Raw genomic sequence first — 72089 nt, 5'->3', positions numbered from 1 at the left:
GAAGGTATACTGATGCCCATTCCAAGAAAATGAAAACTGCTCCTGACACTCATCAGCAATCGGCACAGAGAAAAATGAATTGGCTAAATATACAACTGCATACCAGGTTCCCTCAAACGCTTGTACATTCTCAATTAAAGTGATAGCGTCTGAAACTGCAGGGACCAAAGGGGAGTGTGTTTGTTCAATGCTCTGTAACCCACCGTCATTCTCCAGCTCCCATCCCCTTTTTTCATAGGCCAGATTGGATTATTCCAAGCAGTAGTAACATGATGTAACACTCCTGCTTCTACATGTTCCTTAATGCTGTCTGAATTGTCATTATGTCCTGCAGGAATGCAGTATTGCTTCATAGACACATGCTTTGTGACCAAAGCCACGTGCACCAGAGGGAGTTTCAATTTGCCTACAATAATTGGTGTACAAGGTAATGCATTTACTCCAAACTGATAAGTTTTACCTCCCAGTCCTAAAGTCAACCCTTCTAAAATGTCGATACCAATTATATATTCAGGTTTTGGGACAGTCAACACTTGATATATGTGCTTTGACAAATTGCCTATCTTCATTTCCACTCCTGTCTGTACTGCAGGTGTTTCCTTCCCCCAGCCCAGTAATGGTAAAGTTTTCACCTTTAAATCTTGAAGGAGTTTCATAAATTAATAAGACCTCTTCCCTGATGTCTATCAAAACTCAGACCTCTCGTGTGTTTCCAGGTTTCCAAAATATCTTAACATTAACATGAGGTAATGTGTCAACATTTATACAAGCTGAAATTGCCAGGACTTGGCCATAATCCTAGTCAAATTTGGAATGAGTGTATCCATACTCAGACTCTAACATTGCACTTATCACTTTTCTCATATCAGCAAATGTTGGCTGGTACTGGGAAGGGATCCCTGTAGACCCTTCACCCGCTCCTCCTCAGGAGGCACTAAAGGTGGAGTGTCCCTTTTTTACTTGGTCATCACCAAGTAAAAAAAGTCTTTTAACTTGTTTATAGCGCTCTTTCCCAGCAAGCCCTCTCTTTTTGTATAACTCATACATTTCCCTGGTTTCAATTCCATCAATCTAATCCCGTGGCACACCATCTTTCAACAATGCCAAAAACATGTAATTGCTTGACACTCGGGAGTCTCTACTATCTTGTCTCCTGCATTTTGTTCTTCTCTCACTGTGCCTGTCTCTCTTGCGGTCTGTCCTCACCTTTGTCCCATTCACCCAAATCTGCCAATGGCCGAATAGCATCAACTACTTCATCAGTTGGCTTCCCAGTCATGCCCACTAACAAAGTCATAATGACACCCTTATATGTGGGTAGAGCAGTTCTTATGACCATATTTCTGGTTAACTGAAAGTGACACCACCCCCATATGTACTGGTTCATCTCCATGAACTGCATCCTTCATAGCATGTTCTCTGATTTCTTTTTAACTGTCTCCTTCAATGTCGACCACTTCTTTTCTTCAGTGGGCCAATCCGTGGTCGTAGGATATTAGCAGTTACACCCTTGGGCCGCTAGGTGCAACAAAGAAACCTACAAAGCTTGGTCACTCATCTGCAGGAGGCCCAGCCCACAATGCTTCTTGCATATTAGTGTCACTGGACAGAGGCAGGAAGTGTGAGGAATATGTGGAATCAAATAACAGGCCTCCAGCTCCCCTGCCATACATACATTCGCAGCACTTAGGTGAGTAAAGGCTCCCTTGACTTCTGCCTCAGATGATTAATAATCTCACCAACCTCCTGTTGTTTGTAATCTTCCAGTGCGGTCAAATATACAGCACCTCCGCCCCCAGATTATGGAGATGGGGGCCAGATCTGCACCTAGTTACAGGATTAGCAGTAACAGACTTTCCATCCTGTTTGAATTCAGATTCTGCTCTCAACTCTGGGCTACCGTCAGTAGAATTCCAAATATCACCATCCCATTTATCAGGATCCCAATCTGCCCCAGCAGTAGCAATCACAGCAGCTACCTTCCTCTTGTTGACACTGCCTTGTCTTTTTCTGTATTTATATCGAGCAACTCTGACAGCCTCCCTTTCAGCAACTTCCTGATATGTCTATGTTTTATCATGCCAAATGTTCAATTGTAATTGTTACATCAGGGAGGATAGCTCAGGGACAACGTGCTCACCTTGAAAGCAAGATGACACAGCGCAACACAGGTTTGAGTCCCGGGTCCGTGCTTAGAAACCTCTGGGTATTAAGCGCGTTATAAATAACCTATCATATAATCAGGAAAATTTGCATTTTTCTGTAAGCATACAACAGAATCTACCCTCGCCTCCCCAGAGCCGCAAATTCCTGTCCCTTCTCATGACACTACCTCTGCGTGCCCTGCAATGCCCAAACTTTCACCCTACGGCTCGCTATGCCCAGTGCTCCATGCCTATTATTTCGCTAATTCATCATATTGGCTCTTCGCCCAGCTGGGAATCATAACAACACTAAGCCGATCGCTGCCTGCAGACAACACCTTATCTCTCTTCTTAAACAGGGTATTCATATTTACAATAATTTACAATGGTCTATGCACAGTAACTTGTTCACTGCAGCCTAAATGCAGTTACACAAAGCGCAACGCAAAGCACTAATTAACACAGCCTAGCTCCCACTACAAAAAAAACCCACTTTCACTATAATAATTGCCTACCAGCGTTCAAGCACAGATCTTTTGAAGCCTGGAATTAATCATCATAAGACACCCCCAAAATGCTTTGCTTCTCAAAAATTGCACTGACATATTGCTCATTTTTCTCTCCCTTACACTAACTGAAAAACAAGCCTGGATGCTAGGAGACCATTATTTACACAAACACACTCAGTTAGGTTATAAAATGGCTCTTATATGGCTATTTATTCACCAAAAGCATAAATAAATTCAGAAAAAACAATGTGAATAAGAAGTAATGCAAGTAGTTCAGAAAAAATACATCAATATTGAAGCAGCATTAAAGAATGGCTTCATTTTTCCAGCAAAACTGCACTGGAAAGCTCCCCCACAGGTAGGGAGACAGATCTTGATATCAACGGGCCTGGCATGATGAGTCCATCTACCAGCAGAGCTTTCTCTCTGTCTGACAGCCCGGGCACCCCCCTTTGTAAGCCATTGCAAATGCATGATGGCATTTTCCAAAATGTTCTGGCTTTTTCCAAATCTCTGCACATTCAAAAATTCCCATGGGCCCCAGGCAGGAGTGGCCCGTAGCATCCCAAAAGGCAAAGCTTTTCCCTTTCTCATGAAAGCAGCAAAAATAACTACATTCCACAACAATATCAATTACCAGATGGCAACTTGCGCAGTCTTAGCCGTCTATGCATGTAGCGTCTCTCCAATGTGTCATTGAAGCATTGCAAACTGACATAAGCCCTAGACAGCACTGAAAACATGTTTACCAATGGAATAAAATGAAAAGAGTTTGCATCAATTGCAGCTTCTACTGAGGCCTGAAGCAAATGCCCAATATAGCTCTGGTGCACTGCACACACGTGCTATATTTTAGTAAAAAGCGGCCATAGGTGCTATGTTTTAGTCAAAGTCATTACACACAGTCAACCATTTTATCCTCATGAAACGACTTCATGATACTGACCTCTTTCCTCACGAACCACCCTTTTCAGCCATCAGCAACTAGGCCCTTTCTCCTCCACCACCACCCTCTCTACCCATGGAGTCCCTCGGGGGCTCTATCCTATCACCATGGCTCTTCAATATCTATGTCGCACCTCTTGCTCACCTGATCTCCTCCTTCTCTCCTCCTTTCCAGTGTTATGCTGATGACACAGTGCTTTCCTTCAAACATTCCTCTACTTCGTCCTCTTCCTCCTCTCTCATCCCTGACTGTCTGTCTGCCATTCAGGCATGGGGTGCAGAGAATGATCTCTGATTCAGTGCCAGTAAAACGGAGAGCCTCCTCTTTGTGACACCGGTGCCCCCTTTTACTCCTACCCACTGGCCACCGTCTTTGGGCCCGCTACCCACGCCATCTTGTGAGGCCAAAACATAGGGGTCATCTTTGGCTCTGCTCTCTCCTTCACCCCTCACATCACAGACCTTAACAAGAAGTCCCACTCCCAGCACCACCTCCTCAGGGGCTTTCTTCCTTTTCTCACCTTCCCCCAGAAGCTCAATGTCTCCGGAGCTCTGGTCCTCTCCAGGTTGGACTAATGCAACAGCCACTTTCTCAATCTCTTTCTTAATTCTCTTTACCACCTCCAGTTAATCCAGAATAGGGCTGCAAGAGGTATCTTTAGCCTCAAGCCCAGGGACTGTATCTCTCCAGCCCTAAAATCTCTCCACTGGCTCCCGGTGGCTGAAAGGATCAAACTGAAGACCCTCTGCATCATACACAAGGCCTTCTGGGGCCTGTGACCATGCCATCTGTAACTTTCCCTCCCTAAATACTCCCCTGCTAGAGTCCTACGCTCCTCTAACTCCAACTCTCTGACTGTAAAACACTTTTCCAAGCAGTGAGTGAGGGGAATGTCTCTCTCATCCGCTGACAATGGGATATCGGGCACCAGTAATGCTAAGGCGAGTCTGCCAGTAACCCGCTGCTACCGGCAGACTCATAAGACTTTGAAGAACATTTCAATATTTACTTTTGATAACATAGACGACAGATCAATGTCCTGACTAGTCCTTAATTAGTAGGGGTGGAATGAAAGTGATGATAACCATCCACATGTTCTGAGTGCATTCATTATTTGGTTATAATGCTTCATCACAATAAGGTTTCTTTTGTTCACCCATCCCCAGTATTAAAAATGCTAACTATAGAGCAGTTCTTTGATATGCGGTTCTATGACTTGATCTACTCACTTAATTATGCAACCCTTCGGTGACCATGACCCTTTGGAAAAATATATGAAAACCAAAAGTGGTGCCATACACGGCCACCAACTCGTCCACATGAGCATTCACATTGTACCACCAAATACCTATTTCTATTTACTACATCTAAAGAGTAATTTATAAAAATGGGTACTCCCTGTTTTTTGATGACGGGGGGTTGACACTATCAGAAGGGAGACTAGGATATCGAAACAAAAACAATGATAGGTCAACTACCCCTTCCTTTGGTCCCTGAGGCTCACAATGTATCATCCACGCCAATCTGGTTCACTCTCAGGTAGGTACAGGCCACAACTTATTGGGGTTAAAATAACATATTCTTTAATTTCAGTGTATGTTCTGCAACATTTTAAAAAAGGACACAAATGGGTCCTCTAAACCAAAACTCAAACGACTGATAAAAAAACTGATAAAAAAACTGTATAAACCACTTACAATCTTATTGGTGTGTTTACACCAAACTTTCAAACTAAACATAAGAAAAAATAGAAAAACTCAAGAATCAAATCAAAGAAATATAATTGTCTAAAGGATAAAGTCAGGGGAAAAAACAGTTTACAATCCTGTTTTAAAATACAAGTGGGTCTGGGGTTAAGAACCTTAATTGCACTTAGATTTGTTAGTGTGACGTTAATCTAAACATGGGCTACTGTTTGATTAGTTTATTTGATGTTCATCTGCAGCCTCTTGCTTTTACTTGATGGCAAAAGTACAAGGTATATTTAGTGTTGAATATTCAACAACAAAACCTTTCCACTTGTTAGTATATGAAGAGATATAGGAAAAGCAGATGGTAACAGTTTCCTATTAATCAGTGGACATATGTTTCAGCCATAAGAACTCATACAGGGCACCCTCACAGTGCCGTTGGTTTTGTTGGTACTGGCCATCTTCATGACTGAACAGCAGGTTGTTTAATAACAGGTAGTTAATACTTGGTTGTTGGGTTTAATAAACCTTTTGATAAAACCAATTGATTAAATCATCACTAACCTATTAGATAAAATGGACAATGCCAATCTGGTTTCATTCACAGATGAGGTTTACCTCAAGTTAATGAGTTTACCATCACTTTTAAGTGAAAATATTAATGCATCAATAGCAAAGACACAATCTAATGACACAGAGTTACTGCTTCAAAAAAAGAAGACATTAGTAAGGACAGAAAGTCACGGTCAGCTTATGCTAGCCTATTTAAAGGCCAGAGTGATACCGGAAGGCCTACAAATTAGAAACATCCCAAGGGTTTTTACCCATAATACCAAATTTAAAGGCAAATTTAGTGGGGTTAGCAACAAATGCTCCCGTGATCTCCTGATCCTTATAATAGAAACCTCAGCAGCGGAGACAAAACTTCAACACGATGAGATCGAACAGTTGGAGGCTAAGATAAAACAGGAAAATATCATCAAAGATATCAAAGAGGGGCTAGCCAAAATGGAGGTGGAAATAGTACTATTCAACAAAACCATCATTGAGAAAAAAATTGGAAATTAAAAAAGATGTAAAACATTACATGGAAACTAAAACCTATCCTTACCTAGTTGAAACCTTCTATGAAGACTTGAACAAACAAGCCCAGGCACGGAGTGCCAACTCCAACTATAGAGAAAGACCTTTTGTCAACTTTTCCAACTCATCGAATAGCTCCACCAGCAGTGGCTCGAATGCTGGCTCCTCGACAGGGGCAAGTGCCCCCACCGGCCCCCAGCAACAACCCCAGGTTTTTCAAGGACAGGGCAGGAGAGGCCACAACAAAATCTAAGGGCCACCATGAATGCAAACACGAAATTGGCAGTGCCCTCCACTAAACTGGTAGTACCTGTTTACAATCTCACAAAATACGTCTTGTTAAAAGCAGAAGAATAGGTTTTGATGAAAGGCCTTTCATTTGTCCCCACCACTTGGACAGGTTATCTTTACTATTGTTTTTGTTGCGCAAGAGCATTTGTGTTTCTGTGATTATCCGGTTTTCAAATGCTATTATGGATGGGGAGACCATAGAATTCAATGGTGTGAATCTAGAAGGTGTCTTCAGACCAGTAATACTAGATTCTTTATCTATACGAGGAGGGTTTCTAAAGAAGTATTTGAGTCTAATCAGCCGAAATAACTTGTGTAACTCAACCTCTGTTTCGGTTCTTTCAAAACAGAGGTTGAGTTACACAAGTTTTTTTGGCTGATTAGACTCAAATACTTCTTTAGAAACCCTCCTCGTATAGATAAAGAATCTAGTATTACTGGACTGAAGATCCCTTCTAGATTCACACCATTGAATTCTATGGTCTCCCAATCCATAATAGCATTTGAAAACCAGATAATCACGGAAACACAAATGCTTTTGCACAACAGAAACAATAGCAAAGATAACCTGTCCAAGAAGGAGAGAGAGGCTGTAGCACAATTACAATCTAATGACACCTTTGTAATCAAGCCAGACGATAAGGGGGGAGGCATAGTCTTATGGGACAAAATCGATTACGAGAAAGAAGTTTTGAAACATTTGAATGATCCTCTGGCCTATCACAAGCTCCCTCATGATCCAACCAATAGGCTTAAGGAAGAAATTATTAGCCTGATGAAACATGGGCTAGAACAAGGATGGATAGATGATGATGAATATTCATTTTTGGTCAATAATAACCCTACTACCCTTGCTTTCTATGTCTTACCGAAGGTGCATAAGAACTTGTCCACTCCTCCAGGACGTCCAATTGTAGCAGCCATTAATTCAATTCTGGAACCTTTGTCTATGTATGCTGACTGGTTCCTGAGGCCATTTGTGGGAAAAATGCAGTCGTACATCAAAGATACGACAAGTATGATCAATACCATCACCAGTATTCACACTACTTCAGAAGACATACTTGTTACGCTTGATGTAGTAGCACTATACACAAGCATACCCCAACAAGATTGCCTCACAGTAATGGCAAAATATTTGGACTCATGCACCACCACTTTAACACAAGTGCCTACATCGTTTATCTTAGAATGTATACATCTAGCACTAAGGGAAACATTTTTTCTGTATGTAAAAACTTTTGTCAACCAACTACTGGTTGGGGCCACATTTGCCCCCGATCTTGCTAACCTGTGTATGGATAATTTTGAGATTAACTCCATCTACCATCTCAACAATCCTTATAGTGCGAATATTCGAGCATGGTACAGATACATCGGTGCATGATCTGGAGAAGTTCCATTATCCAACTTATGGACTTCCACAAGTGGCTTAATAACCAAAATCGCTGTATCCAATTCACTATCGAATATAATACCACTAAGGTGTCTTTTCTAGATTTGGAAATTATTAAGACAGATCAAGGTAGACTAGAAACAGTGCTGTCTAAAAAAACTACAGATAAGAATCCACTGTTGAACTACTCCAGTTTCCACCCGAAAAGTCAAAAAGAGGGGCTTCCTTTGGCCAGTTTTTACATATCCGCAGAAACTGTTCACAGCTAGCCGATTACAAATCCCATGGATTATCCCTGAAAACAAGATTGAAAGACAAGGGGTATCTGAAGCCTACTATACAGAGAGCATTCAAGCGAGCGCAACATATGAATAGAGACACATGTTTACATACGACGCAGAAAACATCTTTGGACAAAATTACATGTGTCAGCACGTTTAGTCCTATCAGCGCACCTCTTCGCGAAACAATTCTCAGGCATTGGGATATGTTAAAAACTGAAGATTTGAACCCTGCAAAACTCTACTTCGCCTTTAAAAGGCAAAAAAATCTGAAAGACAAACTGGTTCATACTTATCCACTGAAACTCAAACCCAAAAACACACAGAACACAATATGGGGTTAACCCCCGTGTCAGGTCACCATAAATGTGGAAACTGCTCAGTTTGCCCTCAAACGAAGGAGCTGAAAAGTAGCACCTTAGGTACACAAAATGTCCAATTTCTGGATTTTACCAACTGTCTAACCACTTGGGCTGTTTATGCAATCATTTGTTCTTGTAATTTAGTTTATATAGGGAAAACAAAGCGGCAGGTAAGACAAAGGATTTGTGAGCATAAATCATGCATAAAAAACCATACAGAGAACAAAGCATTGGTAGCTCACATTATTAGTAAACAGCATAAATCAACTGATCTGCTCTGGTGTATTGTACAAGTGGTGAAACAAGCCCCGAGGGGGGGAAATCAAGACCTTGCTCTAACACGGTGTCAACAATGATGGATCTACAATATTGATTCAGTCAAGCGAGGTCTTAACATAGCAGTAGAATGGAACATCTTCCTGTAACCTCCCTTTTGGGAGACCTAATGCACTCCGAGCACTGCAGCTGAACACCCTAGTGGCAAGTATGGCATAATGTCATCCACTGCTCATGGTGCACACATTATCTTTCACCCTTTTGCTCCCTTAATGTAGGTCTAAGACCCCCACACTCATACTCTGTCACCAGGGACCCCGCTAGACCAGTTCCAGCGCAATGACCACTTTACATATACTACAAGGGTCGTCAAGTGACTTGCTGGGCTAATCAACACAATGTTATAACAACTAGCGCAACATGGATTAACATCTGCCTAGGTTTTCCAGTACATTAACAGTGTTGTAGCCCATGTAATATGAGCTTCATAGTCACCTCCTCTTGTACTCTAGGAATTGAGCAGTGTCTTTTTTAAGTGTGGCACACTTTTTCAAAACTTTTTGGGGAAATATGCCCCAACAGTGAACACAAAACACACTTTGGTAGGACACAAGCCTTTAGCCTGAATACAATCCTTACATCTGTGCCGTTGCCTAGTATAGTTTGGCATCACAACACCTAGTATTTGATTCTGATAGTAAGGCACTACATATCCCAGCAGCCCTGTAGTTCCTCAGCATTTTTTGCACATGGACACGTGACGATGGGTCACGTGATCGCTAATTCTGTAAATTGGAAATAGTAATAGTGAACACAAAACATGTTCAGGTATGGCTCAAATCTTTAACTTCAATATAATCGTCCCTGTGGTCTACGTGCATAACATTGCATGGCATTAAAACAACCAGCATTCGATCCTGACACTAAGGAACTACATATCCCAGCATCTTTGTAGTTCCTTATCAGTTACTACACGGACACGTGACGAAGGGTCACATTGTGTATTCCGATGTTGGACAAGAAGGCGGAAGTTTAAATACAAGGAATGGTCGGTGCTGTTCAGCAGACATCCATCGACCTACTAGAAACACACAGACTTATCAATTGAGGTAAGCGGGGGCCAAAACTGCATAACGCTTGCAGACATCGATGTGGAAATGCCACGCGAGTAGCTGTGCATTTCCGAAATCTTTCGCGCGCTGCTCCGTTAAACAGTGGGGGGAGTACTGGATGACGCTGCTTGACATCAATGGGGAAAGACCACCCCAGCAGTTGTATATGCCTGGAATTTTTCCGTGCTCTGCCCTGTACACTAGAGGACACCAGTAGTATATGTACTGCGCTGCTCCGTTCACCAAAGGGGGTAGAATTAGACGACGCTTGTAGACAACAATGGGGAAAGACCTCCCAGCAGTTGTACATGCCTGGAATCTTCCCGCGCTCTGCTCTGTACACTAGAAGACACCAGTAATAATTGTACTGGGAGCCAACTTTCAAGTCCTTTTTCCTCCCTATAATGTGAGAGGCCTTTCGCTATTCGTATTTACCAACAGGAATATAAATCAATAAGCGCTGATAAGGCTGATGCCGCTATTTGGCAAGATCCGCCAAGAGTAAGATTTTTTTTGCGCTGGCACATATCACCTAGCAATTAAAACACATACGGGTGTTGTCTCTTTGTTCTCTCACTAGAGACGGCTGATACGTGCACCCAATAGAGGGTAGGTCCTCTGTGCACCGACAAGACCAAGATTGTCTTGAGAAAATACATCATGGGAGCTACGAAGTAACATTAGTATCCCGCAGACGCAGAAGGTACGGTCCGAACATCCATTGAATTTAACACAAGTCAAATGTACTACACTTTCAATGACTCGATCACAATATTGATTAAGACATATATGTCCACAGGTATTGAATAACCACACCTTCTGAATCAAGCATCCGCTAAGGAGCCTGACTTTGTCCATCATTGTTGTATTAAGATTCCTTTTTCCTAAAGATGTCCTGAAGAAATTTGAGTTACACACAGGTTAGTCCACATATGGGCATTAACAAGTATATGCCTAGGCCACTATGTAAATATTAAAACTGACATTTCTTTTCTTAAATTTCCTTTACATGTTTTTAGATCAAAATATAAGACACATCGAACCGGGGAAAGTATTAACTACCTGTTATTAAACAACCTACTGTTCTGTCCTGAAGACGGCCTGTACCAACAAAACCAACGGCACTGTGAGGGTGCCCTGTATGAGTTCTTATGGCCGAAACATATGTCGACTGATTAATAGGGAACTGTTACCATCTGTTTTTCCTATATCTCTTCATATACTAACAAGTGGAACGGTTTTGTTGTTGAATGTTCAACACTAAATATACCTTGTTCTTTTGCCATCAAGTAAAAGCAAGAGGCTGCAGATGAACATCAAATAAACTAATCAAACAGTAGCCCATGTTTAGATTAACGTCACACTAACAAATCTAAGTGCAATTAAGGTTCTTAACCCCAGACCCACTAGTATTTTAAAACAGGATTGTAAACTGTTTTTTCCCCTGTCTTTATCTTTTAGACAATTATATTTCTTTGATTTGATTCTTGATTTTTTCTATTTTTAATTATACTTACTTTGAAAGTTTGGTGCAAACACACCAATAAGATTGTAAGTGGTTTACACAGTTTTTTATCTGTCGTTTGAGTTTTGGTTTAGAGGACCCATTTTTGTCCTTTTTTTAAAATTTTTGCAGAACATACACTGAAATTAAAGAATATGTTATGTTAACCCCAATAAGTTGTGGCCTGCACCTTCCTGAAAGTGAACCAGATTGGCGTGCATGATACTTTGTGGGCCTCAGGGACCAAAGGAAGGGGTAGTTGACTTATCATTGTTTTTGTTTTGCTTTACCTAAAGAGTCATAAAGTTTCCAGTTCCACCATATTCCCACGACCTTGCCCTTCTATGGAACCATACAACTGGATCCATTGCCTGTAGCATTTCCCTCTAGCTAACAGGATAATGCTCATGCCCAGTTGGCTCGGCAATAATTTAAACTGCGTAGTGTCTGTTTTCAGTCATTTAGCAAATACCTGTTTCAAATGGGCTCTCATTGCCACCATGTTCCTTTCTATTGCTGATCCATATCAAAGATTTGTAAGCTGTTTTATGCCAGATCGCTTGGTAGTCGCAAGCTCAGTTTCCTTTACTTTGTAGCACACTAATTGCCATTACAGGCCCCAAAATGCATGATCCCCCTGGTGACAAGCCGTATTGGCACCCCACATATCTTGGATTGGCCTGCGTTTTAGGATTTAAGCCCACTTCGACGTGGCTTGCTCACAATGTAGCACATTTTAAAAACCTGATTGAACGAATAGGAAGCCGATTAGGATTGATTTATTGTGGCACCCAGCCTGAACATGGCTCAAATGATTAAAGCTATCGCTGTTGTGTTTTCAGCTATGATTAGAGAGTCAGAAGAATCAATTGCATTAGTCAACAATTTCTGATAACAAAATGCGCCGTGCCTCACAAACCAGTTAGACTTTCTGTGACTAGGAAACTGCTTAACTGGTAGAGTTAAGTCTGGCATTTCAGCTTTTACTTTGGGAGGAATGGCATGTCATTTCACATTCAGACAGCATGTTTGCATTTAGTCAGTCCTGTTCTTTTGATGCAACAATAGACCGCAATGTCTTTGCATCACCAATACTATTTGTAAGAGCACGCTGTGACAGTGAACCCATTCTCCAGTATTATCTTGTTGTACCAGGTTTCTCTTTTCTCTGTGGCACACATTGGCAAGAAGATCCTCATACTTTGTGGTCAAAGATTTTAGATCTCAAAGAGTTGCGCTAGTTCACATCAGAGATGCCCTTGAGCTTTTCTGAATTGCACTTGGTACCTTGCACCGGATTCACAAAGAATACAACTGGAGCAAATCTGAAGATGCCTGGAGCATCTCTGAGATGCTCACATGCAAATGCAATTCACAAAGATCTGCTGATGTGAATCTCAGTGATTCTCCAGGCATCTCCAGATTTGCTCCTGTTTTAGTCTTTATGAATCAGGTATACGGTTCGAGGTGCAAATCAGAAATGCTCACAGGCATCTCCGATTTGCTCCAGCGCATATCTTTGAGAACCAGGCCCAAAGAGTCCATGGATCAGCCTTGATCCTGCACATATGCTGTCCAGCCACATTGTGTTTCCTGCCCCCACATTCTTTCTTGGATGATTCTGAGAAGGAGGCAAGAAGCACAGGGTGAAGTGTGACACTGACTCTAACACCAATCCAATGCGTAAACGCGTTCTGGTTTTGTTAAACACCTTGTTGAATATTTAATCTTCTAGGTCTGAGTTCCTTTCTGTCTCAGCTTTCTGAATGTTTGACCGGATGGAATAGCAGGCTTCAGCATTTATTTTAGGTGACTTAAGCAACACAATGCTTATGATATCACTGGCCTATTCTGTTCCTGATTTATTTTGTTGCGAATGAGAAGCAGTCAGGCTGCCCTACGGATGCAATAAAGCACTGGTCTCATAAAATTAGAAAAATGTTCCAGATGGGACATGCAGATAGTGTATCTCCTAGCTATATTCAGACGGCAACAAATGGTCTCTTAACCCTTTGTGAAACACCAAGATGTTCATTTTGTGATTATGATGCTGTGGGGCGCAAGTCCAAAAAATGATATGATAAGAATACAATAGCCTGGAAACCCAAGGGTATATGATGTACTTATGGAAAGAGCTGTGAATGCTCAGAAAGATTCTTCTATGAGAATCCTTAGGGGTGATTCCTGTTCTTGGATTTAGAGGACAGGTAGTTTAAAATGAAACATCTGTTTCTTTCTTGTGCTTTTGTAGATTTGGCTTCTAAGATAATGTTTTCAGAAATGGCCCCTTGGCAGAGAGACAATGTCATCCATTATTGGAAAGGATGTGAGGACTGTAACACCTATTCAACTACATTAACCTCATCAAAGCAACTACAAATTAGAGTCTAAGCCATGGGTCTGCAAACTGCAGGTAACTAGATGTTCTCGACTATGGATCCCATGATTCCTCACCATTGACTATGCTGGTTAGGGAGTTGTAGTCCAAAACCTCAGGAGTGCAAAAGGTTGCAGACCCCTATTCTGAGCCACATTGTCCAGTTGCCACTGCAGCAAATGTACATTTCCACATTGGAGCACCTTTCATATGCTAGTACAATTCCCCATTATTCCATATATTGCCTTCAATAAGCTCCATGAGAACCTACAAGACAATTTTTAATTGCTTCTGGACAACCCTCCACTGCGGCGAGTCAGAATTTCAGAAGGTAACTTCCCAAATGGCTACTGTCCACTGTTTTCACCTCCTTTAAGTAGCACACTACTGCCAATGGAGGGAGGTAGTGTCTCTAGCCTTTTCCATTTCTGGTCCCTGATCTCCCAGGACGGGGTGCATCTTTCTCTCATTTGTCTGCCAGAGGCCACTGTGCTTGATGATAAGCGCCTTGGACGCAGGGGGGAACTATTATCTTCTGCATCTCCATGCCATCAGGAGGTCACAAAGTGTGGCTAGACCAACGGAAATGTAGTAAGAGGTAAGGAGGGTTAGAACTGTGCCTTAACCTATTTTCAACTCAAATGTCTTTTCAATTGTAGACATTCAAGCAGTGTCTTGAACACACAACATTCCAAAACATTCCATAATATAAAAAGGGGAATCGGCTTTACTCATGCAGTCCATAGGACGCCTGCTTTCATTAACTCATTTGAATGCACCATTAGAAGTACCTGTGGTGGTAGAACATGGCAGTGTTTGTGAATAAGCCGGGCACATTTTTTCATTCAAACTTTGTATCACACATATTTCAGGTGGTTCGAAAAGGTCAAGCCAAGGATCACATTTATGAAAAGTTAAAAATCAAAAGTTTGAAACCACGGGCTATATCATGTGGTTGAACTTCCTGTACCTTTGGACAGCTTCCAGAGAGATGGCAACTTTTTGTATGGACAGGCTTTGGAAATTTGGGAAATTGAGAAATAAAGTAGTTGAGTGGGAGGAAAGGTTGGGAGATGTGGCGATGGTCTGAGGGTTTGAAAGAGGCTACTTTTAAAAAAAGAAGGTTCAGTAGTAAAACATATTTGGATTGTCTGGTGTGACGGTTTTTCACTATTTAAATAAACAAAATAGCATTATTATATGGGAAGGGAACCTCTCAGAGTACGATCAACACGGGGGTCCGGTCTTTAGGGTGCAAGCACACAACTTTTGATATTTTGTGAGACTTAGTGGGTTCTGGAGAATATATCAGTGACACTTCTTAGGATAAAGTGAAAGACCTCAGGAAGGTATGAGATGCGTAGCCTAGCAGTGTGTAAAAGCATGGAACACTTGCCCTATAGAGACATTTGGGTGCAGGGAGGAGCACTGAATCACTTAGCACAGCTTGTGCTATTGTGTTGACACTCTAATGGGACAGTTGTTATGGTAGAAAGCTACAGACACTCAGGGAGGCAGCAGATAACTACTAGTGTCCATCTCTTAAATTGCGAAAACTGTGCAGGTGCCCCTGGGTGACAGTCGGGTGCCCACATTTAGGGTGTCATGACACATAATAACATTTCTTGAATTGAGGGACCTGCATCTTGTACTGTTGTTCACATGCTCACATGACACGCATGATGTGAGGAAGTTACAGGCATCAAAGGGAGGCAAGAGATAGCAGGCTGTTAATGTCCATCTTGAACTGAATGAACAGTGCAAGTGCCCTCGGGTGACAATTTGGTGCAGTGAGGAGCAGAGAACCTCTGAGTGCTGCTTGTGCTATTGTGCTGACAGTGATGTGACACGTGGTGGTAGAAAGTTACAGATATTCAGGGAGGCAGGAGATAACCATCAGCGACTGTCCAGCTCTTGATTTGAGTGAACTGCTCAGATGCAATTGGGTGGCACTCGTGTGCACATTCAGGGCGTCACGACATGAGATAACATGTCTTGAACTGAAGGCACTGTGCAGGTTTCCTTTGTCTGCCTGTGTCAGTCTTGTCCCTTGTGTAGCGGTAGGCTCATGGTTGATGCTCCACCACCTGCTCATCCTCCTCCTCTTCTACTTCAGGTAGTTCCAAAGCCTCCTGTTGCACTACTACAGGTCCTCCTGAAACTTCTCCCCAAACCCACACTCCTCCTGTACCTTCTCATCATGTGGATCTTCAGCCTATAGGTTGAGACCACTTCCTTCTGATGCTGATGTTGATGATGATGTATATAGGATTGTGGGATTTACTGTATTTCATTTTGTGGAAGCACAACATACAGCTTGAAGAACTAAGACATGTCTGATATGACATCTCTGCAATAGATGATAGTACAATGTACCAACAATCCACTATTTATGTGCTCTGACAAAGGAAGTTGTGGATGTTCCATGCGGGTTAAGATGGGTTGGACATATGTGTATAGCACCATTTTTCATGTGAATCGTACATGGTAATGCAGTCCATCAGAATCTTTTCCCTGCCTTGCCTACTTTCATACATTAATTAAAACTTCAAAGTGTTAGTGTGTCTCTCCCACATCCATACACTAATCAGAACAATGAAGTGTAGCAGTCTATATATTTTACGACACGGCACACTACAAGGAACGCCATAGTACACCATCACACTGTGCGCATGACCGGCAGGACATGTTGATAGCGACAAGCCAAAGTAGGATTTATGCCATTGCAAAAATGCAACAGGATGCGTTGTCTGCAAGTGTACCATTAAGGCAGTCCATAATTGAAGAGAAGATATCAATTAGTGTGAGTTATGGTTTGTTAGCATTTTACATATCATCATATATAATGCTGATGTTGTGACTGTCATTAACGCAAAGTCTGTTATATTATAGATATTGGACCAATGAATGTTCAAAATTCATGATGAACTAAAGGGAAGGGTTGCTCCCACTTAGAAATAACTAAGAGGAAACTTCAGGTAAATATATCTTTAACATATCTTTGATCCATATGCAGTCCTGGCACTGAAGGAAAGCAGCATAGATATATATCTATTGCACTTGTTTGATATTACAGTGCGGGAGCCAACTTGTGCAAGGATAGGTGTTTTTGGGCAGTCCCTCATAAGTGATGCCCTCACACCATTAAAGTAAACTTCTGAATACATTATTTTATTCTCATCCACATGAATTTGGGTACGCATCTTGTGGAAATAATATTCCAGCATGGTGTTTTTGTCATACATTCCTTGCAGAAACTTCTGATACATTGGCTCAGCCCTCAGGCAGACGAGGCTGATGGCTAATCATTGAAACTAGCGGATACCCATGCCATATGAAATAAAGGTATGGGTGGACTACAACAATTCCACTCTGAATGGGCAGATTTCTCCTCCTCTTTCCTGACATCTATCGCCAAACTCCTCCTCTTGGGTGATGTCAACATCCATTTTGACTCCTCAATCACGGCTTCCAATCTCTTCCTTGACCTCTGCACCTCTCTCGCCCTCTCTACTCTCCCCTCTGGTCCTACCCACTTGACTGGAACCACTCGATGCCTTCATCCATACTGATCTTTTGCTCTCTGCTTCATTCTCCACCCTGCTCTCCTGGTCAGACCCCTCCCTCCTCTCCCCCAGCTCTGTCAGCCTCATTCACAGACATCCGTATCATGAAATGAGTGTCAGCTTCTGCCTTGTCCTCCACCTTCATCCCCCCACCTCCCTCTTCTGACACTACCCGTCACTCTGCTCTCAACAACCTCTATCTTGCCATCACTAACACTTTTGACATTCTTGCCCCTGTCATGAGAATCTGCCTGAAACCTGCCACCAAGCGTAACACTTGGTGCAACTTTGATCTAACAGTCCTGAAACGCAAGTGCAGAGCTGCTGAACAGAAGTGGCATACCTCAAGCTCATCCTCTGACAAACTGGTCTGTCGTCTTCTCCAAAGGCATTATCGTTTCCCCAATCGCTCCAAAAAGAGGGACCACATCCAGGCTCACATCTCTGGAGCATCCAACAATGCGGCTGAAATCTTTAAAATGTGCAAGGAACTAGCCAATCCTTCAGCAGTCTTCACCTTGCCTCTTCCCTCCCAGGCCCTCTGCACTACACTGACCACCCACTTCACTGCAAAAACTCTGGACATCATGAGTACTCTTTCTTCCTCCTTCTGACCTCCCCTCTTCTCATCTCCAGGCCACCCCTGGCCCTTCATCTTCCCCCATTCTCTCTCTCTCCTCCTTCTGTCCTTTCACATCGGAAGAGGTCACTAGAGTTGTCCGCTCGATGAAGGTGTCATCCAAACAGGTCTCCCCCTGTTCTTCCAGAACTATTAAGGACAACATCGGCTCCCTTGCCCCTGCACTTGCTGATTTCTGTAATCATTCTCTTGCCGCAAGATAGGTAATTCCACCAACAGCTAATACCCATAAAACCACAGTCTTTAACAAAACATGTACATTTTATTCAATATACATAAAAACACTGTAAAAAATGTATAATTTGTGAAAAAATCAACAGTAGACAAAGTGTTCATGACAATAACAAACCTAGGTCTATAAATCGCAACAATTCATACCCGATGTCAATCTGACTTCGGTTTCCTACAACCCTCGAGTTCAAATTGCATGTAGAGATGGAATATGATCCATACTTGGATCTCGATTGACAAACTAGCCTACTTAATCACTGGTGTAATGCCTTTGTCTACTGTTGATTTTTTTTTACAAATGATTAACTTTTTTACAGTGTTTTATGTATATTGAATACAATTTATATGTTTTGTTAGACTGTGGTTTTATGGGTAGTAGCTGTTGGAAGAATTACCTACCTTGCTGCTCTTTATATGTTCTCTTTAAGTATCCCTCGAATGGGAAGGTAGAAATACCACTAGTTGGACTAGTGGTTGATGGGGGATTCCCCCTTTCTATATTGGTATAATTCTCTTGTCAATAGGTCTTTCCCCTCTTCCCCCAAGCACTCCCTTGTGCACCCCTTCCTGAAAAAGCAGTCTGCCGACCCATTGTGTCTGGCTAACTACCACCTTATCTCTATCACTTCCTTCCTTGGGAAACATTTGGAGAAGTTGGTCTTCACCCAACTAACCCAGCATACTGTGCTTGTTGGTTGCCTACACAACCATCAATCTGGAATTCGAGCATCCAGATGCACGTAAACTGCTCTCCTGAACACCTGCGAAGAACTGCTTGCATCTATTGACTCTTAACTCAACCGCTGTTCTCATTTTACTTGATCTCTCCTCTGCTTTCGATATGGTCAACCACTCTATCCTCATAAAGCAACTCCATGATACTCTGTGTATTTCGGGTCAGGCACTAGACTGGCTGACCTCCTTCCTCACTAACCATCCCTCCCAGGCTATCGTGGGTTCCTTCTCCCCCCGACCTTCATCTCCACATGCTGCGTTCCCCACGGCTCTATCCTTTCGCCCTGGTAGTTTAACATCTATCTCGCCCGCTTGCCCACCTTATCTCCACTTTCTCCCTGCACTTCCAGTGTTATGCAGATGGCACCCAACTCTTTTTCAAACTTCCTCTGAACCTCTTCCTGTGAAAACAGAAAAATAATATGAGGCCGGGAAGCCCAAAAAGAAACACACCAACACAGGTTACAAAGAAACATACAAGTGCTTTATTTCAAGCTACAACAGTTACCAAGTCAATTGACAAACGGATAGCTATTCGGCTCTCAAAATAACATAACGAACTTCAACGAGGGTTCGATATGTTAGTGAGAGACCGCATATTGGAATACCCGGGCCTTTTATACAATTTGTCCAGCCCTTGGCCAACCCTCTTGCGGGTTAACCATTCTGCGAAATATTTAATTCTTGTCTTAGGGTTCCTTGCCAGGTCAATCCTTTACTATATGCATTTCGATTAGTTTCGCTGATATAAGTAGTACATTTACATATAGGTCAACGGTAGGACAAGGTCTCTGTTCGCGACCCCGACAAGTGGCCTGCAGGCATATTAATTATTCAGTTGTACGGAGGTCACAACGGCCAGAATCTTACTCAGAATGTCATTTGGCCTCCATTTTGATGTTCAGGGTGACTTCTACATAACAAGAGATCCCAAAATGTCGGCTCAATCCAAGATGGCGGCTTACATTGGTTTCTCTAAGGTGAAGACCTTGCCGTGGAGTTTGTTTGCACATGATGTTTAGACAACTTGGCGTAGGCCAATACACATACAATTGTTACAATAGGAGGCATAATATTGTTTCTATTCCGACAAACCCTCCTTTTGGCCTATGCCAAGTGCAAATACCATTTCTAATGTCTTTGTAAATAACTCCATGCATTGTCGTCCATACATCCTGAATCGTTATCTGTAATATCTATAGCCATTAGGTCGTTCATCAGAACCTCTTGCAACACAAACTCTTTAGATGCTGTCTCTGGGGCATACATTTTGTGCCCTATCGTGCTCACTGCCTGAGCGCAACATCCCCCTAGCATTGCACATATACTCGGTAGACATTGGATACAGCAACAAAGGAGTAGCAGGATTCCCAAAATAACCAGTATGACAGAAAGCACCTTCCAACCCCAGAATCGTAGAGAATCCCAGAACCAAGCACTAATACTCCAATCTCCCACAGGAACATGCACTTCTGAACTAAGAACGTGCAAGTTCTGTATTGCTTTAAAAATTGTCGGTGAGGAATCTGGTACGAAAACACAACAAACGGACCCCACTAATTTACATACTCCACCACGTTCTGCCAGAATGACATCTAATGCCATCCGGTTTTGGAGCGCTACCAATCTTATTGCTTTCTGTTCCAGTGTCATATTGTAGAGTATATCCATGGTCCGGTTGATGGTTCTCTCCAGTACTCTTGCTAGCCCCCTAATATTTTCAGAATTTGCTATCTGTCCCCAAAATGGCACGACTGATTTTGCTATATCTCCCAATACTTGCTCTGGGGTATCTCCATTCTCGTCCCGCCGTGGGCGAGCCTTAGAAACTTCCAATGTACTAGCTATGAATACCCCAGGTAACAGGATTCCTAAATAACAGGTTCCCTGACAATCCTTGGGCAACCAGGGAAATGCTGTACTACCGCAAACGAAATAGACAGGCCCCCCTACATACAGAGGCCTGTTCCCTCCAGTCAAATTTACAATGTTCACACAACCTTCAAAATCTCCCATTGACCGAGTGCCATTTCTTTGTACACAGAAGGGGACTGAATCAGGGCTATGGTTAATGGAGTAGGAAGGAGGCACAACGTCCTTATTGCCTATCGGAGCCATTTTAAAGGAAATTAGAGTTTGGAAAGGAAGAGACAGTTTATCAGACGCCCTAATAGAAGCAACATTAGGCTTACTTCTATTTGCAAAAAGCGAGCATCCCAGGGGAGTCAATTCACGTTTCTCAAAATTATTTAAATTAGTTCCATCAAAGTTCCCTGAGATGCTGTCATTCCAACGGCCAAAGAATAGTGCTCTAAGAGAGGCATAGCAAGCAGTCGTTAAAGGTAAAGGGTGAATATACCATCCTAGCCCCTTGTTCCCATGTTGCGGTAAATGGGTGCAGATCCAGCAATTACTCTTATTAAAAATGGCATGCGTTGAATTCATTATTATCATTAAAGTGTTATTATGGTACTTTTGTCTATGCTGGGAGTCCCTAGGTGACAGAGTATGAAGGTGTACAGAGGGGGTCAAAGCAGTAGGTATAATTTCAATTGGCAGAAGAGGCTCTAGAGGATACATTTCTTCAAAGTACCAAAGTCCCACGACAATAACTATACAATTTCCAATTACTATTATCCTAACACAGCAATACGTTTTCAGGGCCCAGGCACATTGTTCATTGTCCGAGTTGGTCACCCCCTTATTTACAAGTCCAATTCGAGCAGCAGTGGTGGAGGTGGCAGGCATCGTAGTTTCTCAATCGACGACCCCAATGTTCGTTGCTGGCGACACTACGGTTGTCCGACTTCTTAGTCCTTCCCCAACCCTAGCCAGCCTGTCTTTTCAAAAACTTTCTTCTGCAAGAACAAAACTCTCAATGACTCTTTTCTTTTCCAGATGCACAAGCAAAACCCATGCCACAGTTCTATTTTCTTCGTCAAAGGTCGTATCTGGTGATTCCCGGTACTGTTTGATCCGGAAATAAGGTAACGTCATTTCCTGAGGGAAGCAACGTATCAGAGGCGACGGAAGTCGCAGAACTTGAAACAACGTTTTCCAGAAGTGACCTTTCCAAAGAGTGTGGAGACAAAATGGTCTGTTCCCCAAGCTCCACGGGATCAGAGAGATTCTCCGACTCACTCACAGCGCTATTTGCTACTCCAGGATCTGAGATTGTAGCATCAGCGAGGGGTTCTGCTTCTTCTGTAACGTGTGGCGCCGGGAGAGGAAGTTTCTTGACATGCGTCGCGTGGATCCAATGCTTCTTTCCAGCCACCCGCACTGCTGTCTGGGAGACCAACAGCTCCTGGTAGGGTCCCCGCCAGCGAGGCGCGAGGCAGGAAGACCTTTCGTAGGCCTTCTCCAGGACCCAACTTCCAGGCTGAATATTGTGTCCTGGGCCTGTAAACCATACAGGTAAAGCTGATTGAACCTGATGAGAAATGAGATTCAGATTTTTAGTCAACTGGTTACAGTAGTCTACAAGCAATACATTTTCAACCTCCCTCAATGTTGTAGGCTTCGGAAGACCCCAAATATTAGCAGGTCTCCCAATCAGTACCTCAAATGGAGAGAGCCCAGTCTTAGTTTGAGGTGTGACACGCATGGCTAACAATACAATAGGTAAGGCGTCCGGCCATTTCAGTTTGGTGCCGGCGCATGTTTTAGCAAGCTTAATCTTTAGGATACCGTTATGTCTCTCTACCAACCCAGCACTTTGAGGATGTCTAGCTGAGTGAAATCGCTTTTCAATGTTTAACGCTGTGCATATCTGCAAAATTACTGCTGCTACAAAATGGGGACCGTTGTCCGATCAAATTACTCTTGGCAGCCCAAATCGTGGAAAGAATTCCTTTACCCTAGTCTTCGCAGTGGTCATGGCAGTAGCATCCTTAACGGGGAAAACCTCAACCCATTTACTAAAAGCACAAATGATCACAAGGACATATTTTAGATTGTTACACCGTTCCATCGCAATAAAATCAAAGTAAATGACCTCGAAGGGAACAGAAGGAGGCCCAAAACTACCCCTTGGATTTACTGTCCCCTTCCCCACATTGTGCTGTAAGCTTATCATGCAATTTTGGACATGGCGCTGTGCGATTTTCAAAATTTTATCATTTACCCAAACTTGTTCTAACATTTTCGTGATCTGCTGAGCACACACATGCGTAGGACCGTGTGCCATCGTAACCATCGCCAGCACATACGAATCAGGGAGCAACCATTTCACTTCAGATGTGTCCACCCAACACCTATCTTCAACTAGTTTCCCCATCCCCTCGGCCCACTTTCTAAACTCTTCTATCGTGGCATCAGCTTGGATATCTCGTACAGACCCAATACCCTCATCCATTACATAGGCATCTTTTGTTTCTCTTAGGTCATACATGTCTGCGCTAAGGTCTGTGGCCGTTTGCCTGGCTATCTGGTCAGCAAAAGCGTTCCCTTTTCCCACATCATCTATGACCTTACGATGCGCTGCACATTTCATGATCGCTAACTGGCTAGGGAGCGCGAGTGCTGAGAGCCATGCTGAATCTTGGTCCCATGTGAGGTTAGGAACCGTCTTTCCGACCAGAGCCTCCCAAAGTTGTGAGCCACCCCAAAGGCGTACTGGCTATCAGTATATATATTTACTGTATGCCCTTCGGAGAGTTCACAAGCTTGGGTCAACGCTATAATCTCTGCGGCCTGCGCGGAGTTATGCAGAATTCTCTTAGTTTCAACAACCGTACTCAATGTAGTAACTGCATAGGCAGCTGTAGATGTATCATCCGGGAGTTTGAAGCAGGAGCCATCACAAAACAACTCCCCTTCCGCATTGCCCAAAGGAGTATCTATAAGGTCTATCCTGCCCTTCGTTTCCTGTTGAGTAGTATACAGGCAGTCATGTGATTCTTCGTCACCGCAAACAGTATTTTGCGGGAAAGGTAGGAGTTCAGCCGGATTAAGAACACAACACCTCTTAATTTGAATGTGAGGGGCAAACAAAGTTAATTCATACCTCGTCAGCCGTGCAGAGGTGAAGTGTTGTGTTTGGGTTTTATTCAATAGGACATCTACAGAGTGAGGTACCATCAGGGTTAAATCATGGCCTAGGACCATTCCCTCACTCTGTTTTACAGACGCGGCAGCAGCAGCGACAGCTCGCAAACATCTTGGCAAAGCGCATGCGACAGGATCAAGGGCAGAAGAGTAGTAGCCGCATGGTCTATTCTTCCCTCCGTGTTCCTGTGTTAACACAGCCAAAGCACATCCATCACATTCATGCACAAACAACACAAAGGCCTTCTTGTAATTTGGAGTACCCAGAACCGGTGCAGAGCATAAAGCGGCTTTGAGAAGCTCAAATGATCGTTGATATTCCGACTTCCATGGCAGCGGCGAAGAAATGCCCTTCTTCGTCAAGGCCAACATCGGTTTTATCACTAGTGAGAAGTTCGGGATCCACAGCCTACAGTAAGAAGCCATACCTATTAAGGCTCTGACTTCCTTCTGTGTATTTGGAACAGACATGCCAGAAATGTGTTTTATTCTTTCAGGTGTCAATCTTCTCCCCTCCTTTGACAGGAGATAGCCTAAATAGGCGACCTCCTGACAACAATATTGACATTTCTTAAGCAAAGCTTTATGACCATGTTCAGCCAAATGAATAAGCAACAATACCGTGCCTTCTTTACAAGCACTTTCAGAATCTGCAGCTAAAAGCAAGTCATCGACATACTGAAGCAGTGTACAAGTAGATGGCAATTCAAGGGTGTCAAGCTGCTCTTTCAAAGCCCTGCTATAAATGCTTGGACTTTCAGTATAACCTTGAGGTGCACGAGTAAATGTGAACGAACGTCCCCCCCAAGGTGAACGCGAACAAATATCTACTATCCTTGTGTATAGGAATACTGAAGAAAGCATTCTTCAGATCCACAACACTAAAGTGAGTAGCTGTAGCAGAGATCATCGTTAGTATCGTTATCACATCAGGCACAATTGGAAATTGTGGGGCGACAACTTTATTAATAGCGCGTAGATCAATTATTAAACGGAATGGGATTGCATTGTCGCCTTTCTTGTACATGGGTAAAATCGGGCTGTTACATAAACTACCTGCAATCTCTTCGATCACTCCTCGATGCACAAAATCGGGGACAATGCACTTCAAAGCACACTCGCCCTCAACTGATATTTTATATTGCGTAATGCGTGGTAGTTTAACTCCATGTTTCAAAACTATTTTAACGGGTTCAACCCGTAGTACCCCGACATCATTGTCGTCAACCGCCCACAAACATTCCGGGACAATGCTAACCTCAGGAGGCAATGATCGAGTCAAAAACTGAGAACTGGGAATTTGCTGTGGTCGCACTCCGTCAGAGGAACAATGAATTACTGCATTTAGTTTCTTCAACAGATTTAACCCCAGCAAATTCTCTCCACAGTTTGAAGTCAAGAGGAATGGACAGTGGTCCGTAAAGGGACCCAAAGAAACAGGCACCGGCGAAGAAACCGGACAAGCAACTGGTATGCCAGAAAACCCTACAGGAACATTAGTTTGCACTGACAGTGGAATGTTTGGAACCCGAGAACGATCAATGGAGCACTTCTGTGCTCCAGTGTCTATCAAAAACTGATGTTTCCTATTCCCCACTAACAATTCAACGTAGGGACCTTTTTGACTAACGGGAATAGGTGAAGGTTCCAAATCCTGCTTCGGGCAATCCTAACGAAATAAAATGTCGTCGGAAGGAAGCTCTTCAGAAAGGTAGGCAGCAGAAGGGTGATCAAATATGTTTCTCGTGTCCACACTCGAAGTCTGATTATCCCGTAAAAAAAGGTTGCTGAGGATCTTGCGAGAACTGACCTCTATTAGGGCCCCCCACTCGAGGGCGACCTCTAGGTCGTCTACCCATACTCCCAAATGTGTTGTTTGACCTCTGTCGAAGGACGGGGCACTGTGCACGCCAATGGCCTTCCTGGCGGCAATAGGCACATTGATTAATATTCACAGGACCCAAGGGGACGTTCCCTTTCGCAACATACTGACCTCTGGTCTGTGAATTACCTCCTCTGGGATTTCTAACAATTTGCTGTAACAATACTTTAGTCTTCAAATCTCCTTTCCTCTTCTCTATTCTCTCTTTTTCATTATTAACATGGTTCTCATAATACTGAGCCATGTGCAAAACTACTTCAGATTGGGATTTCGCCTGCCAAGCGCTCTCAGAGGACATAATCTGTGACTGGATGTTGGGCAACAATCCACGTACAAATTTGTCCACAAACAACCTTTTCTCAGACTCTGTGCCCAAGTCCTGTCCACTGAAGTCAGAGAATACCTGTTCGAATTGATTAAAGAATTTGGTGGAACCTTCAGATTTTCCTTGAACACAGGCCGTAAGCTTGTCCCAAATAATTATTTTCTCAGGAATTATGGTTTTCAATTTTGCGACAATTCTATCAGGCAAAGTGAGTATTACCTGAGGTGGTTTCTCACCAGCTGGTCTTTCCCCATCAAACCTAGTTATGTTAGCCCACGTATCTCCCAACCCTGGGGTTGCCAGTCAATTCGTCGAAAAAAATTGGTCGACCAGACAAATGGTCGAAGCAAATTGGTCGAAAACCATTTCGTCTAATTTTTTTTTTTCTATTTTAACCCTTTTTTTTTTTTTTTTGGGGGGGTCCCCCCCCCAACCCCCTTTTTTTCTCTAAAAACCCCTTTTTTAACTAAACGAAAACCCAAAAAATAAATATATAAATAAAAAAAAAATTTCGACGAAATGGTTTTCGACCAAATTGCGTCGACCAAATTGCAGTCGACCAGTTTTTTTTCGACGAGTTGACTGGACACCAACCCTGGCACATCGTCTATTGTTCAAACCTGCTTCCATAAATCTACGGGCAGGAGTACAGGGAATAGCAAGTGAATATCACTTAGGGTGAACACAGAGGATTGTAATATGGACTCTATCGCTTTGTAGAATCCTGCCGGATTTTTCCTAATATCGGATATTGATTGTCTAATAGTGTTCACTTCCTGTCGCGCAAACGGAAGGTGAACAAATTGCGATACATAATGTGCAGGGATGTCCACAGCGGGTGCACCTGTCCCAACATTAGCAGGAATCTTAACCTTTGGGACAAAGGTCGGAGGAACCTCTCTCATTGGCAACTGAGATATAGGTAATTCCGATTGCTTACTAAGCAACAGAGCCAGGTCGAGCGCTAAGGCAGCCGAAGAAGTGTCGGGCGAAAAAGCCCTCTTACAAATACCCAATAACTCTATAGGACAACTAACCTTCTTCCTTACACATTCATCCTGCAGGTACTGTACCATTACCTGAATCACCTTCCTCTGCATTTCTACTGTATACTGACTATACGTGTCATATACTTCATCTGGCGGTGTCGATGAATCCGAGATCCATCTAATCGCATCATTGGTACAAATTCAGACTTCCTCAGATGCCGATTTACGACATGGAAGGAACCGTTTCTGTACATACATACTGTCGTCTCCACCATCCTCATCCCGTAATCTTTCTAAGTCCCTCCTATACTCAAATAACCTCTCAACATGACCATGTACTTTCTCCTCAGTGTCCCTCGAAAGCGCTAAAGTATTTAGATCCCTTAACCCTTGTGGGGGATCCGTATTATGTAATCTATCCCACATTGCACATAAATGAGTCCCCAACCTTCAATAAAAACATTTTTCTCGGGAAAATTGCCCATATTTGATAATGTGGAGAAAACATCAGCTTGATCACCTCTCTCCATACAATGCTTAGCCCATGAAAATAATTCCTGTTTCTTTTCTGCAGAGACAGTATTTCGAGTAACAATCTTTGACCCCGCACCCTGATCAACTTCAGTCAGTACAGAACCACTCGGGAGCGGAGGTGCGGGCAAATTCAATGGAGGTGCGACTATCGGCGCAAGGGGAAGGGGTGGTAGAGTAGGTGGAGGAACGACAACTAGAGAAATAGGAACAATAGGTTGCACAGGGGGAACAGGACTAACAGCAGGAATAACAGCAGGAATAACAGCAGGAATGGGCAGAGCACCAGGGAGAGGATCATACGGAGGTGGCGCAGAGGCACCAGGCCTGCGTTCGTTTAAAAATTTATCAATAAATTCTTCGGAAGCATAAAAATCTTTAGAGGGATAGATTTTCTGGATACCAAGTGAGAAAGCCCTATCCATATTCTTGACTGACTCTGAATGTTTTTCCTTATCATATAACAACGCCTTTTCGGCATTCGTTTTATGATGGTGTGCATGTTTATCCCTACTTTTAAGCTGCTGCAACGCTTCTTTTTTCCAATTCTGCAAAACATCAAATGCTGCAGGTCTGGCCGTCTTCTTTAGCAAGACCGTTTCTAGGTATTCAATACGGGGGATCTCGAAACTACCATTGATTGGCCACTGAAATTCAGAGGCATGTCTGGTTTGTCTGTGCCAAACCTCCAATGACCTCTCTCTCAATTCCAGCAAGACTGAGATCCTTTCTATTGGTACTCTTGTTCCTTCTTTCCTCCCTTCAATCTGGCCACCTTCTATGGGCTCTCCCCCCCTACTTCCTCTGTAGCCAGAAACCATTCAGTCATCTTCGACCCTCTCTCTTTTTCATTTTCCACATCCTGGACCTTGCCAAGAATGCCCATTTCCAACTCCACCTCCTCAGAGGTACCTCCCTTTCCTCACTTTTCCCCAGAAACTCAATATCTCTAGAGCTCTGGTGCTCTCTAGGCTCGACTATTGCACATCCTTTTCCTTAATATACCCTCCTCCTCTTTCTGACACCTCCATCTAATCCAGAAAAAATGGGGCTGCAAAATGTATCCTTGGACTCAAGTCCAGGGACAGCATCTCTCCAACCCTAAAATCTCTCCACTGGCTCTCGGTTGCTGCCAGGATCATATTCAAATCCCCCTGCATCATCCATAAGGCTGTCTAGGGCCTGGGACCAGGCTATCTGCAAATTGCTCTCACCAAATACTCTCCATCCAGATCTCTCCAATCTTCCAGCTCCAACTCTCTGCTTGTCAAGTGCTTCTCTAAGCAGCGAGCGGGTGGGCAATCTCTTGCCTCGGATGGCTCCCACTGACCTGTGTTATCTCACAGGCCCACACTTTTTGTACTTGCAGGTGACCATCTCATACCAAGTGGTCACTGCTTGGCACTTACCAGTTTCCCTGCAACTGGCTCTCTGGCGCCTACCCCCCAGTGGAACCTCTAGCACTTACCCACCTCTCCTGTCCCTTCTCTCTCTCTGCACTTGCACGCTCTGAATGTTCACAATGCTGAGTAGGACTGCCTCTGCCTTTTACTCATCATTGTTATTTTTTTTTCTCCATTGTCTTGTTTTGTACCCTCCCCTTTGCCCTGTGGTCGCTTTAAAACACAATTCCTTGATGCATAAGCGCCTTACAAATGAGCAATAAATAAACAAAATAAATAGACAAGTGGTCCCTCAAAAAGAATTATACATTTTTGTTCTCTCCATTACTTCAAGAGGATGAATGTTTTGTTTGCTGCATGAAATGAAATTCAAGTGTGCTGGGCTGCACAACATTTCTGCTCTCTCAGAAAATGAAGTGTGTGCATCTTCACTTTTGCATCACTGAGCTGAATGTATGGATTCCTGTCTGAAAACAAATCAGGTCTTCTCGCTGCACATCTTTTGTAGTACTCAGGAAAGGAATGTACATGCATTTTTCTACATTGACTTCACTGTGCTGAATGTGCGGCTCTCAAACTCCTGGGCTGCACCTTTGAGTGGACTCTCAGAGTTAAAATAGACATGCATGCTTTCCAACCTTTACTTTGTGGGCTTTCATGTATGGTTCCCTATCTGACAATAACATTCAGGTGTTCAAGGCTGAATTTCTTGTGTGATCTCTCTGGGATAAATGTAGTATTTCCCGACAATAACATTCAGGTTTTTTGGACGTTAATACTTGAGAGATGGTTGGTACAAATTACGTGCCTTTCATAAAAAGGACGACTCTTATTAGTTTTTTGAAGAGGCGCTTTGCTTTAAGGGATGCCCCAGTGGGGAACTACTTTGTCTTTGGTTCCCTAAATACATAGTTTGGCAACACCCTGGCTTTCTTTCTGGCCCTCAAAAGATAAGTCTTATGGGTTTCATTCTCACTCAAGCTAGTCACACAGGAGTTTCTATGCCTCTCAGGAAAAAGCAATCAGACAATGATTATTTATTTATTTATGTTATTTCTTATCGCACCTCGTGCCCATGGGCCTCAGTGCATGCATTCAATGAAAAAACAGACAAATGAAGAAGGGTCAAAGAGGGATAGTAGTCGCGGCAGGGACAAGGAAGCCTAAGACGGGCCTCCCATAGTTAATCTAGGTTCAAGTTGAACAGATATATCTTGACTGCTCTTTTGAATACCGACAAGGAGTTAGAGGGTCTGATAGATAATGGGAGGGCATTCAATTCTTTAGGTGCCTGTACCGAGAAGCATATGCCTCCAACCTTGACCAGTTTGAAGCGGGACTGCTTGAATTTGTAGTTTATACTTGAAAAGGCTAGCGATAATAATAACACCATTTATTACATTGTTTAGCGATGGGAGGAATACAACATAAAGCACTGTACACTGGGAATTTTGCTTTCATGGGCATCGTGGGAGTGCACTGGTGAGTGCTGTTTAGTTGTGGCCAGTTCCTTTTTGTTGCCACGATTCACCGCTCAACCTACAGCATTTGGAATGCTTGGAACAAGCTACTAAACAACATTGGATTTTACTTTGGTAGGACTTGCTTTGGAATGGTATACTTGTGAAGTAGACAATATACACCTAAATATATTCTAACATGAACTAAATCCATCTCTTTAACAGTGCGACAAGCCACGCCCATTTCTCCCAGCTTCCCCATTTAATTGGTGCGCATCATGGGAGTGTACTGGTGAATGCTGTTTAGCTATTCAGCGTAGCAGCTTAGCAGAGGGCAGCATGCCTTCCGATGCTCACAGTTAAGATATATCTACCATGGCTATGAATAATTTGATGACAACTATGCTAGAGACTGCTGCGAGTGTGCTTGATAATCATAAAGAGAGATTAAATGCCAATCTAAAAGATTCTCAAAGAATATTTAAGAGACTAAGAACATCCACATCTCAGAAAGCAAAATCACTGTCTGGAGATATTAGACAATTTTACCAGATAGAGGAAGGTAGCAGTCCGATAACCAACATGCAAGTGAGCTCTTCTGGCATGATTATTCCCCCATGGCAACCCGCATTATCAAACAAGCCAGTATCTAACTGGCAATTATTGGCATACTCTACACAATCAAATGAGGTATCTGATATTGAGAATAAAGGTAATAATGTGCAAGAAGTTAATCAATGTATAGTACCTCAGCTTTTTGTAGTTAAAATTCATACATGAGACAATTAGAAGATTCCACATTTATACTCGCAAATTGTAAAGGACTTAGGGCAAGATTCCAATAATGTTATGCAGTCACAATCACAAGAGGTGAGGTGTATAACCGAGAATAGTGAAGTTGCAATTGTGGGCAATTGACAACACCCCTTGAGTCAACTCCGATGATAATTGGTGAAACGCAAATTGATGATCTGATCTTAAAACCCCCTTTAAAGTTATCAAATCTGCCGGTTTTCACACCTACATCAGTGCATGAGTATAACTGAGAGTAGTGAAATTTAAAGATCGGAGCAAATGACGGTACCCCTTTATCAAGCTCCCATTATTACTTGCGAAACACAAATTGATGTTCTCATCACAAAACCCCCCACTAAATTTATCAATTTGACGATTTTGTACCCGGAATCTGCAAATTCATCTTTTAACGCTTCGGCCTCATCTGCTATGTCATATGACAATCTCACCCCAAGACCCTCCTTTGAGATGATCCACCCACCTAACTTTATGTATGAAATGACCCTGGCATCCATTAACACTGGCATGTTCAGTTTGATGAAAATATGTTAATCACTTGAAACTAAAACGCAGCAGCATACTACGTTATTGAATGCTCGAATTGCAAAAGTTGATCGATTAGCGTTTGAAACAGTACGCGAGGATAAACAGGGCCAAAAATATTCAAACCCCATAAATACTGCTATTTCTTGCAAAGCAAGAAGTGAGCAATCCACATTTCTTCAGTCCATTGGGATGGGTTCTCAGACAGGGGAGACAGCAGAGGAGATTGTTCAGACCAATATAAGTATACTTCAAGAAACACCATCGTTAATTAATGCAAATGAAACTATTGAAAATTCTGAGGCAAAAGAACCAACGGTTGAAGAAGTGGTTCAAAAACCAGTATTTTATCTATTTTGCCCGTTGAAACAAAAAGAAACAGCGTAGAAATACGAGTTTGAAACAAACCAAAACATCTAAAATCAGCCCTCTCTACCTTGTATAAGTGATAATGAATCCAAAAAATTAATTGAGACACTTACCACTCCAGCTTGCATTTTAGTTGCAACCAATCCGACCTCTTAGAGTTTGGCATCAAAATCTCGGAATACAATAGACTTAGAGCAGACCCACAGACTCAAAATTCACACATGCAATTGAGCTCCCAATAAATCTAGAAGAGGAGCCTAATGAGGACCTGATAAACTTCTGAACTTATTTGGCTACTTCGCTATCGTAATTGGAGACAATCCCTGAGTCGCTGCATTAGCCGCAGCTGATACTTACAAATAATAATGATGAAAAAGGTGCACAAGAACAACAGCACAAGCAACCGTTATGTATGACTATGGAGCAAAAAAGAGCTCGCCCACCCAGTCACACGGTGAACACTGATCATAACAGGCATAATAGAGTAGACCCACATCCTATTGTGCGGGAGCATCAGCATAGACAGACAAGAGATCACAATGGAAAATTCATTGACATTGAAGTCCAGGATAGAAATTATAACTCGAAGCCCCCAAGGGCTGTCTTGAAAAATGGGGAAATCTTAATCTTAAAAATGATGAACAGTCAGAAAGTGGACCCCTATCCTAATCGAACAGCATTAATAATAGCTTTTAAGACTGTTCCTATTCTTGATAGCATACAAACTGAAGATATTAAACATATAAGATTCATCAATAATTCTAAGATGGATACAGTGCAGCTAACTATTCTGTCACAGATTGTGAAAAAGCTCCTGAAACACAAGAGAAAAACTGCAACAGCATGGTTTTGAATTATATATACAAAGGTACATACCATCTGAGAAAGGCCTTCAGTCATCAAATCGTAAGCATCATAAAGTTGAATTAGATCTGGTAAGATCCCCAAATTCATCTAATATGAAGCACTCTATAACTTATAACCCTCTCCTAATGCCCCTCCTAGTGCTAAATTTGAACCACTACCCATCAATTCTGAAGGGGAGAGAGGTCAATTATCAAGAGAAGTGTATTTTAATGAAGAACAGATTAATACAGGCAAGCGGAATTGGTTGTGGTTAAAAAAACTATTGGAAACACTAATCACGCTAAAAACTACTAATGCCAGGAACCAGCGGCAATGAAAAGTTTGACTATGGTGATATGGAATACCCGAGGGTTCAAACACTTCTTACAACAAAATAGAACAGTCTCTCTAACAAAATTGGATATCATTGCCCTACAAGAGACGTGGATAACTACTGAACCCACCTGGCCAAGCTGCAAAATTTCATGGGTCTCGGCTAGTAAACAGACAGGCTTAGGTCGTCCAGTGGCAGGGATGTTGATAGTAGTAAAATTGGAGCTAGGTATGAAACTTGAGGCATGGGTTGCCCCCATTCCGGCACACAATATATTAAACTATCTGAAGAAAATCAGTCTTTGCCTATAGGTGCACACACAGCTATCCTAAATCTCTACTGGAATCCAGTGTCGATTTCAGATGATAGATTCTTTGAGATGATAAATCAAATGCTAGATCTTATTGCACTAGATTCTCAAATCCGAACAACCCTTCTCTTTGATGATTTGAAAATCCGATGCATCTCAAACAATAACAAACAACCTCAATCGAAAGTAAGAAGATGAATTAACCTGATGTCTTCAAGGAATGTCACTAAGTTAAATGGTGCTTTAATGGGTGATATCCCGCCTGCAGTGACGTGGAAAAGAAAATCATCTTCGGCTATTCTAGATTATGTTTTTATCTCAACTGGTGCTGTTAATACAATTACAAGTTTAACAGTTCTATCCTCCCCGGCAAGTGATCATAACATATTATAAATCACATGGGTACCATATCAAAATAGACCTCGACAATATTATGATCAACCAATAGCACTGACTGAGGTTAGAAACACAATAATATGGATGGTACCTAAATCGAAATCCTTGTTAAATCAACTAATACATAATCTAGAGAGGCCAGTGTCACATGCAGATAGGGGGTACACAGAAACTCTCTATCTCTTTACTGAAGACCCTATTGAGGGACTTTGCCCGATGGTTCAACATAAAAATCCTTATAATGCATTTATAAAAACACTAAAAACTCAACTCCGTATAAACTTGAGGAACCTTAAAAAAGGCTAATTGAAGGAGTCAAAGATAGAAATTTTGAAACTACGTACACAGTATAAAAATGCGGTTAAACAACACAAGTTATGTAATCAGCAAATTGATGGTGAACAAATGTTGGAAGCAGTAATTAACAAATCAAGTCCCTTAATATGGGGCCTACTAAAGGAAGGAAATCCCAATGTTGTATCTTCTTTGCTGATAAATGCTTTAATGAGCAAACTTGGGACAATCATTTCATGGAGCTGTTTTCTAAAGCAGCTGGACATCCGGTTAATCCACAAATTCTCATAACTGATCTCTCTAATCTAATTTTTGATCGTACAGATATCATCCTGTTAATCAACAAACTTAGCTCTTGAAGAGCGCCGGGTCCTGATGGCCTTTCAAATGTCACATTAGAAGCTCACCCTGCTCAATGGGCAGCTATTTTACAAACTATATTTAGAAATGTATTGATAACTGGTCTGATTCCAAAGAGTCAATTATTATTCCAGTATTTAAAAAGGGGAGTCGAAATTATCCTACAAATTATTGGCCCACTGCCTTAAGGACATTCATGGCAAAATATTTGCGCGTCTGATACTTCAAGATCTAACCAAATGGCTTATATCAGCCAATTTATTCACCCACCATCAATCAGGTTTCATTAAAGGTATGGGAACATCGATTAATCTTGTTTTGCTGTCGGCTATGAAAAACAATCGATAATCACAAATCAACCAATCAACCTTGCTTTTATAGATTTTAAACACGCATTTGATTCTGTCTCGAGAAATGTATTATGGTCTAAATTAGTTGAAGCAGGATGTCTATTTTGAATCTACTGCATCAATTATATTCTAAATCTTCCATCAAGATCAAAATAACTTGTGACAGAGTATTATCAAAATCCATTCCAACTTATTATGGCCCCAAACAAGGGTGTATTTTAGCTTTGACTCTTTTACATTTTTATATGAGAGATATTCATACATTTTTAGAGCTGCCACAAGGTTTTCCACCTAAAGTTGGTGTTCTCTGGTAGTGTGGCTCCATCATGCTGATGATCTGGTGCTAATTGTTCAAACCCGAATAGGCATTCAAAGAAAACTCACCGCCTTGGCTCTATATGCAACAAGCAATTGTTTAGTGATAAACACACTGAATTCTAATATTTTGATAATGCCTTCTTATATAAGCAAGCATTTTCCACTGTTCAAATGGACAATTATTACTTTAAAGGTTGATGTTGTCCATGAATATAAATATTTGGGTCAAATTATTATTAAAGGATAGTTCCGGGACTTTTTTTTTATTGTCCCTATGGTTCGGCCATGTGTTTTTAAGCATAAATCGGTAGATCGTAGAAAACTTTCCTATGGACCATACCCGACTTTTCGTCCATTAACGCACTCGAAATCAGCCGCCATTTTCTGATAATCCTCTCACTTGCCGCATCGCCCTGGCTCACCTGCTTTTGCGGCACTAAATCAAATCCCCCGCCCCTGAGCCTGACATCAGCAGACGCGTACCGCCCATTTCCCAACGCCAAAGCACGTTTCGTGTCAACAATCGCTGCGCCTCAGCTAATGACGTGTCGCCATGGAAATGGCAGGACGCCTCTTTCCTCAATAAGTATAAACACACCGTTTCACAACACACAGCAGCAGATTTTCGATTCCATTATTCTCTCTGTGTTAGTTTGAGTATTCTGTGACTCGTTTCTGTGCTCTGGTCAGCTACCTTCGCCACTTCTAGGCCTTGTGAACACCTGTACCATCTCTGTAAATTATTTTACTTTCTTTACCACACAATGGCTACAATAATGCCGTATATGTACGAGCCCGAGTACACCGAGGAAGAACTACTGGAAAGGCAAGCACGCGAAAACGATGGGGATTCGGACGGCAGTTGGGAGGACCAGTCAACGGATGAAGAGCCTGGACCATGTCGCATGGACGGCGTCTCCACCTGGTGCACGTGCAATCGGTGCGAGCTAATGCGAACTGAGGAGGAGAACTGCTGCTGCCGTGAAAATTCCGGGTGCTTGGCCTACATTTCGGAAGGCGAGCCAAGTCCGCAATGCATCACCGAGCTGCCAGAGTTCAGGGAAGCCTGCCTCTCACGGACCGTGTTGAGGATGATGATGGTGCTTATGCACGAACTTCGCGGCACTGTTCGTCCGCGTAATCCGAGTAACGAGTAAGTATACTCTGGTTGTGATGTCAGTGATGCCACTACTATGTCATGGTCGTCTCCCACATATAAAATTACATCTACATATCATTCGAATGCATGTAAATTGGGTCCATATTGTGCATTTTCTAGATAGAATTTTTTTCAAAGCAGAATGATAAGAAAGTTTTGTCATTTTAATACAGTTTGCATCTTTCATTTTCACAGGTGGTACAGGCTGGTGGCCTATCGTTGCTTCACTTGGTGGCTTCACGGGAGGCTCGGACACCGCGTTCGGAGAGTAATACCTGCCTGTGCGGTACTTGCCATTAGACAACATTTCCCAAGCGACAGTGGACAATACCGCGGATTTTCCCTGGATGTGCTGCAACCGGAACTTTACAATGTGTAATGTTTATTATTTATGTTCAATTGAAATTAAGATCTAAAATAAAACCCAACATAAATTTTAACAATGGTTGTTTTCATTTTTTAAATGAATCTAGTGTGTCTCCATTGCACCCATATATTCTCCTGGGAGGGTGAGGTATTTATAAAGTCACCCCCCTGCCTCCCATGTACTAGATCCTGCAGCCTGCCTCTTACATGCAGTTAGATGGCCTCTCCTTGGTGAGGCCCTGCGGCAAACAAGTCTTGTCTGCACGACCACCACCCCAATCCACCCCCCCGCCCTATCAAAGGCAGTTCGCACCGGGGTACTTGTGCTGGCAAGTGGAGCTGTCAGGGAGCGATAAAGGCCAAGAGGTGCCAAAGACCATGTACACTTCAAAGTGGTCTATAGAGCATGGGTTGTTGTTCCCATGTCTACCTCCAGACCCCGTGTCTCCTGCCAAGCATCCCCCCTCACGCTGGACGGCCCCCTGCAATCCACATAAGTGTGTCTCCATTCACGAGTCTTCCTGTGTCTTGTCTGCACGACCAGCGCCCCAATCCACCCCCCGCCCTATCAAAGGCAGTTCGCACCGGGGTACTTGTGCTGCCAAGTGGAGCTGTCAGGGAGCGATAAAGGCCAAGAGGTGCCAAAGACCATGTACACTTCAAAGTGGTCTATAGAGCATGGGTTGTTGTTCCCATGTCTACCTCCAGACCCCGTGTCTCCTGCCAAGCATCCCCCCTCACGCTGGATGGCCCCCTGCAATCCACATAAGTGTGTCTCCATTCACGAGTCTTCCTGTGTCTTGTCTGCACGACCAGCGCCCCAATCCACCCCCCGCCCTATCAAAGGCAGTTCGCACCGGGGTACTTGTGCTGCCAAGTGGAGCTGTCAGGGAGCGATAAAGGCCAAGAGGTGCCAAAGACCATGTACACTTCAAAGTGGTCTATAGAGCATGGGTTGTTGTTCCCATGTCTACCTCCAGACCCCGTGTCTCCTGCCAAGCATCCCCCCTCACGCTGGACGGCCCCCTGCAATCCAAATAAGTGTGTCTCCATTCACGAGTCTTTCTGTGTCTTGTCTGCACGACCAGCGCCCCAATCCACCCCCCGCCCTATCAAAGGCAGTTCGCACCGGGGTACTTGTGCTGCCAAGTGGAGCTGTCAGGGAGCGATAAAGGCCAAGAGGTGCCAAAGACCATGTACACTTCAAAGTGGTCTATAGAGCATGGGTTGTTGTTCCCATGTCTACCTCCAGACCCCGTGTCTCCTGCCAAGCATCCCCCCTCACGCTGGACGGCCCCCTGCAATCCACATAAGTGTGTCTCCATTCACGAGTCTTCCTGTGTCTTGTCTGCACGACCAGCGCCCCAATCCACGCCCCGCCCTATCAAAGGCAGTTCGCACCGGGTTACTTGTGCTGCCAAGTGGAGCTGTCAGGGAGCGATAAAAGCCAAGAGGTGCCAAAGACCATGTACACTTCAAAGTGGTCTATAGAGCATGGGTTGTTGTTCCCATGTCTACCTCCAGACCCCGTGTCTCCTGCCAAGCATCCCCCCTCACGCTGGACGGCCCCCTGCAATCCACATAAGTGTGTCTCCATTCACGAGTCTTCCTGTGTCTTGTCTGCACGACCAGCGCCCCAATCCACCCCCCGCCCTATCAAAGGCAGTTCGCACCGGGGTACTTGTGCTGCCAAGTGGAGCTGTCAGGGAGCGATAAAGGCCAAGAGGTGCCAAAGACCATGTACACTTCAAAGTGGTCTATAGAGCATGGGTTGTTGTTCCCATGTCTACCTCCAGACCCCGTGTCTCCTGCCAAGCATCCCCCCTCACGCTGGACGGCCCCCTGCAATCCGCATAATGCCACGACATATAGACGTCATTCATTCACAAACACACCCCTGTTTCGAATTCTTTATAACCCACTTCATATTTCTAATGAGCACTTCTTTGCGCTTTGCTAGTCAACCCGTGAAGGTGCTGGTTATCTGCTCTTCGTCTCTGTGAACTTCCGTGACCACTCCGAGGAAACTCCTCAGTTTGCAACCGGTGAACTGCTCCCTGTTGTACGACAAGAAAGTACTCTGATCCCTGCATCTAACTGTTTGTTCGTCAAGGTAAGGCCATGTACCATAATCATTTTGCGTCCAATTTCTTTTTGTTCAAGACAGTACATGCAAGGAACTAGTCACATGTTCTGAGTTTACATTGGTATTCATAGAGAATTGTTGATCTTTACTTTTCAGAACTTTCCACAATGCCTGCCTGTTCCATTGGCGGTTGCCCTTCGAAGACCCATAATAAATCTGAAGGTACTATAATGCATGTTTTCCCTAAGACAATAGATCAGATAAGAGAATGGGTCCGATATTGCGGATATCCACCGTCTGAGCTTGAAAGTAGAGTCCTAGAAGGCTTTGCGGACAAGAGGGGTGATCGATACCGCATCTGCAGCAGGCACTTTAGCTCAGACATGTACTCCACTTTATTGCTAATAAAGAAGAACACACCGCGAGCGAGGCGAAAATTGCTCTCAAACGCTATTCCCACTCTATTCGTCCACATCCCTCCACTGGTGAGTCAAGTTTACGTATTTATCTCTCTGCCTTGCGGTAGTGTGTAGCATTAGCTAACAATAATTTCCCCATTTATGTATCCACTCAATATGAAGGCGGAAGATTCTCCATCCGTGTCGTTATTGCAGTCATCAGCCACTTCAAGCGCCTATCGGGTAATCTTACTTGGCTATTCTGCCACTGACTTTTTTTAGGCATGTAAATCAATAGTTTTAATTTATCGTGTAATTATTTTACCTAATGGTACACCCTTGTACTCGTCCTCTAGTCTTTGTTTTCAGTTATAATTATTGTTATCCAAAATAATGCAAGTACTGTCTTTCAGGGAGATGCTGAGGAGTCCAACGTATTGACGACAACCGTTGATGTCACTCAGATGCTCGAGGTACGTTTCCGGACAGTTCCATCGATGGAGATCATCAGATCTTGCATTCTTGTAGCGTGATTGTTACACACAATGTTTCTTTCGTTTTTAGCCATTGATATGTCCTTCTGTCGTCGCCCTCCTATGTGTCTTCTTTTTTCAATATTGTGTTCATTACTAATGAAAGTGCTACGTTTCAGGGAGTCGATGGAGCATTAGTCCAAGAAGAAGGGGGAGCATGCAGTTACGGGTCGGCGCAACAGCTTGCAGAAGTGTGCACCGCAGTTACATCGTTCCTTGATGTTCTTATGCATTTCGAGGTATGGATACTGACAGTTCGATCAAGCGAAATCATATGACGTGATTACATCCGCTATACTTCCTTCTTTATTAATGCAAGTACTATGTTTCAGGGAGATGACGGACCTTCTTCTACAAGAACATCACCCCTAGTAGTTGATGCAGATCTCTGGGTGGTGACACTTCCAACGATCGAGCAAATCGAATCATATTTACATATCCATTATTTATTTTAGACAACTGATCATTTGTGCAGGTCTATTTAGATGAGCCGTTGACGCCTGCACAAAGTTTCTGTTCTTTTTATCAAAATAGAAAACCATACTAATGCAATTTCTGTGTTTCAGGGAGTCACTGAAGCATCATCTTCAATAATATCATCAATGGAAGTCTATGAGGAGCCCGAGGTATGGATCTTGACAGTTCCATCTAACTAGATCAACAATGCGTGAATAATTGTCGTTTGAATGTTCTACACAAAGCGTTCATTCGTGTTTTGCTATTGAGATGTACGTGGGTATTGGTCCCCAAGTACATTTTGTGTTTTCGATATTATTATACATACTAATGAAAGTTCTATGTTTCAGGGAGTCGATGGAGCGTCAGTGCGTGATGGATGTGCTTATCATGAAAATATAGTCGTTGCAGCGCAAGAGGAAGTGGAGACATGCACACACGAGTCGGAGCAACAGCGTCCTGATGTTGAAGTTCGAGGCAAGAAAGTTTCAAAGAAAAGAAAGCAAAAGAAGGTTAGTGTCCTGGTCACTATATTATGTTGTTTTTCACTGTTAATAGTTCAATACTGTAAGTTGTGTTTAAACTGAACATCCCTTTTCCAATCTGTCCTCTAGTTGCGAGTGGGTGTACGAACTAGATCTACACAGACAGTGAAGCGAACGAGAGATGTTGCTTGTCAAACCTTTTGGCAGGGACTTGAGACTGGAGATGCATCGTGCCAATGGGAAGAATATGAAGTGATTGACAACGGAGCTATACCACATCCAGCCATCGATAGTGAATGTCCTCCTGGTAGTTCGGATGCAGTCGGAGATCAATTCACAGAATCCACACCCGCAAAAACTAAGACCGCGAGAAAGTTGAAGAAATTGTTTTATTCACCCATCGCCGGAGAAGGAACAGATGTTGCAATGGAAGAGAATGAAGTGGACGACAATGAAACACCATCAATATCACTGAACATAGCGGAAGACGATATCAGAGATTCTACCTTTCATGTGAGTGACATGTCCTCAACGTTACAGGCCGAACCAGCTGGGATGCAGAGTGACAGTATAAGGAAAGAGGCCAAATTCATTGTATTCGATAGTTGTTTGATTGATATTATTATTCGGATGAAATGTGGGCATTCGGTTGGTGGGGAAGTATGTGGGGAGCCATTGATTAATGTGACTCATGCAATTCGAGGCACTAACCTTAAAATACATGCCACCTGTACAAAATATCATCCTTTCTCATGGTCTGCACAACCCATGCTGGGGCAACTGCCAGCAGGCAATCTACTTTGTGCAGCGGCTGCACTTTTTAGTGGTTCAAGTTTTAAAAAGTTAGAGTCTTTCTTTCAGTTTGTGGGAATCCATTTCATTGCGAAAACTCAGTTCTACAAATACCAAACCGATTATCTATTTCCAGCCATTAGCGAAGCTTGGAGAATGGAAAAAATGTCTATTGATAGTACATTCGCGGGCAAACGGTTCAGGCTAGCCGGTGATGGACAGTGCGACAGCCCAGGATTTTCAGCCAAGTACTGCACCTACCACTTTCAGGACATGGAAAGTAAGAAAATTGTGAGTTCGGTGGTCGTGCAGGTGTCACAAAGTACATCCTCAGTGGCCATGGAGAAAGTTGGCTTTGTAGCATCATTGCAAGAACTACAATCGCGGGGAATGGTGATCGACCTGATAGCCACGGACAGACACGTTTCAATTGGCAAGACAATGAGAGAAGAGTACAAAAATATAAATCACCAATTTGACGTTTGGCATCTTGCAAAAACAATCAATAAAAAAATGTCTGCTGCAGGTAAAAAAAAAGAAACGCAAGGTATTTCACAGTGGTCCAAGTCAATCAGCAACCATCTTTGGTGGAGCTCAAAAACATGTGGAGGGTCGTTGGAAATTCTACTGGAAAAATGGCGGTCAGTAATGCTACACTGCACAAACGTTCACCGTTGGAACACAAACCAACATTTCCACAATTGTGAACATGGCCATTTGTCCACAGAGGAGGCACGGAAGAAGAAGTGGTTGATTCCTTCATCACCCACTCACAAAGCCATTGAAAAGATTGTATTTGATAAAACTATAACAAGAGATTTGAGGGGACTCACGGAATTCTGCCACACAGGAGATTTGGAGGTGTTCCACAATATGTGCCTAAAGTACAGGCCAAAACGATTGCATTTTGGCATGGAAGGCATGATAAATCGGACTCTTCTAGCGGTCTTGGCACATGACCATAATGTTGGACGTCAACAAAGTAGGACGACCGGAACTTTAGGGACGCTTCGCTACAATAAGGCCTTCACTAAAAGAAGTAAACAATGGGTGATCAAACCAGTGTTTGAGGATATGCAATATGAGTTTATTGAGAGACTTATTGTTGACGTCCTAGATAGGCACATAAATGGAGTTGTGAACGAACCTGTGCAGGGGACAACTGCATTGCCACCCAACATTGCCTCTGTTCCATGTCCACCTAAAGAAGAGCTCATTGAGAAATACACATCACGGTTTAAATGATTGTAATTTGATTGTCTGTTCTCTCGAGTCTCCTCATGTCGCAGGCCCATTGAATATGTGTATCTATGTAATGTGTAAATTAAAGTGATTGCTCAGTGTACATGCAATGTGTCTATCCAACCTTGTTCATCTGCGCATTAAATTAAACCAAACAGTATTATAAATCATTTTTCAAAAAATATAGAATGTCTCCGTATTTATGGTTCTCTGGGGCTGCAAAGCACGCAGACAAAATGCAAAAATGGAGTGTAAATTTCAAGTCCTGTGAGATGGCCTTACACTGAATGTAGCTAAATAGGAATGTGCGCTCGTTCAAAGTGAAGGTCAGCTGCTTTTATTTTTTGCTCGGGTGCCGGAATGGCCCACGACTCAGTATAAGGTTGTATTGTTATTTGACCTTGACAGGCCGGGACCATCCCGAAAGACTTCTTTTTGGGGGTGTGGGGCAATAACGTAAGAAACGATAATGAAGCCATTTCATGTTCGTTCATTAGAAGAAATAACGTCGGCATAGAAGGAGTGGTATTTCGGGGCTGCCCTACGCACAGACACAATGGAAAATGCAAATATAATGTAAGTAACTCTTTAGATGAGTTTATACCGCAATTTAATTACTATACAGTAGCTTTAAAGACGGTTAAGTTGTACTTGTTCGTTCTATGTGGCATATTGTTTTGTACCGCCACTATCTTGAGGAGAACCATCTCCTTTTACGGAAGCACCTCAAAACCTTCCTCTTTGCTTCTGCTTTCTCTCTCCCTCTCCCCTGCTACAACTGGTCCACTGTCTGCGACCTCGGTCCTGGGCCCTTCCACTCTCCACCTGCACTCCCTGTCAACCCCTGCACTGGGGGACTGTCTCAGTATCCTACAGCCACCCCTTGATGTATAATACCCAGTTGCACTGTCCTAGCTATGAAATAATTTCCCGACCTAATATATAAAATGAATAATTTTAATAAAGATCTGATGGTGAGACTAATTTCATTTTTTATGTTTTTCAAACAGGTACATCATGCATTACTGCATGTGTCACGAGTACCAGACACCGGCGGATGGATTTTTCAACCGCCAGTTGCTTCTCCGCGTGAACAACGTTACCACCCTGACCATTTTATGGGACGATCGCCAAGTACAAGTATGCCCTTACGCGGTACTAATGGCTAGATGCAACATACAGACCGTTGTGGTGGCCTAGTGCCTCGTTGTTGGAACAGCCATGCGATTATCAGTGCGACCGAAGAGCTTATTTTATCGTAAACCAACACCCTGTGTACTGCACACGAACATCGCTTGCCTCAAGACAAACTATTTTGGATCGAGAGCAAAGAAAAATGCAAATCCCAGAATATTCTCTAAACATTTGATGTCGAATAAATGTACTTTGCCAAATGTACAATCTTGCCGTTTGCTTTTAAACGACAGTTTCATATTCCGAATTGTGGCGCTGTATTGTGAGATGATCTAAGACCCTGTGTACAGTAAAGGAACATCGCGTGCCTCAAAACAAACTTTTTGGAACGTGAGCAAATAAAAATGAAAATCGCTGAATATTCTCAAAACATTTGATGTCAAATAAATGTACTTTACCAAATTTACAATCTTGAAGTTTAATTTAAAAGTACAGTTTCATATTCCCGATTGTGGCGCGCTGTGTTGTGTGAGCTCATCTGTGTTGATTTCCGGGTTCTGTGTGGAGTCGCGTAGAAGACGCCTGGGCGCGTTTGCCTACGCAGCTCAGTCACGTCACGGATAGAGGTGGGGAATATGAATGTTTTGATAAAGTCTGTTTCAGGGGCGGGGGATTTGATTTAGTGCCGCAAAAGCAGGTGAGCCAGGGCGATGCGGCAAGTGAGAGGATTATCAGAAAATGGCGGCTGATTTCGAGTGCGTTAATGGACGAAAAGTCGGGTATGGTCCATAGGAAAGTTTTCTACGATCTACCGATTTATGCTTAAAAACACATGGCCGAACCGTAGGGACAATAAAAAAAAAGTCCCGGAACTATCCTTTAATAATCCAGGTGATTAACCGTACAACAGTGAAGTTAAATTCAAAATGCAAACATTGATGTTACAAACCAAACTAATACAAATTAAGTTTGGAAGAAGTTCTCTTTGTCCAATTATCAACTTTTATAAACAAAAGGTTGTTACATTTGTTGCTTATGGAGCCCAGACAAAACTCCCTGAAAACCATCCTAATTGGGACTATGTCGAAGGTCTCTACTGACAGAAAATATTATCCTACCAAAGAGTACTGCAATGGCCATTATCCGATACGAACTTGGATAAGTATCTCTTGCTTCTGTGGTAGTGTGACAATCAATATCTCTGTTCCGGAACTGTCTTTTGAGCAAACCGGTTGATGCAATTCTAACTCCTCTACTTATGGCAGCATTAGAGAGCAAAAAAGAGAAATCCTTGTACACGTGGAAAGAATATTGTATGCTACTGATGGAAAGTGCTGATATCTCCAAGAAATTACTTCTAGAGCATCCTGATCGAGCCAAGAACAAATTGTGGCAGTGGGATTGGTGCACAACATGGGATACCTGTACCAATTATTGAATATTTAGAAATGGAGAGTTTTAATTTAAAGCACTTCATCAAATCCAACATACTACACGAAATTCCTGGGTAATACATATGCTGCTACCCTAATGAGATTACATTTTATTATATGGCCCATGAGAACATACATTGCAATTCGCTCTAAGGTCCCAAATCACTGCAACACGTGCAGGTTTTGCAAGTTACCGGATCAGAGAGAAACTCTAAACCATCTATTTGTGCAATGTGAGACATTAACCACATTGAGAAAATAATTTTTCTATAAATTCTTTGCAAAACTTTCGAATTTTATCCCATCAACAACTTTGGTCAAATGTTTTTAAATGCAAATCATGTATCCATAAACATTACAACAATCAACTACCTACTAATATTGAATATTCACAATTTATCTACTGATGAAAGAACTGTAACATGAGAGGGTTTGAAATAGCTGCTCGACATGTAATTGTGAAATCTCTTTTCAGTTGAAACCTCATATAATTCTCTTTATTGTGATCTGTAATGCTTGGCTTTAGGAATCACCAAGGGAAAAAGTGATTGACAAAATGTTCACATAGTGTCCAAACAATGGAATTTGTTATAGATTTTGTTTTGTGAAACATGAAATATTAATATGTCCCCTAAAGGCGTCTAGAAAAGTACTTTATAGAATTTGTATTTTTGTTTTATGTATGCCATTTTGAATTTATTATAAATGTATATTTTAAGTTACCAGGGTTATATAAAATTTACTTCGTATTTTGCATCTTGACACACTCTGTCTCAATAAGTACTGAGTTACAAATTGGAAAATCATTGAAGAGTCTTGAGTTATGAGTTTTTAAATATGTTTTTAAATTTGTCTTAGAAGGTTTATGAATATTTATTGTTTTCGTGGTGTAATTGTAGTTGTATTGTCCAGAAATGGGCATCAGATTGATACTGATTGATAAACGACAATGAATACCTTTTTCCCATGTATTGTTAAATGTCAAAGGGCTGCTTCTTAAAATAATTTGTAATTGATCTAATTGCATGAAATATTTGACAGTTTGTGATTAACAACCAAAACAAATAAAGAATTAGAAGAGTGATTTTGCTTTCTTTTTTTTATTCATTTTTGTGGGTGTTTTCATATTTTTGTTTTTATTTTGATGGGGAAGGATCTAAACTAAGGAAAGTAAACTTGCCCAATAAAACAAAAAACAAGAGGAACCATGTGGCAGCACGTGTTTCTGAAGATGTGCCACCCAGGCAACACCCTTCCCCCTTGACATAGACCCAATGAAAACAGCATGGCAAATGCTGCATACCTGGCGAAAAGAATTCCAGGAAACGTGTTGGTCCCTGTGGCATTTAGATGTGAAGGCTTCCTTTACGGCTGCTGCTGGCCTCTCCTCCTTTGCAGGGAGGTGGGAAGTGCGACTGCACCAGAGACATAGTTACCATGTCTTCTTTGCAGGTGCCTCAGCATACTGTAGGGGTCAAACAGGGCCACTTTCTGATGATTATGATTTTTACAAACTGTTTGCAGAGTGGTGGTTTTCTTGTTGGGTGCCTCCTCTACAGCTGCAGCTACAGTAAAATACTGCCATGTTCCTGAGCCAGAGCAAGAATCCCCTGGTCAAACCGCCTCAGATTTCTGGAGTCTAAAGGTTCCCCGTGCTGCAGCACTGGTGTACCCAATGGAGAAAGATGCACCTCAGGTCCAGTCTGAGGCAGTGACTGTTGCAGCTGCTGCTCTGGGGTGTGCTGTCCAGGTGCAGTAAGCAACACACTTTTCTTAAGGCTGAACCTTTTCTTCCCCCTTTGCATGCTGTACTTCCAGGCCCTTCTCCTCTCCCCATTTCTCAAGCCAAACACACATCAAAATGCCAGCTTTTTCTCCCACTCCCTTTCTTGGTCGAACCGACTCAAACAAATTGAGTCTTATTGCTCAAAAAAGTTCAAGCTGATTCAAATTAATATGCCTATTGAAAAAATAATTATAGTAAACTAATTTGAGCAATGGAGAAATATTGGCTCAAAGTCAACTGATTTGATTCGAACCACGCACAAATCGAATCAAACATTTACCAACTCAGCTGAATTCCTCTCTCTAGCCATGGTTATTTTGCTGATGATTTGAGTCGTTTCGAGATGGTCCGAGATTGGGGTTGTGGCTCGCTCCGATAGAAAACCCTGTGGTTCGAGTGGCAACCTACTTCAAACTCTGGTAAAGTGGTTTAAAAATGTTGCAAACCAGCTTAGCAAAAGCTCGTCCAGCACTATTTGTGAGCAGAAAACATTGTCTAGTCACTTGAATGCACCTGCCCGAGGCTTCACCAAATTTCTTGGGATGGTGGAATCACACAGCATCTGCCAGTGGATGCATTTCTATCACTGTTTGAACGGCTCTGCTGGAACTCCGCAGACTGTCATTAGACATTATCATAACACAAAAGATCAAGACCAACAAGTGAAAGACAGAACTGATTAGACGAACTTCTAATCACACAACTTCACTCCTTAAAGGACCATAGCTTTATTTTTTTAAATATAAATTACCACCTTTCCGCGATATGAAACATTAGAAAAACATCTTCATGTCACTGTAACTTTTACTAAACTCTTGCACGAGTACATACATACCCTACCAATCATACATCACCATTTACAATCACTCTCACCACAACAACCAATTACAAACGTTATATACACATGCCCTTTAAGTTGATAAGGGCTTTACACTAACAATTCGATTACCATGTTACGCTACACCTGATGGTATTTTAACAGTTCTGTCTAGCACTTGTTGGTCTTGATCTTTTGTGTTATAGTACAGTTATTACCTGGGTGATCAAGACCCTACTAGGTACCCTTACATAGTAGAGATTAGAAATGACCAGACAGCCAGCATGTTTTCTGCAAGCGACTCAAACAAATGGGCTGCCTGAGCACTGCCCTTTGTTTTCCACCCTGGCTGCCATGGGAACCAGCTGCTCCTTGCTGTTGATTGCTTTGGGGTAGGCAATTGATTATCTGCTGGGTGACCATGAAACTACAACACAGAGGGGGAGCAGGACTCTATTGACATGTAATGGCCACGTTTTGCTGACTTTTGCTATGATATTTAATGTCATCTGTGTCTTCTAGTTCGCGCTCGCGCATCCTCTGGGCTGCCTCGCAGCATGAGTGTGAGATAACCTGTCACACTGGCGGCACCCTGGGAGGTTATGCTTAAAAGTGTCTGTAATGGATTCATCTTTAACAGTTTATGAAATTCGAAATGATTCTCTTTGCTGGTTCCTTGCAAAGAATGCTCCTTGGACTCGAAATATTCCAATTATTTTTTTCAGTTTCGATCTTTTCATTTGCATGACTGACGCATCTCATTTTACGACTTGCTATGCATCTTTTCACTGCAGACGGTAATTGTGATTCAGCTCATTCCCCTCAACCCTCTGGGTGCCATGACCAACTACTTCGAGAGGATGCATCAAGCCACTGCAGTTCACTCTCAACTCGCTGCACCGTGCTGATGGCATAGCAGGGAGCCTCGCCTGCAGTACGCAGGCACTGACCAGTCAGGATGGAATAGACACCCTGATTAAAGCACTCCCTTTTCGAGTCTGTAAGGCTGGCATGCTATGCCTTGCAAGGCAGTGTTTGGAGTCATATCAGAGCCCGTAGATGTCCTGATTGAAGAGGCAGCACTTAGACTCTGTTTCATGCAATTTCAGGCCTATGAAAGCGTGGCTAGAACTAAAGAAGCAACTTGCATGGTTTCTTTTGACGTTCTATTCGAGGGCCAGTTTACCATAACCACCTGTGTAACAACACCCTTTTCTCACAGAAGAAGTGCAAAACGTCTGTGTGCTACACTCAAACTTGTACCACACTAAACTAAAAAGTTATTTCGGTCATAAAGGTTAAACAGACACAAGTAGTTACTACATCTCCTGTGCCTTACTTTGATAACATGAGTCACAGGCGGCTCTGCTCTCCACGGATGCGAATCATCAGTGAAAGTGCCATGACCATCACTAAAGCTGGTTCAAGGGAGACCCCACACCAGGCCAATGATCCCCAAGGAAATTACCCAGGTGACCCTGGAGGCTCTTTAACCCTTGGAAGGCGTGCTTAGCAGAGACCTGGGAGGGACACATGGACATGTTTCCATCAGGCCTAGGGCATAGTTATCATTCATGCTAGGCCCTCCAGGTTTACGGGAAATCCAATGGAGGCTTCAGTGGCATTGAAGGGAACAGCAAACACTAGAACAACAGTATTAAACAATTCCCTGTTCATTTGGAAACCCGAATCTCAGTGGCCATTTTGAATGGCAAAACTATTTAAGACCCTGTACACGTGTAGAACTGCTTAGCGTTCCGGGCAGAAGCATGCTTACCTGTTTATTGCCAGTGCAATGTTTGCAAACTTCACAACCAGGCCTGCAAAAGAAGACCCAGATGAGAACTGGAACTCACCTGCTTCAGTACTGCCGCACAAACAGGACTTTATTTTTGAGTACTTAGAGCCACGTCTACCTGTAGTACTTACTACTATCACACTTCCAAAGAAGCCTATTGCGAGATTCAATCCTATTGACACATCTACAGAAAAGCAAGGTCCTTTTGGTGAGCATGGCCGTAGCATAAACGTCTACATTCATTGGGGTCACTATGTCGTAACCTGCAGGTGAACTTATCACATGAAGAGGCATTTGACCATACTCTTTCATACTAGAACCCCTGCAAGAGTGGGTCAAACCTTGGGATTGCTAGCATGCAGGTGAGCTTGGTGAACTTCCATGTTTGTTGGGACCACAACAAAGCACACAGACCAAAACCTTAGCCAAACATAACACTCATAGAAAGAGGCCCTGCATGGCAGGCCTGCACTGTGAGGGCTTTAAAGGTAACAACCTTGAGGTTGTTTCAGATACCTCACCAGCAACCGAAACAGCCCAGTACAGGTACATCGGGGTGCCAGAGGGGAAGCAGGAAACTAGGGGAGGTGGCACACTGGCCATAAGTCAGAGGATTGTAAGTCCTACTTACCTTGTTGCAGATTTTCAAAGAAGTAATTCCCCCAGTTTCTCTTCTCACATGTAACTTGAACCGCAGAAAGTAATCTGCTATGAAAATGTTCTCTGTCCGATGGGGCTTTACACTTTCTTTGTCGCCTAGCAAGAGTAGGTGCCAGAATAAATTCCTCTAGACCTTATCATTCTGGGGGTGTCTCCCAGCTGTTTACCCAATTTGACCAAAAGAACATTTTCGAATGGGAGATTTGATCGAAGGTTTGTTCGAAAACGAATATTACGATGAAATCTCCCTTTCAAAAAGCATTATAGTGAACAAGGGGAGGAGGGCTGCGGGGGTGTGCTCCACACCCTTGTTCACTATAATATCAGAGGTGTTGCGGGGGTGTCCTCCGCACCTAACTGCTTAAAGATATATTTTTTTAAACAAGGAAAGGACCCTGCGGCGCCAGTTCCTGATAACGGAAGTGAAAAGGAACAGGCATTGCAGGGACACAGCGAGTCGGCGGCACACAGCGCAGTGTGCCGCTTCAGGGTAATTATGGGGGTGGGAGGGGAAGCGGGTTATCCAAAATGGCCGTGGGAAGGAAAACCGAAAGTTGTTTGCGAACAAATCACTTTCAGTTTCTTCTCCTTCTCCCACGGTCATTTTGGATTCAAACAAACAACAGTAATCCGTCTCCCAGAGAACAAGACATTCTTGGCACTCACCTCTGCATCCTCTGCCTTGGGCTGAAGTGTGCTGAGGCACATCCAGCCACACCGTCTTGCTGCGGGTACCAGGGTATCCTAGACTTTTAGCTCTCAGCTGCCAGCAAGTTCCAAAAATCTTCCATCTCTTGCCCTTTCTGCTGCCTGAGGATGTTATGAGGTGGGGTTCTCTCCTCCCTTGGATTGGAAATCTTTGCCTCTCTGGAAGGGAACTTTGAACTATCAACATCTCTGCTATGATGTGCTTTGCTTTATGGACGGATGCATGTAAGTCTGGAATGATGGAAGTCAGAGTGAATGATGGAATGTCAGAATGTGAATGTATGAGTGAAAGAATGTTGTGTTGTGGCGTTTCACCACAGGCATGTGGAGAGATGTAGCCTGGTGGCGAACGCCAGTGTGCTCCTGTCTTTTGGCTTAATGGTTTTGATGTAACCAAATAAAAGGAACTTCATGGCAACTTGCCTGGAGTGTCCACGAATCTTCTTTCACAACAGTCTCGAACAAGTAATCAACGGAGTGGCATCTCTCCCTCCATCTAGAGCTGAATCCCAGCAGGGAATTCTTGGCTGCCAAGCATGTCTGTACGGTTCACAAGGAACCTTTCTCTAGTGGAGCGTCCACCCTCTTCTGCAGAAATTCCCAGAGTGCCTAGTTCCCAGTGAGCTCACTGTGAGGCTCAGCTAATCATGGAGGAAGAAACCAAAACGGTACAATGGATCTTTCCTGTGCCAGAGCTCACATGTCGCCTTTGCTCCACCCATGTACATTGGAATACTGGGGCTCTGCCTACACATACCTCCCTCAGATCGCCAATGGATTTGAACATGTAGCCCTAATGATTGAAATAAAGCCCCATTGATGCCAGGAATCTTTGGGCCTTAGCACACCTTTTTGATTGACACTCTATTTTCCTTGACGCTTATCTTGTATTACTGAATGGGTCATGGGTGCCAACAGACATCTCTATAGTAGTAGCCCTTCCCCTACTTGAAAATGGACCCTAGAAAGAAGATATAAAAATTAAGGCTGCAGGGCCTAATCACGAGTTGGGTAGTGGCCCTTAAGGGTCCACCCAAACTCAAAGGGATACCGCCCAAATCGTGATCAGGCCCACAGTGTTTCTGATAGTCACATTTAAAGCTGCATGTTACATGTTTATCTGAAATGTGGCCATTTCACCTTTCTGCTGCTCGTGTGCCTTTGGCTGTGCACAGCAGGAGGGTATATGTGCCCACTTTATGGGTAGCAGTGACTTGTATTTTACTCATGGAGACTGAGCCAAGCCCAATTAATTTATGTTGTGTTGTGTCTTCCAAGAACGATTCAGAGTGACCCTTCACGTTTCCTGTTTGGCCCAAACAGGCCTACCACCTCAACACATAGCATGCTTTCCTTTATTTCCACAATTGTCTATGATTGTGCAAACAACCTCTCTATATGTTCAATAACCTTTCTTTATCTGTTGGTAATGTCAATAATGGCTTTCTTGCGGGTGGTACAAATTCATTCTAAATGCAAAGAGTCAAAGATTAATGGGGGTTGAACATTCAAATGAAGCCATCTCCACTATGGCTGACATCTCTCCGCTCCACGTAGCTTAGTCCATCTACAGCAGCAAGGCCCTCAGGCACCGCTTATTCAATTGAACATGACCCGAATTTTCAGGCATAAAACATTGTAAAGAGTTTTCTATTGGGGCTCATCTTTCCATTTCCTTCAGCTGCCCTCTAGTAATAACCTAGCATCACGTTTCTGTGTAGCACTTCATGTTCGTTCTGCTCTCTTCGAAGTGCTGAAATAAACAGATGTTTTATTACCCAGTGCAATGGTACTCCATTTAGCAGCCTCAGAAGGATGAAATGCTGAGTTATCTTTGTTGGGAGTCGAAATTATGTTGTTCAGTCTGGCCCGATGTCTGAGGGCAGTGCTTAAACCTGCTAAGCTATCGGAACAGGGCTCGCAGTAGCAAACTAAGCACCACTAATTTGTGGCAGCGCGTACATGATATGTCCCTCTATACTTCAAATAAGATCATATTGGAGATGAAATAAAAAGTCTGTTCCTCAGCGTTGCATCCTGTTCACCTACGTGTGTGGGGTGCGGTCTGGGTCGTTGGGCCCATCCCGCGGGAGGCGCGTCCCATACGGTTTCCAGGACTCTAGACTTTCTTCCACTTGATAACAATTCGTTTCAACAGATTACAGAAAGAAGGTTTTAAGGTGGTTGGTTTTGTGGTAATTCCCTTTTATCCGTCTTTCAGTTAATAGGTGACCATCATCACAGTCGTAGAATTCATAAAACGTCAAGCCACGGTTACATTAGCATTCCTACAATAACTCACCCAGTGATAAAACACACATTCATACATGGATACAAATTAGGTAATCAAGCTTCTAGTCAAAGCAGCTTCGATTCAAAGTGGAGCCTGGCCTTATTGTCTAGCTGCAGCCTACTAATGACCATAGAGGTTGCCTACTACCGTGACTGAATCTCTCAAACTGCACATTTCACTGATAGAATAAAGCAGACATCCTGTGGCCCCACAGGGTAAAGTGCAGGGCTTTAAGAAGTCTAGTTCTATCTAACTGGGGCTCAGTCATGGAAGGGGCCATACACTGTCCACAGAGAGGGCACTGCTGCCAGGCCCCCCCCCAGCCGATTACTCCAGGAAAACCTTTGCACATTCTAATATTCAATGAAAGGTTGATGCAAGATAATATTGCTCAACCCTGGTAGAGGTCACTGTCAGCCATGCATACAATCCGATTATCAGGTCCAGACATTTGGACTTCTATTATTAGTTATGTCATAAACTGAAAGAGAAATTATAAAACAGACACTACATTGTTTGATTTTTGCAAGATATATTGAAGGTGTCTCATTCGAATGATTTAATTAATACATTCCTTCAAAATAATTGACTGAGGGTTTAGAATTTGCATTGACCTCTTTTTTTTATTGATTTCATTGTTAGGCTTACATTTAATTTTAGTCACTTTTTTTTTTTACTGCTAATTAATTACATTTGACACAGCTTTTAAAATAGATTGCATTCCAATTCATAACAGGTGTGAGAATGTGACCGTGTCTATTAGGTCACACATATTGCAACTGGGGCCGCCTGTCTTTTAAAATGTACTTCTCGTTTTGCAATTCTTAAGCGCCAACCCCAAATATTGTTCATGACTCTTGATTTCTTATCCTACTTGAAGCACGAGTTAGTTGCATCGCATGTGAACAAGCAGCTTTAGTAATAGAGTCAAGTCGAGCGATGTATAAAGCACTTCACTTGATGGCTCTTGCAATCTCAATAAAGACATTCAGTTCTGCAACCTAAGTTGTACTTTGAGTGCTGATTTGTGAATAGTATCGAACCCTTAAGGGCGTCTCTGTATTTCATGCAATTTCCTGCTCGAAGGACCAGTGATACCCACCGCTGCTTTCTAAATAGTTGTTACCAGGGACAAAACAGTAGGATGTGTAATTGTCTTTTTACGGAACAACTCACTGGGCCTCATTACAACCCTGGCGTTGGACCATGGTGCTATTAGCTATTAGCACCATGGTCCATGCCGGATTCCGCCATGGTGGATGGCGGATTTACCGCCCCATTCCAAGGTTGGCGGGGCGGTAAATCCCCATTCACCATGGCCCCTTCCCCATTCCCATTTTTGGCCCATAGGGCTCAATGGGAATGGGGAAGGCGCTAATTACGGCACCGTAAATTACGGTGCCGTAATTAGCACCAAGGTCCCTTAGCAGGTTGGACTTTAACGGCTGCAAAGAGCAGGCGTTAAAGTGTGAGTCGGGCCTTAAGGGTTTAACGGCGCCGCAGCCTTTTACGGCGCCATTAACCCCTTAATGCCAGGGTTGTAATGAGGCCCACTATAGTTAAAAGAGCCTGACAGGTAAAATAGAAAAAAAACACATATAAAGGACACAGTACAAAATGCAGGAATTTGAGAAGAAGAAGAAAGAATTCCTAAAAGTTGTTCTGGACCTCTCATTACAGTTCAAGGTCATCATAGAACAAGGTGTAGCTTCAAATCATGACATTCCATCCCAAGGATGACCTAATAAAGCACTATTTGGAAGTGTTGACATAATCTGTACCTGCCTGATACCAGGGTGCCGCATGGTCAGAGGATCTTTAGCACTCACACCTGGGCACATGGCATACTCTTCAACCGATTGGTCTTTGTGTGAAAATGTTTAATTCTTGTTCTCCTCCATATGTCCTTACCTGGTATTAGAGGCTATAATCAGAAAATGTTTGGAGGTATAACCGTGATAACCAATGGCTAGATGAGGTACTAGATGATTTAGGTTTATGTAAAGGCCGCAAAATACCATATTAATACGTCACCCCTTGCAATCTGGTCAGATGCAAATGTTAGCCGCCCGGATCTGATTGGCCACAGAGCAATTTCAGTGAGAGGACTCTTCACAGTGGGATTCTGCATTGCCTCACTTAAGCTCAATTAGTACCTGGCAAGGGTCAATGAGCATGTAAATAACAAGCTCATTTGCCCTCGTCCGGGCCTTAGCTGCCCCACAAGGATTTTGAGCACTGCCGCTTTGCCCGGGCTTCTAACTATGGCCCCAGGGGCAAATACCCCCCTCCTTCTCAGGTTGTATTGCCTAAAGATGATCTCCTGAGATTGCACAGAGGACAGCACACCTGAGGTATAACTGTGATAACCAATGACTATTTGAGGTACTAGATGGTTTAGATTTATGTAAAGGCCCCAAAATACCGTACTAATACGTCACCCCTTGCAATCTGGTCAGATGCAAATGTTAGCCGCCCGGATCTGATTGGCCACAGAGCAATTTCAGTGAGAGGACTCTTCACAGTGGGATTCTCCATCGCCTCACTTAAGCTCAATTAGTACCTGGCAAGGGTCAATGAGCATCTAAATAAAAAGCTCACTGCCCCTCGTCCGGGCCTTACCTGCCACACAAGGCTTCAAGCACTGCCACTTTGCTTGGGCTTCTAACTATGGCCCCAGGGGCACTACCCTTCCGGTAATGCCTGCCCTTCTCAGGTTATATTGCCTAAAGATGATCTCCTGAGATTGTGCAGAGGACAGCAGACCTGTATCCTTCTGTCTATGGTCTAAGATTGCAATAACCATTTGCTCTATTCAAGTACACCAAAGTAACTTGATTTATACTACCTAATTCGGTTGAGTCAGTGGCGTATGTGATAGTGTCAAACATAATGTGTACCATTAACTGACACTGCCAAAGTTTAAGTAATAAAATGTTTGAAATATTCAGTCAACACATCTCAGACATTAGAAAGTGTTTCATAAACAGTCATACACCTAGAAGTAAAACACAATGAAGCGGCAACTAGAATGCAACTACAGAATTGAACTAAAGAGCAGGAACACCTGGTCCCAAATTACAGTGGGGGAGCACCGATAATGGGAATAGAGTGGGAATGCACCTGTCATGGAATTAAAATGAGGACCACCTAGATTAGAAATGTAGTCGTAGAACACCGGAAATCAAAGCACAGTGGGTGGACATTTAGAACCAAAACATATTGGGGGAAGACCTTGAATCAAACAACTGTGGGTGAACACTGTAAGCAAATATAATTCAAAGAAAAGATGCAGAAAAAGGCACCATGTTCAAACTAACATATAAACTGCGGTCTGCACACAGCAGCTGGGAAACATACATGCAAGCAAAACGTGTGCTGTTTGGAAGCCCCTAAAAATCAACATATAGTGAAAAGGCCCATGATAAGCATATCCAAGGACAAAGAAAGCACTCTGCAACTTTTATTAAAATGTAGCCTTGCCCAATCTGCGTTGAAAATCACCACATTGTAAAGTGACAAAGAAAAACAAATGCGCATTTTCTTCTGATGTTGGTTTTATTTTCCTAAACAGAAATTACGATTCAGGATTAGGAAACCTACAGATGTTGAAAATGTGGCACTTTGATAGGAGAGTGATAACCCAATACAATGGATACACTGCCATCTTGGGTGAAAAATCAAGGGGAACAAGAGCATGTGCATTTAAAAGTAGCAATTCTGAATAAGATCAAATTCAAATGAAGCCAGGATTGAACTCTGAGATCTGATATTCAGTTGAATTCACAAGCTGCCCAGTAATACAACCACAGAACTGATCTGCGTTGCCCTCTAAAGTAGTTGAAATGTGTCTGAAACTCAGCAATAAAGATAATGACGGTCTCTGGGACTAGGTCACAGGGAGGTTGAACTTTCAATTCATTCTAAGGGATGTTTTCATGGGCTGTGTCTGGGTGCAGTGGGCTTAAACATTTAAAAAAATAATAAGAGTTCAGCTTGACCGGGGGCATCTGTTTTCTCCAATCTGCTATTTCAATCTCCCAAACTTTCCTCAAGGAAGAAAACAGAAAGATACCTGGAAATAAAAAGTGTCGCTCTAGAATCTGCAAAACTCACAAACTATTCCAAGAGGGGCTGGAATGAGAGTCATGAAACCCCCAAGAAGGTCAAACGTCAAAGGACCTTATCACTGCCAAGCCTCTGAGTCTTAAATACTATCCTTATAGCCCCGAACTAACAGCTAAAGAATTAAAGACACCAGATGCTCTGTAATTGACAGACCCAATTGCAGATGCCCTATAATATTTTGTATAAAGAAAACCTGCTATATTGGATTCATATTTTTGGCGATATTTCCCAAACTGAATGTCACAGCAAGCTATTTTGAGCTGTAGAGAGTTCACTTTGAAAATATCTATTAGATGGACCAACATTGATTGTTCTCATTTGGTTTTTAATTATGCAAATATTCAAAGATGTTTTACATGAATTCATGGTGCATGCATGCCCAGAGTAAACAAAACATAAGTGGTGATGTGTGTGTTGCAAAAGTCTTTCATTCTCATTACGAGTCCGGTGGTAACCGTGCCGGTAAAACCAGCAGGTAGCCGCTGGACCTGTAATGATTTAACGGCACCTGACTTGCCAGAATAACCAGAGAATTACAGCCCCGGTGGTCCGGTAAGTCAGGCACCGGTAAAATGTTGATCCCCATTCCCATGGAGCCCAATAGGACTCCATGGGAATGGGTCCACGGAAGCACCAGTAATAATGGTGCCGGTGCTTCCGTGAAAGTCTGCTGGCAGGTGCCATTCCGCCCGCCAGGGTCAGACCTGGTGGACGGAACAGCACCCACCAGCAGACTCGTAGTATGCCGGTCCGGAATCAATGGTGCCAGTAAGTTTACAGGCACCGTTGTTTCCGGACCGGCAAATGTCTAGAACTGTAGCATTGAAAACTGAGGGGAATAGTATGCTGATTATTTTTCATCAATCATTGGCATTTCATGGACATATAACTTTCATCTTTAACTTAATTCAATTATTTTTATTTGGTTAATACATATAACCTCTCTGCAACCATGTGCGTTTCTTGTCCCAAAAGAGGAGGGAGTCTATAAGGAATCAAATCTGTTAAACTGGGCATCCCAGATTCATAAAAAGAACATTAATAAATAGGAAAATTGTACGCCTGGTTTGGGATGGGTTGAAAGTTCCCCTGACTTAGATATCACCTGATTAAAACATTATACAACACCGGGAATGGAAATACATGGGGGAACATATGAAATGGAAATACAGTGGGGGGAACACCTTGAATGGAAGTACATTGCATAAACATCGGGAATTAAAATACAGTGGGTTGAGCCCTGTTATCAAAATATAGTGAGGGAACACCTAGAACTGAAATGTGAGGGTACAACACCTGGAATCTAAGCCCATTGGGTGGACAAGTAGGAACACATCACATTGGGGGAAGATCTTGAATCTAAACACAGTGGGTGAACACCTCGAATGTAAATACAGAGGGGGGCATATTTGCTTTGAAAATACAGAGTGGGAAAATATGGAATGGAAATACAGTGGGCGAACACCTAGAATGGTAAAGCATTGGAAAAACACCTGGAATTAAAATACAATGGGGTAAGCCTTGGTATCAAAATATAGTGACAGAACCTCTAGAATGGAAATACAGTGGATGAACACATAGAATTCAGGTACAATGTAAAGACTGAGGTACACATGATTGGGCTGTACCTAAAAGCAAACATCCATTGGCTAATGTATGACTTCAGTGGTTAGGGATGAGATATAGGATGCACAACAAACCATGAAGCACCTGTATACCTGTACGTGAAGTCCTGACTTCGGCCCCAGAATAAAAGGTTGCCATAAAACAAAACGAGATCAGTTAAAAACACAGTATCTGCAGTGTGAGAAATACAAAGGGAAAGAAGGAAATAGTGTATATCCCCAAATAGAGGGGGAAGCGATTGTGAAAAAATTAATAACTGTTTGGAAATTGGAAAAGCTTTAATCAATAAATATTAAAAAAGACACTCAGTGGTTAGGACATTCAATACACTAAGATATTTACACAATCACAAAGATATTCAAGATTTGACAATAAACAGATTTTACAGCTAAAATGCAAAGCTAAATAAAAAGTGAATAAAGTGCTATGGTGACTATTGTACTTACAAAGATAGGACTAATTAGTGAGGTAGAATGGTCTAAAAACTAATTTTAGATCACATGGAGTTTGGTTTCTCAATTTAGTAACCGTTGTTTACACATAGGCCATTGCAATTTTACAGTGGCCATTGCTCGACATGTTTCAGTTCATGATTTCAAGTACATTGGTGAACATTCCTCAGGAGTTGGTAGATAAAGTCACACTTTATTTATGGGTCCATATTTGATACCCCATATATGTTCTTGGAACAAGAGCTAATATCTCTTTCAAACTTTTGGATTTTCACATTGCAGAATACCAAACAAAAGACAAAGAGATAGCCATTAGTGCTATGAATTTTGCAAAAAAAGAGAGCAACATAAGTCCCCTCGTCAAACCCAGAGGCGGCCTTGTTAAATGATAGCATTACATCTAGGTGACTGTGGTAGGGTTCTCTTCCAAACAGGCACAGGGAAACTGTGAGATCCTTTTAGTTAGATATGCACCTGTGAACAGGGCAGGGGATTCTGGAAGTAGGCTGGGAATGTGCACTGGGTAGGGAGAAGAGCTGTGATGCACATGACAAAGAAAGATGGCAAAGTACGATTGCCAAGTGATCCCCATAGTAAGTTTAAGCTCTGAAACATGGAGCTACATGTAATGCCTTTCCAGGTTTTGGTACTGCCTGGTTGTACTTTGATGAGCCTTGTTAGTCTATATTATGCAATGTTAGGCATGTCCTGCTTTGTTAGGTCATGCCACACCAGGGTGTGAACGCAAGACCCACACTTTATGGACAATTGACAATAGTCTACCTTAAAACCCTTCAATGTCACCCCACAGACCTTCCAACTACTTGACATGACAATACACATGCAACTGAGATAGCCAATGTTACTAGTAAGGAATAGTTTGCCATATTATGCTGGGTTGTTATGCTTCTCTTAATTCAATGCTTTGTTCATGTCCATGCGCAAAGTATGAATATGCCAAATGTTTACTAATCTACAATTGGCTCAATGCAATTTATTACACACTGGTGAACCAAAGAGATAGAAGGCCGCCATGGAATTGCCTTGTCCAAAGCCAATATTAGAGACCAAGTAAGATTTAGCTTCCCACTTTAATAGAGACACCATCCCTCCACACCAGCAGAACCCTAAAACACTCCTTGTCAAACACTCCTGGCCAAAATCCCAAAGCATGTGTCAGGACACAGACCCATTGAAAGTTATGGCATGTCTGGTGTCACCACCATTAATGTGCCACTATGGTTCTCTCTCCTGTCTTTTCACGGTCTAGTTTTCTATTCAATATGGTGCCCTCCCACTTAATAACAAGAGCCTGGACCTGCTCCTCGATGCATTGCAACCCTTTTTTCTCCGCTATCGGTTAAGATGCTAGTTTTCCTTCTGTTTTTCTCGTGCTTACCTTGCCTCTGCTCTGCCCTGCATTCCCTGACGGCTCTGCTACCTTACCTGTTTTCCAACGCCAGCCCCCGTTGGCTCTCTCTGCCTTTTTTCTGCGATCCTCAGGACATATCTCATGCTGCTACTTACGCTCACTGGTTTACCTGCCTCTGCACGACTTCCTCTCTTTTAGCTCTTCAGTGAGTTACTTTACTCAGCCGCAGCAAATGTCCTTCTCTATTCCTGCACTCATATTCTATCCGAGAACAGCATATTACATCTCACCGGACCCAGGTTTTTTTAATGCTGACTGGATTTTTTCCCCATTTAAGGCTGTGGCTGGTGAGCCACTTGGCCTTGCTGGGTAATCTAGGCAGACAGAGTGGCTTCCTCCAGGGGCAGACCTTACCTCTTCGTAGGTCAGCACTCTGTAAGGAAGAAGAACCTGTCATTCCGCAGTCAAAATGCACATTGGACACAGAACCTGAAACCTTCGGTGAAGAAGAGGAAGAGGTTTATGAGAGCATGTGACACACATGCCGAACAGCTTGCGTCACCACAGAAACTCATACTTGAAAGAAAACATACTCACCTAAGGGAACCTTAGGCTGGGACTCAGCTGAATCAATGCATCATAAAATTCCTAAAATGTTACTGACACAGAAACTGTGTTCCTCCAATCCACAGGCATCAATGGTTTAACAACAGTGTCTTTGCTTCCATTCATAATCCTTCTAACGTCGTAACCCATTCTCTCGCTTGCAGGTCCCTAAACACCAAGAGACCATGAAAATGTCAAACGTCATGCTATTGGCCCTAGAGCAGAGGTCTCCAACCTTTACGTTAGCAAGAGCTTCTTGTAGTTAACGGTCAATAGTTGGGAGCTACTGGGATGGTGATGTCCATGGATATGAGAATTTGTACTAAGATTTTTTGGGGTGGTTTATTTGCTCTTTATATAAAAAGGGAATAACATATGCATTTACCATATTAATAACTTCAAAAACATCTTTATTTAATTATTTATAATATTAGTAGCAGCCTCTGAATAATTGCCAAGCATATCAGAATGCAGGAAGCAACATTTATTGTATATTTATTGTATTTGATTTGTGCATAGTTCTAAAAAAACGTTTACAAAATTCAAAACAATACAATTCAATTTAACATATATATGTGTGTAATACACACAATTTAAAATATGAATTTGAAACACCGCTTGAACTGCAACTTCTCTTTTAGCTATAACTGTGGGCATCAACATAGTGGTATAATAACCTATTCTTCTTAGAGTTCTTCCCATGCATATACAGGAATCCATATTCTCCAGAGATATAATTAGTTGACAGTGATGTAAATAGTACTGTCGATACATGCAAACATAGTGCACGACTTACTTTAGATCTTTACAAAGGAAGGGGAGTTTTGTCCTAACACAAATAGACTAAAACTGCTAATCATAGCAAATTCAATGAAGAAAATAAATATTTGTATATTAAAATTCTAAAAATCCTAAATCTTAAGCTCTTACAAATCCATAACGACACAGAGAAACCAATTCTCATTTAGACAATCGCTTTTTTATAATAATCCATAAGCGCTAAAGTGCAATGTGCATACTTTCCATGTCTGTATTAAGGCAATAATCCCAGAATGTATCATCCTTTATAAAATCATAGCAGCACACCGTATGACCTAGCATGTTCATGTATTTGGTGCTCATAACAGGGCATTCCATAAGTAAATGTTTTGCCGTCTCTAGTATCCCAGGAGTTTTATATAGACGTCAATGTCTGTCTTTAAGGGGGATCCCCAGACGTGCACCCAGGAAGCAAACTGAGACATTCAATGTGAAGACTGACACAGCATGATATTCACCAGTGCTCAGTAATCTGGTGTGTAGCTTGAAAAAGAAACAGCACTCAATGCTGGATCAGAGATTTGGAGAGATAGGCACTCACATTGGAATATGATTTGCACCTAACTGCACATCTGACATGGCAGATATACATTTAGGGCAATTCTTAAAATCTCTTACAACAGAAAACCGTGGGGAAACCTCAGCCAAGGGAGGCAGTGTGCCAGTCACAATTGCCCCATCTGTAAAAGTACATTTGTTTTTCTTCAAATAATTAACAACTTTGAGGGATGCCACTTTACCAGCATTTGCACTAGAGAATTTAGTTTACCTACTTTCTTGGACCGCAGACAGCGTGCTTTGGGAAAATAATGTTCATAATGTGAATGTGTATTATTACAAAATGCCGCTCAAAGTTACTCTTTTTCACCACAGTAACTTGGGTACCATAGGTTAAATATGCACATTTTCTTTTTATGCAGGAAGAAAAAATAAATCAGTTTCCATCTCTGCATGACAATGCTACCACTTTTGCCTTTTGTTGGATGGTGAATCTGCATCCAGGATTTCAAGATGGATAGCTTGTGTCTTTTGGGGCTGCATGTGCAAAAACCACCTTAGGAACATTTCAGTCAATGTGTTATACAATTGTAAAAAACATTCAGCATATACCACAGTCTGCTTTGTCAAAACATTAAATCCACAGTCAGCTTAGCATATCCCCAATTCATGCAAGTTGCTTACATGCCAGGTCACAAAATTCAGCCAAAGCCTACTTTGTTGACATCTTAAAAGTTGTTATGGCAAAATAATTGGCAGGGTTAAAAGAATGAACATGTGGAAACGATGTATTCAAGTTGCATGCAAAAAATGTGTAAATCACAGGTCTAAAATAACATTCCGTTTTTTTGCGGTGACTTCAAAAGTGCATGAACTATTTAACAACCCACCCAGAGAATATACAAATCAATATATTAACATTTTGAGCAAAGAGTATGGTTGTTTGTGAGGGGCCACCTTCTCATAATGCCACCAGTCAGCCCTTTATGATGGAGGCAGTATCACAGAGAACAGCTCACAGGATCATTGCCTCTGCCTGCAAGAATCATGTGCAGGTCGATTTGGTGCATGACCAATGAACCAGGCATTGCTTGCACGTACAGCTCTCTCTGAGGGTTTCAGCATCCCAAAAATGGTTTAAAATGAAAATACGTACATATTGTTTGCAATGGTATCAACATGTGTTTTGGAGTGGTGGCAAAGTGCTGGCATATCCCCTGTACTATTGGTAACAAGAGAACTAGTGTAATGTTCCATGTGTTAGAGAATTACTTGTTAATTGTATGGTTTGCCCGATTTCTAGCAAATACAATGCTCATAATGGCACCATTTCAACCCAGTATTGAAAGGTTGACAATCACCTGCCAGAATTGGAACATATACGTGCAGGTTCCCCACAGATCTCTGTAGATCTCTGGGTTTGTGTACATAGTTTAAGGGATTAAATCCTATCAATTGTTCCCCCTTCCCATGGCTCTCCTCAATGTTTCCTCTGTATATTCACCACCGTTTTGTACAGGGTGCAGTTACTTTGTAACTAGATTTAAGCTATATTAATCCTATAAACATCAAACTATATACATACAAAATGCTACTCCCACCCAGTTACTCGAATCGTACCCTTGTTTCATAAAACACAGGCTGAAACAGAACTTTCAAACAATGTTTTTTAAGTCTTGAATTTGACTGCACGTCATTTTACATTCCTGTTCAGTTTTATGCATGTAAGTGGACACGCACCAGAATGCAGTGAAACTAGTAGTTTTTCACATTTACTTATATGTAGAATTGCAGCTACCGCTTGAATTCCTATATTGGGACACGCATAGAGGTGGGTGCTTCCACATCATGGCAAATTTCAACTTACCCTAATACAACTGTGGTACTACTGCCTTAAAACAGAGAACTCAGCATCTTCCAATAAAAAATTGAATTCAGATAAAAATAAAATAATTCACAGTTGTACCATAAACAGCAGCAGGTACCGCTAGATGCACCTTTTTTCTTGCAGGGACTCACATGGATTGTCTTTTTTCAACACACACACACTGAACAAAAACACTTTCAGCTGTACCTTTATTTTCCCCATTCTGATTGAAAGCCTACAATGATCAGCATGCAAAGTAATCCTAGCCAAAACAAGTCTAAAGAAACACAGTGACGCTGAAACGATCACATTCTCAGCTTTGTTTTGCATGGCATGCAGCATTATGCACCCCATGGCTTTCTAATCAGCCATCGTTTACACCTCTTGGTGACAATGGCCACAACACACATCAACATCTGTCAGTCCATGGCTCCCTGACAGCCTGTGATGTGCATATTTCAATCGCCATTTTGCAGTGAAGGATGCCCGTGACCATTGCACAACACAGTGTCTGCCGCCCGGTAACTGCACGCGTTTGCATTGGCAAAAAATCTGAACCGTTCTAGATTATTTGCCAATGTAAAGACTACAAACTACAACTTTTATTTCTAACACAAAATAATTTGCAATTTGTACATCAGGGGCAGAGCCCCCCAGAGATCAATGGCCCCACATCCCATGTTCGGTGTGCTAATTAGAATAATTATTGACAATTTTTTCCCAGTATATGCATTGCACTTTTTTTTAAAGAGCTTTCAAGTTTCCTGTGTCCATGAATCAGAAGGCCATCCTGTCCTGTTGTTTCCATTTGGATTTTAGGACTAGTAGTTTTTCTTTCCCATTTGAAATTTAGGAAGCCTACACGTCCCAGAATTCCATGCAAAAACAGGACCAGTTGACCTTTTCGTGCATTACCACGAGAAAGATGAGAGCTCTGTTTTTTATAGTGATCTGAGAGATTTGCCATTTACATCTGGCTTTATACTTATCAGTAGTTTCATGAAATCCATGTCATAATGCACCATAGCTGTTCAAATTTATAGACCAATGCATAAATCTTCTCCAGAAATAATTGTGCCATATGGCTGGTAAAGTCGTTACTGATGCATGCGTTAATCAGTGTTCGAAGTGTAAAAAGTGTTCCCTCGCCCCATCCCCTTTTCTGCCCACTCACCCATACTCACTGTCAAGCCCCATTCAAACCCTATTCCTGGGTCCTTCCTTTCCCCCACTTCACCCTTCAACATTGTGTTTTACAACATTTCTAGTAAAACTGAAGGAAATGGATTTAAATTACTACCATTGCACCTTCGTGCAGCCTTCCCTTTATCACCCACCGTTCACACCTCTCAAGGAACATGGCCAGCCACAGACAAAACCCCTCGTGTTGCCAATATACAAGTCTGAGCCTACAGCCATTCATACGCAGATCCAGATCGCCAGTGGGGAATGGGCTTTACATCCCAAAGTTTCAGGTAATATTATCCCCACCAATAATATCGCCATATATATGGTCATGGGGTAAGGCCATAGGCAATATTATTAGTGGGTATAATTTATGGGGTTAATGGGACCGAGGGATGCAGGTGTGTCCACTGCTCCATTAAAACAATTATGGGCATGTCCCCTGCAGGTTCCCTGGCAATATTCTTGTATGGCGATGTTTTTGCAGGGATATTAACACATGGAACACATCCCAAACAGTCCATTTGAATAAATAATCCCCTTCCAGGCTTGAGATATAGCGCTGGTGGCGCAGTGCAATGTTATACTGACTTGATATCAGGAGGACTCTGATTCAAGTCCCCAGTAGGGATGAAGTTGAAAACAAAAACATTTTTTTTAAAGTCGCCGTCCTAGAACGGTATTCTGGGTCGCATACAGTAAGGGAACAATGGCGGGTTGGCCCGAAAAGTAAGGGAGTGTCGTAACCTGTAGTTCCCTCCCACTTTGACCTCTGGTGTTACTTAAAAACAAGTAAAAAAGCTAGATTTCACAGGTGGCAGAGTGAAGTATTTGTGTGCACATAATTTGCTACCACTGAATTTCACAGGTGTCATTGTTAACTGTGTGTGCACTATTAGCGAGGCAAACGAAAGTCAATGCAAAAGTGGCTCAGCACCCATGCATGTCTACATTTGGTGGGTATTCCAAACTGTCTAGTTGCTGTCTCGTCGCACTTACCTTTGCACTTACAATCCCCATGTAAGGGCTTGGAGGGATGCATTGGAAATGGATGCCATCATTGGAAAGAGAACTGAAAAGCAAGGCATACATTACATTCTTGTTGGTGGTATCGAGGGTTCTTGTAAAAATAGAGGGGCTGAGTTAAGGACGAAGTGCAATCCAAGAGGTTTTAGGTGGCAGAAATATCCACGAGAAAGACACCCTTGTCCATTAACAACAATGGGGTTACAAAATCCTTCCCAAAATGTTCTTGAACCTGACGTCTCATACCAGTGGACACCGTAGTTAGACCATAAGCCTTTTAAGCATTTTAAGTGAATGTGTCCAGTGTTTCATCGGCAAATTGCGTGTTAGGAAATGGCTGAAAATAATTACCATTTCCTTGGAAAATGTCTGCTTTGTTTCCATAGACTTCATAACACTGAGGTTTAGAGTTTTAAGCCTATGCCAAGGAGAATTGCTGCATTCCCTAAAAGTGTTGCCCAGACTGATCTAAGTAATGGTACTGTGTAGATGCTGATTAGCATTGACAATGGGACCTGTGGCAGATTTGTGGTGTGAGAGCCAAGGTTTTGGGCAGTATTGCAGAAAATTTGCTGTGGTGCAAGTGCAATTAGCACTATGGCAAAAAGTGCAACACACATATTTTTCACAGCATCTCTGCATCATGGCAAAAGTCTGGCACTAGGGAAAACATTGGCCTGGTGGAAAAAGCCCAGGAAGGAATATGTGTTTCTAGTGATCACATACTCAATTAACATACGTAGGCCCTGGCTTTACACTGGTCATATTCAATGAGGAGACAGCTGTGTTTCTTCTGATCTGTGAATATGGTCCACCAGGCCGCACAGCTACCAATAGCCCACACAGGAAGAGAGGCATTCATTCAATGTTCTAGTATGTGAGATGTGTTAAGCAAGGCAGCCATTGCATAGTCAGTGTGTGACCATTAAAAAGCTTGCAGTCTCCTCTTTTAGTCCAAGCTGCACGTGCCAGCATTGGATCAACGTTTGCATTGATGCCCAAATGCAACTCGTACTATTCAATGTAGCCTCGACAGGAGCACCAGCTCATCTCTGTCACTGCAAAAGAGCACAAGATATCATTTGACTTGTAAAACTGTCTCAGTGACAGTGCCAATCAGACTCAATTCACCACAGCTCAGTGTACTGGATGATACTGCAAGTCAATAACACATTTGAAACAACAGATCTTCTCCACGAATATACAGCCAAGTGACGCCACGACTTAATAACACGGGATGCTTGTCACCCTGCAATAGAAAACAAGAGATGGAGAGGAAATGGAAGCGGACATGTCAAAACTGCAGAGGAGAGGCACAGACTCCTGATGATTGTCATCGAACACTTACGAACAGTGGCCGCCATGTATTATTTATCACACTATGAAATGCTTACGTAAAAGAGAAAAAGGACTGCAATGCTTTGTCACCCACAGTGGCACTGAAGCAAAACACAAAGCAGCTTTTGCACCCAGCTTATAAGGGCAATGTACATAAGTACAATGAATTTTAGCCACAAAAGAACATTTGAAAGAAAATTCTCTGAATCGTTGAGAAATGTGCACTCCAGATTCCTGTTGTGAATTGGGTGGCATTTACTAATGTAAACCACACAACTATAGCGGGTGACAGTGCTGATTTTCCCAGGTGTTCTACTCGCCCATTGTGCACTATTTGTATTTTTATTTTGTATTTTTGGTTGCACATTAAAACTATCTGTGCTGTTGCAAAACTACACGTAGTAGCTATTGACCAAAACCATGTATAAAATAATCTGGCTATACTTGTCATGTGTAATGGATCCCTGGGATTGATATAATTCACGTTGGTACAATATGAACAACAGATAATATGTGGTTTGCTGAAACAGTCAATGTTGCAGGAATGAGGGTAAGAAGTGGGGGTTCTTGGTGAGGTGAGTGGGGGAGAGGTGGAATAAGTTGGGCTCTCTGCAAGAGGGAATGACTGGCAAAGGATGGCGGCAAAGAGTGTTGCTGTAAGTGCTGAACAGTGCCAAAGTGTTCTCGAAGCTTGACTTGAACAAAGGCTATCATCAGATCATGATAGACCAACAATCTCGCTACATCACCACATTCGTCACACCGATTGGGCTCATTCAATACAAGAGGCTCAGTTCCGGCATTTGCTCAGCAGCTGAAATATTTCAAGAGAGGGTGCAGAGTGTGATTAGGCATGTTGGCAACTGTTTCAACTACAGTGATGACATCCCGGTGTTTGGAGCCACCATGGCTCAGCACGATCAGGCACTCCACCAAGTATGCATGGTGCTCGGAGAGGCTGGCCTGACACTGAACAAGGATAAGTGTGTGTTTCATAAGTCTCTCCTTAAATTCTATGGACACATCTTCTCACATGAAGGCATGAGCCCCGATCCAGGCAAAGTGGCCGCCATCTCCAAGATTATCTGCTCCCCAAGATGACAGTAAGGTGAGGTCTTTCCTAGGGATGGCCGCTACTGCAGCTGATACCTTTGAGACTATGCGACCACCAGTGCCCAACTCAGGGAGCTCACCAAGCAGGGCACGTGTTCCATTGGTCTCAGTAATGTGAAGAGGCATTTACACAAATAAAGCAAGACATTACCTCGGCTGAATGCATGGCCTACTTCAACCCAAACATGTGCACAGAAGTGACTGTAGATGCCAGTTCAGTTGGCCTAGCGGTGATCCTGCCACACCACCACCCTGGGCGAGAATCCCCAGAACAGTGATCACCTTTGCCAGCAAGAGCCTGTCAGAGGTAGAGACAAGATATTTGCAACCTGAAAAGGAGGGGCTGGCCATTGTGTGGGCTTGTGAGCATTTTCAGATGTTTCTCTTCAGCAAGCCCTTCATGATTGAGATGGATCACCAAGCCCTAGTGACCATCCATGGCAGTTCCAAATGTAAGATGCTGCCACAATTGTTCACAAGCTGGTGAAGGAGTACAACCCAGCGGATTTCATGTCGGGACATCACCTCTCGGACACATCCACCAACAACTCAATGGCAGAGGAGTATGTGAACTTCCTCACCCATCACGGCCTCCATGGACTATCACGCTAGCAATGATCCTGGAGCACACGGAACAGGACGCTATGCTGTTGCGAGTACAGGATCTGATAAGGTCTTTAAGGTGGAGCGATACAGACTTCACAAACAGACAGGTGGGTGATTGTGCCGTGACGGAACTTCAAGCCTTCAGGAATGTAAGGGAGGAATAATCAGTATTGTCGGAAGGGTCTGTCATGCAAGGACACAGAATAGTGATCCCCCTGGATTTGCGCCAGCAAGTCATAGACCTGGCTCATGAAGGTGGTGGCCATGAAGATACAGGTGAGAGAGACCATGTGGTTCCCATGACTTCACCAGATGATGAAACGCACGATTGGTGATCTGAAAAAAGGTGCAGAACAGGCTCGAGAGATGGATGCATGAAAGAAACAGGACATGAAAGCCTATGCTGATAGCCGGAGATGAGCCAAGAGCTCCAACCTGCAGATAGGAGACAAGGCGCTTGTCTGTAGAAGGTAGAAAAGGAAGACCGACTCAAGGTTTGATCCAGACTACTAAACAGTGTCCCGTGTCAATGGAACAATGGTGACTGTTCAATCCCTTACCAAAGTAGCAAACTCTGCTACCCCTGTCTTGGGACCACCACACAGTGCCATTAATGCACCTCAATGTTCATGATCTGTCAGGATACCCTGCTAATCAGCTCTAAAGATTCACTCACAGTAATACCAGTGCACGCTGAAATGCAGTTCCATCTACTTTGCCATCTGTAGAGAAAAAACACTGATATGCCTGCCAATGCATTGATCCCCTGACAATGCACTGATACTCCTGCCAATACACTGATACCCCTGCCAATGCAGTGATACTCCTGCCAATGCACTGATATCCCTGCCAATGCACTGATACCCCTGCCAATGCACTGATATGCCTGCCAATGCACTGATACCCCTGCCAATGCAGTGATACTCCTGCAAATGCACTGATACCCCTGCCAATGCAGTGATACGCCTGCCAATGCACTGATCCCTTGTCCATGCACTGATACTCCTGCCAATGCACTGATACCCCTGCCAATGCACTGATCCCCTGCCAATGCACTGATACTCCTGATAAGCAAGCCTGCTCTTCAACATGTTCTGTTAGTCTATTTGTAGGGCCTACACATATATAACATATAGCGATGTGCCTGAAGCCTGCCCTCTAGCAATCTGTTATTCTAGTCTTGGGACCGACATGCGTATTTTAATGTACCTCATGCCTGACCCATAGTACCCCTGTAATCACAGTATTAGCTACACCCCCCTCACGCGCACACACAGGCACACACTACAGTACAGGCAACAGTGCAAACCTGTGGTGCACGTCCATGACACAGGCACAGAAGTTTCACATGCAAATGTCAGCAGTGTTAATTCAGTGTTATCCCAGCTCAGTGCATTGTTCTTTTTGTTTTGACCATTCCCTGAGCAAATGAAGACAGTTGGTAAGCCAATGCCAACAGTGCAATGCGTAAGGCAGGGTTTGACCAGGCATGCACATTGTCATTTTCATTTCCATATTGATTTCAGAAAGGAAAGGAAGGGAACTGTTTCGAGTGTTGAATAATTTTAAAGATAGAGGTATCATTCTGCCAACCCCAAGATGTCCTCAT

This window comes from Ambystoma mexicanum, chromosome 6p (genome assembly GCF_040938575.1).
Source record: "Ambystoma mexicanum isolate Mex_15411 chromosome 6p, UKY_AmexF1_1, whole genome shotgun sequence".
In the NCBI taxonomy this organism is placed as follows: domain Eukaryota; kingdom Metazoa; phylum Chordata; class Amphibia; order Caudata; family Ambystomatidae; genus Ambystoma; species Ambystoma mexicanum.
The sequence above is the reverse complement of the archived record's forward strand: the minus strand, read 5'-3'. Positions refer to the sequence as shown.